Below are 72,089 nucleotides of genomic sequence, written 5' to 3'. Positions count from 1 at the left end.
ATTAGCATATATCCAGTGCCAGGAGAGCAAGCACGTGCTGAGTGCTAAAGAGACACAAGCAACAGAATTCTTCTCGCTACCCTGTTAAAGGGAGAATACACTTTTTCAAAAAGCAGCAAGCAATGTGAGTTTGTACTTTTGGCTGTTCAAACACTGTACCACAAAGACAAAACTGGACTTCAGGATCTGTGTCTGGGCTCCAATCCCACCTCTGTCAATAACCACCTGGGCAAACCCCTTAACCTCTCTGGGCCTCAGTTTCCTCAGAAAATGAGAGGGTTCCATTAGCAAGCTTCCCTACCAGGGACCTTATGGTTCAGTGATCCCAACCCTATGGTCACACATGTGGTTAATCTTATTTCTGTCCATGAATGTTTGCTTTGGTTGACGAAGACAACCAAAATGAAGAAACTTCTCCTTCCTGGCAATTGAGAGGTAAGAGGGGAGAGCTGAAGGTCAGGAGACTGCATCAACAGCCCAAAGTCTCCAAAGGTCTCAGGGTCTTAAGCCAGGGTCAGGGTCAGGCTCAGCTGCCCATTTCAAAGGCACCAGTTACCTGACTAACTGACCAGATGCACTGGTACCCATGATAACTTCCCTGTATCACCTGTTCCCTCCCTTACCTGGACAAAACTTTCTGGGGTCCACGGCCTTGGGCATCCCTGGTGTTCCTCCCCTCTCCAACAGGGAGATCACCTCCAGTGTGGAAACAGGAAGCCCTGCTCAGAGAGCCAGAAACGCAAAGAGGGAGGGGAGGTAAGGGGGAGTGGTTCTGGAGACTGAAAGTCACCTCAGAATTCAATTATGCTCACAGAGGAGGGAACAGCTAAAAAGGCACGAGGTGATGTGAAGGACTTCTAAAGCATACCCTCCATGGTGTTCCAAGGCCACGGATTGGGTTTGGGCTCACAAACCAATTCAGTTCATTTGACCCACTCCCTGCTAAGGTCACAATGTTTTCTTGTCTTCAGGGGCTTCAGCAGCCTTTGTCCTGAAGATCCAGGAAATAGGGAGACCACAGCCTTAGGGCCATACAAAGCAAAAACTCTTGGAAAAGCATCCTTACCCAGAGAAACAAGGTTCTCCAAGTTCTCCAGCATGACATTCTTGTACAAGGCATCTCCACTCCTCCCTCTGGGGTGAAGTCCACAGCCACATCTTAGAAGGTTATTGATTCCTGAAACATCAAACACATTCCTGCTCAGCCAGGGGCCATCCCTCTCATGTACCATGGGAGACATGATAGGAAGGAGAGGCTCTCACAGTAATGATGGTTCTAGGTGTCCACTTATAGTACCAAGTGCCTCTCTTTGTTCTATATTGAGTAGTATGTAGTCCTTCTTCACTGCTGGGGTTTGCTGTGACCTATTATTTCCCAAAGCAAAACCCAAGAAAAGCCTGTGCTTTACCTCTCAAGCCTCAAGGCGCACAATTAATATATTCATCCATTTTACAATGAAGGATATCAGTGATCACACACGAGCACTTCATTTCTAATTAGCTGTAAGAGGGCAATCACTCTCCATTCCTTCTCACCATCATCTAGACAGATTTATCCAAAAGGCAGGACATCACGAATGGTACGTTGTGCTTACAGTTCTCCTCAGTTCCAACCACTAGTAGCACCCTGCTCTCTTGGGGTTAATGAGACCCTCTCCAATGACTTGACCCACCCACCCAGCTTCGAGGAACAGGCCAAGTACTGTTGGCACACAGCAGATGCCTTAATAAATGCTTGTTGACTTAACTTGACCCCTGGCATTTGTCCGGCAATACCATCTCTAGAGACTGTAAATGCTACAATTCATCTGCCACTCAATACTACCTTTATGGCTAGCAAGCTCCCACTACCTGCTACTCTCCCTTAATCACCAATTACTCAGGAACAACTATTCCCAAACCCCACCCAATTTCCCTTCCCTTTTTCCCATCATCCTCAATCCTACCCCACCCATATCCTCTAACCCTGCTTGATCTTCCACTGTGACCTCTGGAACACCCCTTCCATAAAGAATAAGCATCCCTTCACTCTGGACTTCTTCCTCTCATTGGCTTGCCCTTGCTGAGACCTGGATACCTAGCCATCCATCCTCTCCAGTGCTGGATGTCCTCAACAACACCCCTCCCTCCCAACACACACACACACACACACACACACACACACACACACACACACACACTCCCCTCTCAGGGGAGATAGAGTACCTGGTTCTCCCCACAGCCACTTGCAGACCCTCCTTAGTCATCACCTGCAAACCTCTCTCCTTTGCCGGTGGCTCTATTAAAATGTTTTACCCTATACAGATCATTCTCTCTCCTTCTCAAAAATGAAGCACCTGGATCACTATCTTGCTTACCTCCCCAACTCCTGCCCTTACATTGGGGCACTTTAACCCAAATGTTGATGAGCCCTTAAATTCCATAACTTCCCACTTCCTGAAAGCCAAAAGCAACACACAGCGATGGTCATGCCCTGGCTCTCAACCCTCTCTACTAGTGTCTTGCTTCCTTGATCAAGAATGCACCACTCCTCTATCTTAGTTAAGTAAAACCTCCTAGTGTTCCACCTCCCAAGCTTATTCTTAGTCCACTGTCTCACCCCTCGGTATCTTTTTGGGCCATAACTCTTCTCCTCCCAATCACAACCCTGTAATTAACCATTTCAACACCACACTGTTCTAGATCCTTGTACCCTTGTCCCATGCCAAACCACAGTTCCATGGTACTTCCACCATCCATCTGCTTCCCCCCCATTCATGAGTTGCTCAGTTGGAGCTGTAGGAAGTCATGTAACTACACTCAGCCATTTTTATCTCACTTCAACTAGACCTTCACTGTGACAATGAAATCCTTTTATTCCTAATTGATTCCCTATCTCACTCCTCACCTTCCAGACTGCTCCCTCCCTCACCTCTTACTTTACTGAGAAAAATGAGATGAAGCAATTTTGTCATTACAGTCTTTTATAGCCCACCAAAACAGAAAGCTATAGATGAGGAAGGTGTGGAAAACACTTCACAAACATGCACAGTTGCATGATACTTCTGATGATGACAGACTTCAACTATCCAAACAGTCAGTCAATAAATATTTATTAAGGACAAGCAGTATGCTAAGCACTTTATAAATATTATCTTATTTGATCCTCATGGTGTAATATTAATTAAGGTGGGACCTTTTTACTGTTTTAGAATGCTAAATTAATTAAGTGCCGAAATGCTACTAGGGTAGGGAAAGGGAATGAGAGGTTATCTCCCAGGGCCCCTGCTCCTGGCTCCTGGGAAACCATGCCCATCACTGCTACTTGCCTGTTCTCCTTCAGGCTTCTGTTGCTCCTGGGGCTCCATAAAACCATAGCCACCACAAGGACAAAGAGCAACCCAATAACTGGGAAACATTCAACCACCATCTCAGTACCCTAAGACTCCATACTTTCCTTTTAATCTGCAGGTCCTGCACAACCACACCATTTTGTAGCAACAATACTGCTAGCAGCTGTTGTGGGGTCCAAAAAGAGCTGCCAGCATAGGTTTTATCAATCTGCTTTACTAAGGAAAGCAATGTTAAGGGGTTAACAATCTCGCTTTAATCCAACGTACAATATTGTTCACCTAGTTCAGGAGGAAAAGCCAGCACCCTGAACTTCAGAGCAAATACAAACAAATTACAAACATATACAATATAAACAGACCAAAATCACAATTCACAGTTACCAGGAAAGTATCAACATCTGGACTCAGAAGCCAGGGAGCTCTTAACATTTAACGGCTTGCCCAGAGTCTCCACATCAACGCTCCTCCAGGAGTGAGAGCCCCCAAACAAAAAAACTCTGTTTTCTCTTTTTATACAGTCCTTAGCTGTCATCTGATCAACCAGAACTTAGGCGCATGCTATGGGCTCTGGTCTTAGCAACTCCCCTTAGGGCCCTGAGGGTTTCCTGCCTCCCTCAAAATAGCAAACTAGTTTGCTAACCAACCTGGGGCTTTGCATCTAGTAAGACTCAATCAAAGACACTTAATTAATTTAGCATTCTAAAACAGTAAAAAGGTACCACCTTAATTAACATTACACATGGCAACCCCATGTGTAATGAGGAAATGAGGAAACTGAGACAGGCAAAGGTTAGGTGACTCCATGAAGCTGGTATCTGAGGTTGGATTTGAACTCAGGACTTCCTGATTCTATCCACTCTAGCTGCCAGATTTTTTAGAGAAATCTAAAGCTCTGTCAGACTCCCAGTTTTCCAAGGATTTTTTGAAAGATATTGAGTCCTTACCCAAGTAGTTGGGATCTTTGAACTAACAGAAAGAGCAGTTTCAGTTGAATAGCTTGACAGTCACATTGCAAAAGGTTTACAATCAAGTGAGCAGAGGCAGCAAGTGTAAATAGCTTTCTCCAGGGGTTTAACCAGGACATAACTGTTTTGAAAGGTGCCATGTACAACTAACAATATGTATATTCCTTTTTATTCCCATTCAGGAATTATTAGAGAACAATTATATTTAAATTTTCTAAAATTCTATCCAGGTCCTCAACTTCTTTCTTGTTAATCTTTTTTGTCAGATTTGTCACATTTTGCAAGAAGCACATTGAGTTTCCCAACTATCATTAGTTTTTCTGTTTCAGCAATTCTGTTACCTTTCCCTATTTTGATACTATGCTACTTCATGCATATATACTAAATATTGATTATTTCACTGCCTACAATGCCTTTAAGCGTAATGTAGTTACCTAGTTCACTTCTTTTCCTTACAAAACCCAACTTTTCCTCTTCACTGTGACCTCCAATCCCTTGACCCCCAATTCTCTGCCAGGCCATCTCCCCTGTACTAGCCACTCTCTCCTCTTCTCCCCATCTAGACCCCTTGGAGAACCAATTCAATTATACACTGTCCTCCTCATCCCTTTTTCATATCCCTAATTATGACCAGCCAAGTCTCATCCTTGGATCACACCATTTGTTGCCTTTGCTCCCACACACATGCTGCTGAATAAAGGTGGAGGAAATCATGCAACTGTTCTGACTGGGTCCCCTACAAATTTATGTGACACGATTCCCATAAGGCCCTCGCTACTGCTCAGCAATCCTACTGTACCTCCCTCATCGACTCACTCCCCCATTCTCTACAGTGGCTCTTCTAAATGTTTTCATCCCTCCTCAAACCTCCATGGCTCCCTCTCTCCCAACTCTCTCAGCTGAGATCCTCACCTCCCATTTTACTAAAAAAAACTGAAGCCATTCACCAGGAGCTTTCTATTCTCCCCTCTTCCTCGTGTCCTATCACTCAGGTGCCTTCTGCCCCTCTCTCCTCCTTCCCTGCTCCCCACCATCTCACATGCTGAAGTGGCCTGACTCCTGACCAAGGCAAACTCTTCTACCTGCTCAAATGATCCCCTTCCATCCTGTCTCCTCCAACAGACTCACCCCTCTGTCATCCATGTCTCTCACTTGTCTTCAATCTCTCCCTCCCTAATGCCTACAAGCATGGCCGTGTCTCCCTCATCCTGAAAAATCTTCACTTAATTCTTCCATCCCTGCTAACTGTGGCCCTCTGTAGCCAAACTCCTTATCTGGGCCTCCACCTTCTCTCCTCTCACTCTCTTCTTAACCCTTTACGATCTGCCTTCTGACCATATTGTTCCACCAAACTACTCTCCAAAATCACATCTCTCATTGCCAAATCCAATGGCCTTTTCTCAGTCATCATTCTCCTTGGCCTCTCTACAGTCTTTGACGCTTGGTCACTCACTCTCTACTCCTGGATACTCTCTCTCTCTAGGTTTTCAGGACCCCCTTCTCTCTCCTGGTTCTCTTCCTCTCTCTGTCTCTCCCCTCTCCTCTCTCTCTCCAGTTCTTCTCCTCCTCCTCCTCCTTTTTCTCTCTCTCTCCTCTCTCCTCCCTCCTCTCTCTCTCTCTCTCTCTCTCTCTCACTCTCTCTCTCTATATATATATATACATATATATATATATTTCTCTCTCTCTCTCTCTCTCTCTCTCTCTCTCTCTCTCTCTCCTCACTTCTCCTCCTCCTCTCTCTGTCCCTCTCTCTGTCTCTCTCTCCTGGTTCTCTTCCTCCCTGTCTGACCACTCCTTTGTCTCCTTTGCCGGAGCCTCCTCCAGATCAAACCCTCTAACTGGAAGTGTCCCTCAGTATTCTGTCCTGGGTCCTCTTCTCTCCTTCTATACCACTTTACTTGGTGATTTCATCAGTTCCCCTGGATTTACTGACCATCTCTATGCTGATGATTCTCAAATCTACCTATCCTGCCCTAATCTTTCTGCTGACTTCCAATATCACATCTACAACTGTTCTTCTGACATCTCAAACTAGATGCCCAAAAGACATCTCAAACTCAAACTGCCCAAAACAGAACTCACCTTTCCCCTGAAGGCTCCCTACCTCCTACCTTCCCTATGACTATAGAGGGCACTCCCATCCTCCCAGTCACCCAGGCTCACACCCTCGGAGTCATCCCAGGCTCCTCAGTCTCTAACCCCCATATCCGAGCTTTTCCCAAGACCCGACAATTTCAGCTTCACAACACCTCTTGAATACACGTCCTGCCCCCACCCTGGGGCAGGCCTTCATCACCTCACACCTGAACCACTGCAATAGCTGCTGTGGGGTGGGGGTGGGGTGTTGGTCTGCCTGCCTCCAGTCTCTCTCCCCACTCTAGTACATTCTCCATTCAGCCAATACAGTTTTTTCCTAAATCAAAGGTCTGATCATGTCATCTCCCTACTCAGTAAACTCCAGTGGCTCCCTATTGCCTCTAGGATCAAACACAAAATGCTGTTTGGCATTCTCTTGGCTGTTTCCAAGACATTCCAGCTCTTGGCTACGGACATTATCGCTGGCTGTCCCCCATGCCTGGGACGCTCTCCCTCCTCCACTCCATTCCAACTACTGACCTCCCTGGCTGCCTTTAAGTCCCAGCTCAAATCTCACCTTCCACAGGATGCTTTCCCCAGCCTCTCTTAAAATCCAGGACTTTGCCTCAGTTATTTCCTAATTATCCTGTATATACTTTGTTTTACATATACAGTTACCCCTTGCACATCGCAACTTGCCCCATCGGTTTTCAGCACAGGAAATTAAATGGAAATTTGGGAGGAGTTTTGTAGAAGCCACAGACGACACAGATAAAGTTCAGAAATTCAGAAATGCATAAAATATATGTGTTTTATAATTTATAAGATTGTAATTATTAATTTATAAGCATTATAGTTGTTATTTATAAGTATTATATAAGATCAACCCAAATTTTACAGTAAAGTACTGTAAGTATTCCATTAAAGAAAAAGAAAAAATTCATATTTTTTCTCTGGTATAAAGGGAGGGCCAAAAAAATTTGACACCAATTTTCCAGATCATGGGGGCACCACACCCCAACCCCCATGATATGGAAGGGATAACTGTATTTGCTCGCCTGTTGTCTCCCCCATTATATTGTAAGCCCACTGTATCCCCAGTGCTTAGCATGGTGTCTAGGCACAAAGTAGGCGCTTAATAAAGTCTACTGACTGCCCAATGGCAACGATGTAAAGAAAAACAATTCTTCAAGTCTTAAGAACTCTGATCCGCAGGGAGCAGCCGCGACTCCAGAGGACTAACAATGACACGTGCCACCCACCTCACGAGAGCTGATGGACTGCAGTCAGATAATGAGACAGACATTTTCTGACACGGCCATCATGTGGATCTGCTTCGTATGACTGGCAATACCACAAGAAACAGATTTCTGCAATAGCATGGAGGGAAAATTTTGGGGTGTTGAGGGACCCAAATATAGCCTAAAAAACAATAGCAATGCCAAAAAAAAGAAAGAAAAGAGAATAGAATATCAACGAAGACTCTGAAAAGCTGCACAAAATAAAGGCTTTTCAGAAACAGAAGGATTAGGAAGAAAGGAAGTTTTCAGGGTAATGACACTGTAATTCTGTAACTAATATGGTCTACCTTGTCACTCAGAATGGCCAAAGCCAGCTGGCACAGCACAGCTGATACTCAGACCCCTAGGAAGAGTTGGGTCACCATGGACAATCCATGATAAGGAGAGGAGCCAGCACCGCCGGCGAGTAAACGCCCAGACTTACCTGGAACCTGGCACTCAGCAGCCCAGAAGTCATTCCATCCTCCTTCCCAATGCTTCTATGTTGGAGGCGGAAAGAAGCTTCAGAATTGTGAGCTACAAGGGGAAGGGAAGCCAACCTCTTCACACCCTCTCATCCAAAAGCTCTTCTGCCATATCCTGGGCTGCCTGACTCAGCTGATTGAGCCAGGACAAAGTGTTTTCACTGGGTATACTACAAATTCGTGCCACCTTCAACAGGCCCTTCTGCTGCCCGTCCTTTCATCTACCTGGTGCTGCTTCCTATCCACCTCCTATGCAGCACAAGAGCACAGCTCTGCAGCTCACTGTTCCACATCAGTCCCTCCTCACCAGATGAATGACCTTGTCTTCAACTTTACTGGGATCAAGGCTAATGCCATCCAATGGGAGTCACATCGACTTCCCTCTATTTGCCTTAAAAATCCCACTGTATCTTCACTGTCTCTCTCCCAGCATCCGATCTCACTCCCTCTTCTCCAAGACTAACACATCACCAACTATGACTATTTTATCTCCTCACACTTTTTCTAGGACCTTATTGCTATCAATTATGCCATCAGTACGATTAGGTAGATTTTGAAATGCTTCAATGACTTCCACCAAAACGCCACCATCAAGGTAACAGCGTCAGTTTGAAGGGAAGACACTGGTAGAATCCCCAAGGAACTTGTGCCTAGCCACGTGCAGTTCAATAGGTTTATCTCAAGCCTGACTAGTGGCACTGAAAGAATAAGCATTAAGTTTGCAGGAGATACAAAGGGAAAACAGCCAAGATCAAAAGAACTTTCCTCCCAGACTACAATGGTGGTTCAAATCAAGTCAGAATAACTGGTATAAATGTTAAATCTATACTTGAGTTAAAAAAATCAATTTCACACATACAGGATGTGGGCGGGGAGGATGGGCAGACAACAGGTCCTATAATTTTTATGGATTTGTGTCCGCAGAGACTGGCAGCCAAGCAACCAGTGCTCTCCTCCTTGGCTCCATGAAGGTACAGTCTCCCCACTCACCTACCCAGTGAGAGGGCAAAGGTTCGGCCATCCCCAGGGCTGGTCAGATCCCTTCTTAGCACTGCGGTCAGGCCTGAGCATCACATTTTAGGAAGAACATGAGGCAAATCCAGAAGAGGGTCATCATCGAGGTGGTGGGAGAAGTCGAGAGTGTACCCAAAGACTTTTCTTGAGAAGAAATGAGAATGTTTAGCCTGGAGAAAACAATGAAAGACCTCCTAGCCACCTCCAAATTATTAGCTGTCTCTAAATCATTGGAAGGCTTATCATATGAAGAGGGATTAACAGCATTCTACCTGACCCCCTGGGACAAAACCAAAAACTACTATTTATAGACAGGAGTGGCAGAGGAAAATTCAGGCTGGATATAAGGAAAGACTTGACCCAAACCGGGGCTATGAGAAAGCTTTCCACCTGTTGACATTTCCTGCAAACCAACACTTCCTTGGAACCTTTATAACTAAGTGCTTCTCTTTCCTAATTATGGCCCTACTCTCCTACCACATGCCACCCACCAGAAACTCAGACTGCACCCCCAGGGGTCCCCCAGCTTGGATAGGTGAGCTTTCAAAGGCCTTGAGCTCCACTCCACTCGGGCTGATCTGCTCCCCACGCCCCCGGGAAGGTGCTCCCTCCCCCTGGTGAGGAAGGGTCAAGCCCCAGAGGGCTTTGGTGTCTCTAGGCGTGGGGAGGGACCCAAGGCAACCAAACATCCGATCCCCGAAGTTCCCTAGTCAGTGCCCAGGGCCGGAAGCGAGGAGTCCTGGGCCTCAGTTTCCCCTCCTGTAAAATGGGAGCATCAGTCCTGGGATCCTGAAGGAGGGGTGGGATCACCGGACCAGCTGGGGCTCTGGCCCTGTCCAGACAAGAAGTCCTGGGAGGGAAGGAGCCTGTGTATACAGAGACCCCAAGGCCTGGATTCAGATCCAGCCTCAGAATCGGGTGAGCTGTGCGACCCTGGACAAGTCACTGAACCTCTCTATGCCTGTTTCCCGGTGACTTAAAAGGAGGGGACTGGACTCAGGGGCTCTGGTGGGGCCCCTGCTGCCCTTCTCCCGCACTTTCTGACCTCCTGGTCCAAGCCAGAGACCCTGCTGCTGCGGGAAGGAGCGATGGGTGGGAGGGGTCTGCCCCTGGGGTGACATAAGGAGCGGCTTCCTCCGCCCCTGTAGCGGAACCAACCATTGTCAGGCACACAGAGGCTGCTGCTGCAAAAGTGACGTCACCGGACCGCTCCTTCCCCTCGCTTGCCCCACCCCCGGTCGGTAATTGAACCAACTCTGGTTTAGGCTTTTATCACGAGGGGAGGATTTAAAGAGCTCCTCCGGAAGTGACGTCAAGGACCCGCCTTCCAACAAGCTGGGGCACCAACCAGGTAACGTCAGGAAGGGACGGGGAGCCGGCTCTAGCGTCCACAGGAAGGGGACGTCGCCCGATCACGTTTTGCTCCTCCTCCCCTGCTCACCGACGCACCTACACGCACCCCTCCTAAACACACACAGACTCACTCTTGCTGCTCAATCACACGAGCTCACACACACGCGCACCCCCACCCTATACCACCAGAAACAAGCCCCTGAGTAGGCAATGGCAAGGAAGCTGCGACTGCGCGCGCCGAGACTGCGCACTACCACTCCCAGAAGGCAGCGGGCCCCGACGCCTGGGAAATAAATGGACAGGAGCCGCGTAAGCATTGTGGGAAATGGAGTCTGCGCGGTGGGACGCACGGGTTCCAGACTCCATCTCCCAGAGGGCACTGCGATCGTCTTCCCCAGCTCGAGCGTCTGCGACGTACTGGGCGGAGGGCGAGGCTGTCCGGCTTCCTTCCCCGCCCTTGCCTCACGTGTCCCTGGAAAGCTCCGCCCCTCGCTGCCCCCGCCCCCGACCTGACGGGCTCACTCTGCTCAGTGTCCTCCTGGCGAGGGAAAGGCTATGGGCGAAGGGCCGAGGGACGTCAGCTCCGCAGATGCCGGATTCGCCGCCTGATGTCTCCCGCCTCTGTAGAGAGGCCCGCCAGTCTCCGGCCGTGGGCACTGGGCACTCCTGGGCCAGGTCACCGCTGCCCAAGCCCACCACCTCCACGCGGAAATGATAAAAAGCACCGCCCCACGTGCAAGGAAGGACTGGGCCCAGGCCTCAGAAAAACTCCCTAAGCGCGGGACGCTCCTCAGCCTCCCGGCCCTGCTACCACCCCCGAGTTACACAGGAGGAAACTGAGGCACGCAGGCACTAAGCGACCTGCCCAACTGAGAAATGTCTGCGGTCGGATTTGATCCCAGGTCTTCGGCTCCTGTCCTGCCCGCTGCCGAACCCCTCTCCATTGCTAACTAGTGTTCCACGGACCCCAAGCCTCCTGTCCCTGGGACGGAGCTTCGGAGTCTCACTGGGTGTTGTGGGTGAGCAAGAGCCCTGAGGTAAAGCAGAAAGGGCCTTATCGGGCCAGGCAGCCCCAGAGCATCTGGGCTGAGCAGAAGGGGAAAGTCTCCCTCTGCAGATCACATCAAGGCAGCATCCTGCGGCGTTAGCAAGAAGCATGGAAACCAGCCTCCCGAAAGGCTCCCTTTGACCTCAGCCGGCTCCCATGACGGGCTGGACGCTGTTGATCCCAGGGGTAGAAGACACTGCCCAACTAAGGGAATGGGATGTGTGCCGTTTTCATGTAAAATACCGAATGTTATTTCCACAACAGCGATCTACAAACTTTTTCCATATCCCTAGTTTAGGTTTTTTTAATAGAGTTTTTTATTTTACAGGAACACAAATAGAGAAAAGAAACAAAAACATATAAACTTAAGCCCTAAGGTGCTATTTTAACTCTTTTGTGGGGGAAAATCTTGACAGCTTGGAATTTTCTGACCTACTCCTGCCATCTTCCCAGAATCTCTTAGCTTTTTTTTTTTTTTTATTAACCTTTTTGATATCCTTAGCTTTTCCGGCCAACTTCATTCAGAGGTTTAGCGCTCTGGACACGTTCTGTACCCACTAGTCCTTCTTCTCATCGTCATCCTGTTTCCTGCTCTGGCTCCCATCTTCTCTGCGTGTCTTCCCTGGGCACCCGCAGCAGTGGGTCCAGATAATTCCTGGTTTTCTTTATCGCTGGTATTCTTTCCCTTTGGGCCTTCAGAATTTCGTTCTGATGTAACCTGGGCACGCTGGGTACGTTCCAAAGGCACCTCAGGGGCACCTCCGTGTTTCCCAAATTGGGCGTACTTAGACTACGCCAAGGAACATGAATTACACTCGTAAGATGACTTAGAATTTTAGTCTCTGGGATCCTCCTTCACCTTTCTCTGAGTCCCTTTGGAAGCTTTCCCTAAATCTCATGGACGTGTCAGTCTGTGCCTCCTTTTCCTCTCTTCATCTGTCACAAACTCTAGAAGAAAATGGTCACTTACTGTCCAATGATCTCATTATTTTCACCCCAGGAATCAGTTTCTTCCTCTTCCAGAAAATAAGTGTAAGATTTCCTCTTGTTGGTTCCTCTACCTTTGGAAGTGTGAAAAGAGCATTAAGGCAACCTAGGCAATTATTAGATGCTGTTTTGGGCAGAGTGCTCCAGAAGATGTCTGTCTCCCAACTGCCTCCACGATCAAGGACAAAATCCTGCTTGGCATTCAAAGCCCTTCGTAACCCAGCCCCATCCTATCTTTCCAGTCTTCTTATAACTTACTTTCCAACACATACTCTTCCATCCACTGACTCCGACCTCTTCGCTGTTCCACAAACCAGACCCTCCATCTCTTGGCTCCCAGCATTCTCTCTGTCTATCCTTCATGCCTGGAATGCTCTCTCTCTTCATCTCTGCCTACTGGCTTTCCTGACTTCTAGTTCAACTAAAATCCCATCTTTTACAAGAAGCCTTTCCCAAAACCTCTTAATTCCGAAGTCCCAGGCCAATTAGCAAACTAGTTACCTAGTTTGAGAGAGGCAGGAAGCCCTCAGGGCCCTAAGGGGAGTTGCTGAGGACAGAAGCAATGGTATGTGCCTGAGCTCTAGTCAATAAGACGACATCTAAGGACTGTATAAAAAGAGAGAACAGAGCTTGGAAAGGGCAGAAGCTGCAGAAACCTAGAAACAGGACTAGAAGTGAGAAGCTGAGAAACTGAGGACTGAGAGGACAGGATTCAGGAGCCAAGGGCTAGCTTCCAGAGAGTGCAGAGCGGAGAGTGCTGAACACAAGAGGAAGTTTCAGAACTTGGAGTCAGCAGAGCAGAAGGAGAGATTGTGCTGAGCAAGGACTTAGGACTTGTGAGTGATCTTCTTATAGGAGGGCCCTAGCATTGAGGGGAAGCACAAGTATGGTCCGGCTTGCTGCTTTAATATTTTGTTGTAACCTCCTCATTACCATAGTGAAGCGGGCTTACTGGTTTTGGAATGCTGTTCCCACAATATCAAATTCAGGCATGCTCATGGTCCTCTTCGAAGTCATTAATTTTGCCTTAATGATACACTTCCCTCTCTTAAATATTTCCTATTTGTCCTAAATATAGTTTGTCTCTGTTTGCTGGGGTGGGGGAAGGGGGGGTTCCATTAGATTGTGAGCTCCTTGAGGGCAAAGGCTGTTTTTTGTATCTTTTTGTATCCCCAGCACTTAGCACAGTGCTTGGCTCATAAAAAGCAATAAATGTTTATTGACTGACTGACTAGATAGGTGAAGTCTCTTATCATTCCAGTATCATGTAACTGCACTACGTTTGTGAAATGTGTCCCAGACTCTCATCTATGTCTCCTTTCTTTCCTTGTGGGCTATAGATGACAAGAGGCTTCTTTTCCTCCCTCCATTTGTCTTCACCCAAAGGTTTTCCCAATACTTCCCACCTCTGTTTTCTGAATTTCCTCTGGCGATTTTGTTTTCTTAATGTGCAATGCTAACCAGACCCATCCCTTTTTACCTATTCTGTTTCCTTTGAGGGTAGAAATCCAACAAAAGTGAAAGGTATTAAGAAAGGATAGATTGCCTCATGACGTACTTAAATTGCCAGACTAAGCTGCTTCCTTTTGTATTGAGATAAATATCATGTACTGTAAGAGATTGTCAGATGATCCCTTAAGAATAGGAGAATTCCTGTGCAGTCTAGAGAAGGGCAAATATACTGATTTTTTAAAGGCCAGGCTAGTCAGAAGTAGTGTGGTCAGAAAGTCGGCATGATCTATGCCTATGGAAGCAGGGTAGTGGAATGCATTGTGGGGCTGGAGCCTGAGGAACGGGTTTGATTCTTAGGCTCCCTACTCACCCACCGTCTGTGTGACCTTGGCCAAGTCACTTCACTGCCAAGTCCCTCAAAAAATTCGATGACAAGTGATTTTCATGGCAAGTGATGATCTACATTGATAGAAGAGTTTCATTATGGGAAGTTCTACATATCAACAAAATAATCATCATAAAGCCTAGTGTGAGAAATGATTGGAGGACTTTTGTTTCCACAGCATAGTGGTAGCAGATTGTAAGTTGGAGGTAACTGGTTCTAATCAGAGCTGTGATCTAGCCAAAACCAGACTTCTGATCAGGTAAAAGGTTAGGGGCTTGTGCGCATGCCTGATGAACTGTTTGAAGGAGGCATATTGTAGGCAGGTTGCCTCTGGCCAATGAAGAGCCAGGCAGGAGATTCGAATAGGGAGTCAATAAAAGGACTGGCATTTGTCTGAGTCCTTGCACTCTCCTGTACTCTGTTCAGGGGATGCACCCTTTTATTCAGAATGAATAAGTGTACAATGTAATTAAAACCTTTCTGGCTTTCCAACAAGTATTCTTTATTCCTAGACTAAGTCTATTTCTAACACTAGTATTTATATAGCGCTTCAAGGTTTGAAAGCATTTTATATATATTATCTCACAATCTTCCCAACAACCCTGGTGGGTAGATAGATCCTATTATTATCCCCCTTTTACAGATGAGGAAACTGAGACAGATGAAGGTTAAGTGACTTGCTCAGGGTCACACAGCTAGGAAGTGTCTGAAACAAGATTTGAACTCAGATCTTCCTGACTACTCTAACTCCAGCACGTTTACCCAGTGTGCCCCCTCACTGGTGGCAAACCCCATTCCCAAAACTTCAAAATCTTAGGCTGGTAGAAAAGGAGAATGATACCTATTTATATCCAGAATTTAGCCATTTGGTCCTTGAGAGAAGGGTTCAGGAAGGAACTGAGTATTGACTCTTTGGGAATATTAATCCAAAGTCGTATTTTAACATTTTTTCTTCTTCAAGATTCTGCTCAATATTGCCTCAAGTCATCTTAGGGTAGAGAGACCTAAGGGGGAAAGGGGACCGTGTCGGTCTGAACATTTTTCTCTAAGCAAGAATAGGATTGGCTTTAGAATAATGTTAAATAAAGTTGTTTCTGGCAGACTTGTGCTTAAAAGGCAGAGTGTAATAGTACTATTTCTTCTTGGCATTTATTAGTATATACTTAAGGAACACTAGGTGGCAGTGTGTAACAAGGGTCCAAAAGGTCTGGATGGACACTGAAAATGTGGATCAGTGGCTTTGCTTGCCACATTTCTTTTGAGTAAAGTCTCTGAGATCCAGCCTCACAGCTGACCTCCTCTCCACATGAGGCTGTGAATTTTATCACACTGAGTGTCAGAGACAATGGAGGTGCCCTAGACAGAAATAGGGAAGCTGGGAAGAGGGAAGAGTTGGGAGAAAGATAATGAGTTGAGTTTTGGCTGTGTTGAATTTACAGTCTGCAAGACAGCCAGCTGAAGAAATCCAAACAGGCATTTGGACTAACTGGTAAGAAGAAACGATAAGTAGATTTGAGAATCATGAGCTTGTGAGCTGATGAGCTCGCAGGGCAAGATAGTGTAGAGGGAAAAGAAAAGAGGGCCCAGGGCAGCGCCTTAGAGGACTTCCATGATTAGCAGGAGGAACGTGTAATAAAGGAGACCAAGAAGGAGCGGTCAGAGAGGGAGGAGGAGAAGGGGGAGGGGTCCTGAAAGTCTAAAGAGAATCCAGAAAGAAAAATGACCCATGGTGTTCAAGACTGCACAGAGCTCAAGGAAATTGAGGGATCACAAAAAGCCACTGGATTTGGTAATGAAGAGATCACTGGGAACTTTAGAAGGAGTAATTGTGGTTCAATGATGTGCTCAGAAGCCAGACTGGAAAGGGAGCGGAGCTCTGGCTCAACTGCCCCACGAAGCCCAGTGTAGGTGGGGCCAGGAGGGATGAATGTATCAGTGAAAGATCTGGGGAGCAAGAAGCCAAAAGACTAGAATCTGGACATATGGATCTCTCCAAAGAGGGGCTCTGCAGTGGGGGATAGGGCATCTACGGGAGCCAACCTCTGATTGGAAGGCTGGGGAGGCTGTTGGGGGTGGGGGAGCAATGCACAGCATCAGCATGGGGCCTTGCATGAGGGGCTTGGAGGGGGTGGGCTCACCATGCACAGAGCTGACCTTGTGGGTGGTGCCCAGGAAGACACAGGGATGGAGCATCCTGAGGGTCACTACCCAGGCACAGTGGCTGCAGAGTACAGGCAGGAGGTGAGCGAGCCAGTGAACTGAGCTGAGAGAAGGGAGAAAATGCCTGAGCTTGGTGCTCCCTCATCACCCCCATGATCCTGGGTTTGTTCCTGCTGTCTCCCTGGGAAGAGTGAAGCCCCTGGAGGGCAGGCTTGGTTTCTCTTTTGTCTTGTCTGCCCAGTGCCTGGCACAGCAGGCACTTAATAAGTGCTTGCGGTGATTAATTTCTCCTTTGGGCAGAGAATAGGTTTGCCCCAAAATGAGTCAGGGGCATGAGGTGTAGGGGTGATCCCAGGATGAGGAGAGTATTCTAGGGAGGAGGGCAGTGCCCAGTGGTTATCCCAGGCTCAAGGCTGGGCAAGGAGGGTGGAAAGTAAAGGGAGTACAGGAGGGATGGAGGGACTGGAGGCTGTGGGGAGGCAGAAGTATCCTACCTCAGTGTCTGACCAAGCAAAATGTGATTGCCCAGAGAAGTTCATCAGTATTGTACACCAGTTTCAAAATGACATGCTTGCCTGGGTTCTAGATTATGGATGATGCTCTTGCTCTTTCCCAGCTACCACTGGAGCAAAGCAGGGCTGTGAGCTTGCTCCCATGCTTTTTAGCATGATATTTTCAGCAATGTTGTCAGATGCCTTCAAGGAGAACGAAGATGGCATCAAAGTCAGCTACCACACCGATGGTAAATTATTTAACTTGAAAAGGCTACAAAACTAAAGTGGAGGGAGAGTTAGTGTTCAACTTTTTTCTTCACAGATGATCATGCCCTCAGTGCAGCCTCTGAGGCTGAGATGTGAAAGAGTATGAATTGATTCTCTACCACTTGTGCAATTCTGGCTTAACAATTAACGTCAAGAAAACATAGGTGCTCCACCAGCCAGAACACACATTGGTTTGATTGGCCCTCCCCATTTCATTTGCATGAGTATCATTTTTTAAACAAACAATTCTGCTAAGAATGTTTTAGTATAGTAGGTATAGCTACCAGATTGTTTTCTAGGTGAGTCATTTTCAGAGCTCGTTATTTTGCTTCCGCCATTGTGTCCACCAGAAGATCACTGATTTTCCATTGAGCATAGCTACTAGTAACATCTATGAGGGCTTTCAGGACTCAGGAATGCTATTTGTTGTCCTGGACTACAGATACTTTGCTACTATCTCCTTAGCTGTCTTTCACTTCAATTCCCTCTTCAAGGTGTTTGTTGTAACTAGTGAAAATTGAGGCTCCTTCTCCTCAACGGAAGCAACAGAATTTACAATTTTAGAAGCCCTTGCCACTCCCTCAACACAGAGGACAGTGGCTGCTGATCATTTCTTCCTTTCAGATTCCCTTGATCAGGAGAGCAGATTTTGTAACCAGTGACTCAACCCTAACGTGGAATATTTATCTGGTAGCACCTGCCAAGGAAAATCTACCAAAGGATAGTCTCTCTGGTATCCCAAGATGGAAGAACCTGGGGAGTTTGAAATTAAATTAGAGAGACAGGAGGGCAACCAGGAAATGGGAGTCCCAAGAAATAGCCACCAGTCACAAAATGACTTTTACTAAAGTGAGTATCCATGAATATAATACAGTTATGAGACCTTCTGGTCTGGGACCAATCTTTTTTTCCACAATGGAAAGCTGCTATGGGAAGAAGACCTCACAAGTATGATACATTTGGAAAGAGAATCAGACATTTTTCAGACAGAGTTAATGGTAATGCAGTCTCCTCTGGGAAGAAATTTTATAAATACAACACATGCACAAAACCATTCTGTTACCATTTAGATCTTATTAATTGCCATAGAATACCTGCTGGAGCAAAGCAGGGCAAACGTAACAGGTATGGAACAGTCTTTGGTTTAAAAAAATTTAATCTTTGTGAACATCAGAGAATTCAAACAAGAATGAAATTCTGTAAATGTAAAGCCCATGGAAAAGCCTTCATTGGGTTGCAAAAACTTACTGAACATCAGAGACCTTATACAGGAATCAAACCCTTTATATGTACTGAATGTAGTAAAGCCTTTTGTAAAAGAGGTCACTTGACAGATCAGCAGGGAATTCATTCTGGAGTGAAATCCTTTGAATGTGATCGGTGTGGGAAAGCCTTTAGCCAGAAGGGCACCCTTATTAAACTTCAGAGTTCTGATATTGAGTGAAGGAAGGAAAACGCATATATTTTCAGTATTTCTAATTTGGTATTTAATTGGGGATTTTCAATTTGTTCTTTTTCTAGCTCTTTCAGTTGCATGCCCAATTCATTGAGCTCCTTTTTTCTGTTTTATTCATGTAAGCATTTGGAGATATAAAACTTCCCCTAAGAACTGCTTTTGCTGTATCCCATTAAGTTTTGGTATGTTGTCTCACTATTGTCATTCTCTTGAATGAAGGTACTAATTGTTTCTATGATTTTTTCTTTGGCCCACTCATTCTTTAGAATTAAATTATTTAGTTTCCTATTAATTTTTAGTTTATTTTTCCCTGGCCTTTTATTACAAATAATTTTTATTGCACCATGACATGAAAAGGATTCTTTGACTACTTTTGCCTTTCCACACCAGACTGTGTGGTTTTTATGCCCTAGTACATGGTCAGTTTTTGAGTATGTCCCATGTACCACTGAGAAAAAAAGCATATTCCTTTTTATCGCCATTAAGTTTTCTTCCTAGGTCTATCATATCTGCCCTTTCTAAAATCCTGTTCACCTCCTTAACTTCTTTCTTGTTTATTTTGAGGTTAGATTTATCAAGCTCAGAGAGGGGGAGGTCCCCCACTATTATTGTTTTGCTGTCTGTTTCTTCCTGTAACTCCCTTAACTTCTCTAAGAATTTGCATGCTGTACCACTTGGTGCATATATGTGAAATAATGATATGTTTATGGTACCTTTTAGCAGGATATAGTATCCTTCCTTATCTCTTTTAATTAGATCTATCCTTGTTTTTGCTTTGTCTGAGATTAGGATTGCTACTCCTGCTTTTTTTACTTTAGCTGAAGCACAATATATTCTACTCCAGCCTTTTACCTTTACCCTGTGTGTATCCCTGTTTCAAATGTATTTCTTGTAAACAACATATTGTAGGATTATGGTTCTTAATCCATTCTGCTATCCATTTCCATTTTATGGGACAGTTCATCCCATTCACATTCACAGTTATGATTACTATCTGTATCTTTTTCTCCATACTATTTCCCCCCATTTATGCTTTTATTTCTCCCTTCTCCCTTCCACTCCTCAACAAAGTTTTGCATTTGACTGCTGCCTTCCTCGGTTTACCCTGCTTCTTAATTCCCCTCCCTTATCTTTTTCCCTTGCTACTTCTTCCCTCCCTTCTAACCACCCTTCTCCCTTTTCTTTCCCCTTTCCCCTCCTACTGTCTGTAGGACAAGTTTGATTTCTATACTTATCAGAGTATGTTATTCCCTTCTTGAACCAAATCTGATGAGAGTAGAGCTCAGATACTGCTCTTCTCCCTCCCTTCTTTCTCTCTACTATGTTTTTGTGCCTTTTCGTGTGATGTAATTTACCCTTTTCTACTACCTCCTTACCTCTTCTCCCAGAACAATTCCTTTACATCTCTTAATTATGTTTTTATCATTATATCAGTTATTTTGCACTGACACCCCCAGTTTATGTGTATCCCTTTCAATTGTCATAACTGTACTATTCTCAAGATTGACATATATGTAAAACAATATAATCCTATATAATGATTTAAATAATTTGCCTTATTGATTAACAAAGGTTTTTTCCCTCTGTTTACCTTTTCATGTCTCCTTTGAGTTTTGTATTTGAAGATCAAATTTTCCATCGAGCTCTGGCCTTTTCATCAGGAAGATCTGGAATTCCCTTATTTCATTGAATGTCCATCTCCTTGCCTGAAAAATTAGGCTCAGTTTTTCTGGGTAGTTGATACCTGGTTGTAGTCCAAGCTCCTTTGCCTTTTGGAATATCATATTCCGATTTCTCCTGCCATTTAATGTAGAAGCTGAAAGATCCTGCGTGATCCTGACTGTAGTCCTGCGATATTTGAATTGTTTCTTTCTAGCTGCTTGCAGTATTTTCTCCTTGACCTGGTAGTTCTGGAATTTGGCTATAATATTTCTTGGAGTTTTCAATTTGGGATCTCTTTCAGGGGGTGATCAGTGGATTTTTTCCATGACTATTTTACCCTCTGATTCTAGGACCTCGGGGCAGTTATGCTTGATGATTTCTTGGAAGATATTGTCTAGGCTCTTGTTTTCATAGTGGCTTTCCAGTAGGCCAATAATTCTTAGATTGTCTCTCCTGGATCTATTTTCCAGGTCAGTTGTTTTTCCAATCAGATATTTCGCATTTTCCTCTATTTTTTTCAGTCTTTAGATTTTGTTTGACTGATTCTTTATGTCCCATAGAGTCATTAGCTTCTACTTGCCCGATTCTAATTTTTAATGTATTATTTTCTTCCTTTAGCTTCTCTATCTCCTTTTCCATTTGGTTGATTTTACTTTTCAATGAGACATTTTCTCCATTTATATTCTCATTCTCCTTATTTCACTGATTTTACTTTTTAAAGATTTGTTTTCATCAGTGATTTTTTTTCCATTTTTTTTCATTTACCTCTCTGATTTGGTTTTTAAAGTCCCCCTTAAGTTCTTGCAGGAATGCTTTTTGGTCTGGAGACCAGCTCACTTTCCCTTTTGAGGTTTCAGATGTGGGTGTAGTGTCCACACTGAATGTCCTATTCTGAATTTGTATTTTGATTTTCTCTGTCTCCATAATGAGAATCAAAGGTCTTTGAAAGTGTTTTAGTGTGCTTTTTCATGGTTTTTTTTTTAATAATTCCTGGCTTCTAAAGTGGATCTCTGCTTCTGGGGCTCAGGGGGCTGTGTCCTAAGTTTCTTGTGTTGGGATCTGTCTGCCTGCACACTGGCTTTGTGTTCTATGGCCTCTGCTTTCATGAGGTGTGGGGGAGGGGTGGTCTGGCTGCTGGAAGTCTCCTTTTCCCCAGGACTGCTCTACAGGACAGGTGGTCTCAGCCGTTGTCTGTGCTGGTGTCTGCCACTCCCCGTGGCTGTGCAAAGGCACATCTGGGGTCCTGGTGTTGACGTCTTTTAGCCCCACCCCCTGGGGTTCAGTTACTCTCATTGTTCTGCTGAGGTGAGGCCTGCTGGGACACCTGTCTTCCTGCACTAGTCTCCTTCTGCCACCACTAGAAGGGCCCTCTCCCCCATTTCTCTTGCTAAAAGGCTACTGAAGCCCCACTTCTGGCTCCTCTGTTTCTCCCATGGGAGTATTCTCTGGGTTTATTCAAGGGAGGGAGGGACAGCCAATTTACCTGGCCATTATGGCTCCCGGAAATTCAAGAAGACGAGCTTCAGACCTTTAGACTGTGAGTTGGAGGCCTCTGGGGTAGTTGCTCCCACCGCCACAGGCTCTGTGCTGGTGTTTCTGGTAGCTCTGACAGACTCCTGTCCTGGCCTGAGAGCTCAATCATCTTTTTTAAAACTTATACTATGTTATGGAAATGCTTGTTTTATTCCATAAATTAAAAATGAAATAAAAGAATTTTTTTAAAGTGTAATACACTTGGAAAGATTTTTGGTCAGTTTTCAGGCCAAATTCACTGTCATATAATCTACTCGCGGAAGAAGTTTTATAAGTGTAACAGGCTGAAAAATCCCTTCAGTGATCATCACTCGGACTTCACTATGTGTTACAGACTATGTGTTGACAAAAAACCAGATGAATATGATGATTGGGGAAGAAACTTTGGTAGATCACATCCTACTGAACATCAGAGAATGTAAACTGCCCTGAACCTCTATACATGTAATGCACACACAAGAGCTTTCATAGGGTGGCAAAGTTTTATTGAGCATCAGAAAATCCATACTGGAGAGAAACCCTTTGAATGTAAGGAATGTGGGAAAGCCTTCAGTCAGCAGGAACATCTGATGAGCCATCAGAGAACTCAAACTAGAGGGAGAATCTTTGAATGTAGTGAATGTAGAAAAGCATTCAGTAACAAGGATACCTTATCATTCATCAAAGAACTCATGCTGGCATAAGACTCTTTGAATGTAATGAACATGGGAAAGTCTTCAGCCAAAAGGGAATCCTTAGGAGGCATCAGAGAATTCATTCTGGAGTGAAATCCTTTGGATATAATGAATGTGGAAATGCTTTTGTTGAGAGAGGAAAATGCATAGTGGAGTGAAGCCCTACGAATGTAATGAATGTGGCAAAGTCTTCAGTCAGAGATTTTCCCCGATTAGCCATCAGAGAATTCAATCCCAGAAAGCACACAATGGAGTGAAATCCTTTGGATATAATGACTGTGGGAAAGACCTCATCCAAAGGGTTACCCTAATTCACCATGAAAGAAATGATACTGGTATGAAATCCTTTGGATGTAATGAATGTGAGAAAATTTTCTGGCAGAAGGGAAACTTTATTAGGTATAAAATAACTCATACTAGAGTGAAACCTTTTGAATGTAATCAATGTGAGAAAACCTTTCGGCAGAAGAGTCACCTTGAGAGCCACCAGGCAGCTCAGACTGGGGGGAAGCCCTTTCTTTGTAGCGGATGTAAGAAAGCCTTCAGCTAGAAGGATACTTTGGTTAGACATCAGAAAGCTCACACTGGAGTGAAATCCTATGAATGTAAGAAAGCCTTTAGTTACAAGGGATACCTCATTAAACATCAGAGAACCCATGCCAGGGTAAAGTCCTTTCACTGTAATGAATGTGGACAAGTCTTCAGCTGGAGGGAAATCCTGATCAGACATCAGAAAACACACACTAGAGTGAAACCTTTTAGATGTTAGGAATGTAAGAAAGGGTTCAGAGGAAGGGGAACTCTTATGAAACATCAGAGAAATCACACTGGAGTGAAACTCCGAATGTGATGAATGTGGGAATATCTTCCAGTGAAGGGGAATCCTTTTTAGACAGAGAACTTACACTGGAATGAAACCTTTTGAATGAAAGGAACATGAATAAGCTTTCAGCAGGAGTAGGACTCTGATTAAACATTAAATAACTTTTTATAAGTGAAACCCTTTCCATGTAATTAGTGTGGGAAAGCTTTCAGTGAGAGAAGACCCATTAAAAGATATAAAAGAATCATACTGGAGTGAAATTCTTTGAATGAAATTAATTTGGCCAGATAGAAAAACTTACTGAATTTAAGAGGATTCATAATGCAGAGAAAATTTTTGTAAGAAATGTATGGGCTCAAAAAAAAAACTTTTAGGGGCAGCTAGGTGGCACAGTGAGTAGAGCACCGGTCCTGGAGTCAGGAGGACCTGAATTCAAATCCAGCCTCAGACACTTGACACACTTACTAGCTGTGTGACCTTGGGCAAGTCACTTAACCCCAATTGCCCTGCCTTCTCCCCTCAAAAAAATGTATGGAAATAATGATTTAAATACACAAATAACAATAAAGATGCATTTGTAATTGCTGAAATTGAAATTTAGTTCATTGAATAAGCAGCATATGTTAACTTTAATTTTTTTTATTCTAAAATTTAAAAATACTAAAATGGGTCCTTCCACTATCCCCTCACCTGGAATAATTTTACAGACCTGGACCAGTAGAGACCATAGTCCTATCTGGGGTAGTTTATCCATTCAGCCTTGGAACTCTGCCCTGGGCTTAAGCTGTTTGGTAGGTGAGTGCAGATGCACCTAATTCACCCTACCTGGACTCAAACCAAGCTTGATACCCATTCAGCACCCACCAGGTAAAGCCTTCCATAGGGCTGATCTGAGGATACTGCCATTTGCCCAGTTGCCAGGAACCTCTCCATCTTCCACCTCTTACTATAGTAATCAAATCAAGCCTATAATCTTTTTGTTTTCTGTTGTAACTATTTATCTAGCCCTAACCTTTCTCCTGATCTTCAGCCTCATATGTCCTGCTTAACTGCTTGCTACAGACTCATAACTGCTTATTGGACATCTCAAACTGGAGGCCCCTTAGACATGTTAAACTCAACATAGTTGGCCTCCCTGCCCCAAGTCTTTCTCCACTCCAGTTTATTCTGCACTCAACTGTCAAATTGATTTTTGTAAAGCACAGGTTTGAACATGTTGTCACTCTTTATTCAAGAAACTCCTATAACCTGCAGGGTCAAACATAAAATCCTCTTTCCTATCCTTTTTATATCTTATTCCCCCTCCATCCAGTGACACTGTCCTCCTTGCTATTACATCTGGCACAAGAAACCCCGTCTCCTGACTCCATTTTCACCAGCTGTCCTCTATGCCTGCAAATCTCTATCTGCTTATCTCTTCCTCTTGACTTCCATAGCATCCTTCAAATTTCAGCCAAGGCCCCACCTTTTGCAAGAAACCTTTCCCAATACTGTTGTGGTTTAAGGGACCCCTCAAGGACTGAAGTATTGGACAGGGTTGTCTGGAATGAATTCATGGACTAAAGCATTCTTTATGTCAAGGTGGCAAAGGTTTATTGTAACGCCGATATGGGGGGCAGAGCTCCTTAGGGAACTTGCCACTTAACAGGAATGATGCTAAAGCTTAAATAGGAAAAGTAGTGGATTATCTGGCAGATATGCTAATTAGATGATAACTTACAACCTTGGTCACAGGCATCATTCACTACTGGAAACCAGGGGAAAGGGTTTCTCAGGGATGTATTTTTGGTCTGTTACATCTATAGCAAGATAGCTTTGAGAGTTGATGACTATATCTTGATCTATGGATTATATATGATAGCTTTGGGAATTAATACATGATAATTCTGTGGTTACAATATAGTCCTATTTTTATAAGAGAGCTTCTTCAGAGGTCAGCTTATTCTTGTGATGAGGAAAGATAGTTTGTCTTACTGAGCCCACTCATGACTAATTGGGGGGAAAGGTAATTTGTCTTACTGGGGCCCACTCATTAGTTATTACTAGGCTTAGTGCCCTTGGGCTGGAGAGAAAACTGTCAGGGATAGTGTTTTGAAGCTAGGGAGAAATGTGATTTTGGAATTGAGGTCCAAGCACCCCATCAATGCCTTTTAATGCCAGGGCTTTTCCATTGATATTGTCTCCAATTTATCCTGTGTCCTTGTTTGTATATCCTGTGTGTTGTCTCCTCCATTAGAATATGAGATACTTGAAGGCAGGGACAAGTATTTTTTTTCCTTTTTGTCTCACCAGTGCTTAGCACTATGCCTGGCTCTTCATAAACACTCGTGCACTTATGTAATAGAAGCCTTTATAAATGCTTCCTTACTTGACCAGGAAACTGATCCTGAAGTCCTACCTACTCCCAGAAGATTGGGAGAGTGCTGGCCAGCGATGAGCACTGTCCTCCTGGACTGGGGCTCTGACAACTAACTCAGTGGGAACCAGAATATGGGACACGCACTGCAGGAACTGCTGGGGGGTACAGATTAGAGGTGGGGAGAGGACCCCTACACAGGGCTGTTGGGTGATGAGCAGGAGGGAGTCAGTAGGGGAGCACTTTCGGGACCTGAGGATGAAGTTGTCTGGGTTTGGTGTTACCTAGAGCAACCAGCTGCTCACTTCCCCATCTCCTGGCTTATCGTGGGTTATTTACTCCAGAGCAGCTAGCCCTTTTTGTTCAGTTCTACCATTTCCAGGGCAAAGGTCTGTGGAGGTACATTAAAAAGCCTTTTTATTAGTTCAGCTAAAAGTACTAAATAATACTTTGTCCAGCTTCAAACCTTTCCAGACGTATCCCTTTAGGAAAGTGGGATAGGACAGACTAAGGTCCCAGGAAATGGATGGAAGGCAATCCTCGGCCTCATCTTAATTGCTTCTCCATCCTTCTGAAATGACTGGCATCCATGACTGGCCTTCTTCATTTTCAAGGACCAAGATATTGATTACAGGAAAAGAATCCTGTAATCCTGGAGAGGAGTGGTCAAAGAAGGAGCTGGGCAGTACAAGCAGTTGGGTAGATAAAGTGGCTGTTGTCCTGGAATGTTGACCCCAAACAGTACTTTTAACATAGTATGACATTTTTTTTTCATTCATGATCCTTATGTCACCCCAAATCATCACGAGGGAAGGACACGTCTGAAGGCAATGCAGGGAGGAGAGGGAGGCCTAGGGAAATTTTGACAGCTCTCTCTCAACTAGAAATGGTTTGGAGTGTAGATTAATATTAAAATGTTTCTTGCAAACTTGTACCTAAAACAGAGTGGAGAATTAATCCTTTCCTTGAACAGGCCATTCAACTTGGTAGAGAAAACAGAAATAAAGTAACAGTCAAATATGCCTGTGCTCTCTCTGTTACCAGTTATTCTGGTCCCAGTCACTAAGGCTAGGGTTGGGCACTGAGCAGAGTGCCTCATCTGTCTTTGAGCCTCCTCCTTTCCCCAATACCGCTTTCTAAGAAATGCTTTTTGTTGTCCAGAGCTTGCCTTGCTGGCCCCAGCTCGTTCTGAGAGTTACTGCTTTATGGGGCTGTGCACGTACAGAGCACTGTGAAAAGGCGGGGCTGGCTGATGGATTCCTTTGGCGTCTACACCAGTTTCTTCCCACCACTGTTGGTTTTCTTCCTCATTGACTCCCACTGTATTTTCAGAACGTCATTCTGATGCCTTCCCATTCCTCACTGGCTGACTTCCTCACTACCTGGACATCCTCAGAAGTCTGATGTCTTTCCCCCAAATCTAGAGCACATGACAGACTAGGTCCAGATTTCCTCTCCTCTCTCAAAAACTCAAGGAGAGGGAGGTCCAGTCCCTGCAGGGGTCTCATCATTTCTACTCCCAACAGTCAGTTTCTCTCTTAGTGAGAATCTGAAACAGTACAGAATTTCCAACTGTTGGTTCTGCCTTTCAAAGAACAATCATTAGAGAAATCAGTAAGGTTTTGGCTGCTCTGCTCTAGCTGTGTTCCGGCAGAAGTCTATATGACCAAAGCTCCCGAAAACTACTATTCAAAAAGTTTTATTAAGCATTTACTATGTACCAGGCACTGAAATAATCCCTGCAGATGTAAAGGTGTGAGTCCCTGGCTGAAAAAATGACATTCTAATGGGGAAGACCATCTCTATGCCCATTCTCAAATTTACACATCCAGCCCTAACCTCCGTCTGCTCCCCTCCAGACTCCCCTCCCCAGTTACCTACTGGACAACGAAGACTGGATGTCCCATCGACATCCATCACATACTTTCTACACCCAAAATCGAATTCATTCTCCCTCCTTCAAAAACCCTCCCCTAGCCTAACTGCCCTATTTCTGTTGGAAGGTACCACAGTCCCCCAGGATTACAACCGAGGTGTCACCCTCAACTCCTCACTCTCTCACACACACTCCAAACTTTTTCCAAACTTTTCCAAAGTCTGTTAATTTTGCCACCGCAACATCTCCCCCCCAACACTTTCTTTTCTTCTAGCACCACCACTAGCTAGTGAAAGCTCTCACTGCCCCAAGCTTGGACCTCTGCAGTAGCTGCTAGTTGGTTTCCTTATCACAGTTCTCTCCCCACTCTATTCCAAACGCAGGAAGCTATAAAAGTCATCTTCTTCCAGTACAGGCTGGAGCATGTCATCTCTGCCCCCTCCTCAAGAAGCCTCCAATGGCTCCCTATCATCTCCAAGACTAGACAGAAAATCCTCTGCTGTTCAAAGCCCCTCCCCACCTTTTTAGTGTTCTTACACCTGACCCAGTGTAATAGCAATTTAGATTTGAAGATCTTTCCCATCCATTAATAGGCCATAAGACCTGCTTTCATCACAAGAAGCTTAAGTCACATGTGGTAGGAGGAGCTTGCTAAAAGGAAAAGAAAACTGTGTCACAGGAAATGCAGACAGAGCAGCTAGGGCAGTTAGAGCTGAGGGGAAGAGCAGACATGTGGACAGTCTCGTATATTTTGCAACACAGAACCACATGGGCATTTTGACAATCATCTATATTGTGATTATTGCCTTGCTGATACATTTGGTGATGAATAGGATGGGATCACAAGGTTTAAGATCTCTACTTGAAGGTAGAAGGGCTTTAGAGGAAGAAATGGTTATCCCAGGATGGGATGATGTAACTTATTCCTCCCTAGGAAGGGAAAGGTCTAAAGGCACTGGTTTCTGTGAGGACTGGAAACAGAAGCTACAGAGTTTGAGAGAACCTAGAGATTTGGGAAGATTTTTGCAAGAAATTAGTTAAGCCAGGAAGAGAACTGCCAACAGCACTCTCTAGATGAGGCTGGATTTTACTTATAGTGTATTGAATTATATATGAAAGCCGGGACAGATTGTTAAGGGAAAGAAATCAGACTCAGCCTGAATGAGAATATTTCTATACCACAGCAAGATGGGGACTCTCAGGTGGCAGAAAAACAGATTATTGTTCAGGACTCTACTGATTTTGCTGTTAATTTGGCTAGGAGACAGAGGGAGCCAAGGAGGTCAAACATGCATTTCAGTTCAGCCCAGGTTGAGTCTAACTGCTCTGCCAGTCTGCTTGCCATGGTGACAGAAGGAGAGTGTCTAGAGAGGATGACACAATATCAGAATCTGAGGCACAGAATCAATGTCTCACACAGAGAATGAGATATTGTTAGATCCTCAAACAGCAGTGCGCCCCATACAGCAGAGGCAAGAAGCCCAAGATAACAATACAGTGTTCAGAGAGATGTTGGAGAATTTTACACAGCAGAAAATCACAGATACCTTGAGTAGGTTCATCCAGAGAATGGGAAAATCATTAATATCTTGGATGGTGAGAATCAGTGATGAAGGGGCCACAGGAGTATCTGTAAATTCTGTGGATTTTATGAGATTCATAGGTATTAGTCAGAATCCTTTTGTACAGCAAGTTTTTAGGGATTATCATTTGCAAAGAGGTAACCAAACAACCAACTTGTTAGCTTTAGGTTGTAATAGAGAATATCCTGCTGATTCTATGTGGCCTACTGCAGATAGACCCTCTCATATAAGGACAATATGAGAAAGTTAGAGGAGGTAATGAAGACTGCTATCATGTTGTGGAATGCTGAATTTTATTATGATACTCCCTTGGGAGTCTCTCATAGGAATATGATAATTAAGACAGCTCCCTCTGCTTATAAACACCTAATTCTGATTCTGCCAATTGTGGAAGCAGGGAACCCTCTTTCAGAGGTACTGGATAAGATTTCACAGTTAAGTGACTTAGGAGACTGGAGAAAAGATAAAATTCCTCAAGAAAGAAGAGTGAATAGCCAATGGATTCAACATCAGAATAAAGTGACAAGAAAAGAAATATTTACTACTCTATTGAGAGCAGCGGTAGATTTTAGAAGAATAGATGGTATTCCAACTAACGAGCTATACAAAATGTACCGAGATAAGGGGCTTAATAACAAATGGAATAGAGAAGTAAGAACTTCCCCTACAAATCCTACAGATCTTGTACCCTCGTATCCAAGTAAGTCACACCTTCAGGGAGACTAGGAAATTGGCCAAGCCCCAGCTCAGATTAAAGAAACACACAGACAGGATTCAGGATTACATATTAATCTGACTATATATTGGAAAAATGGATCAAATACTGTAATAGTCGCTTATCCAGCAGAAAATGATTATGAAACTGTATCCTTGACTCATGTATTCTACCATGAATGAGGCTATGATAGTCTCTTTGTTTCTTTTTGGATTTTTGTCTATTAAATTTGTTAGATTTGTTTCCTGCAGGCGTAGTACCATCCATCTGCAGGTGCCTGATTGCTTAAGCCAGATGTCACCTCTGGACCTGTCCACAACTATGATGTGTCATCCCTGGACCTGGTATTGACCAGGCTTCTGATTCCAGCTAAAGAACTGACCTCTAGAATGGGACTCTTGACCTCTTGGGGAAGGGACAGCTCTATGTCTAATTTCAGCAGGAAGAAGCTATGATGAGACCTTTGCCCTTTATCCCAAGATTTTGAGCCCCATTCAAGGGGAAAATGGTGACATTGTTTTATATGCTTACCTTGTGTCATCCCAATATTGTTGTGAAAAGTTCTGTTGACACCAGTTATCCCAAAACTCCCATTGCACTATGTAATGAATAAGAAAGATATTGGGTCCAAATGTAATAGCAATTTAGATTTGAAGATCTTTCCTACCCATTAATAGGCCATGTGACCTGTTTACATCACAGGAAGTTTAAGTCACATGTGGCGGGTGTAGCTTGCTGAGAGGAAAAGGAAATTGTGTCACAGGAAATGCTGAGAGAGCAGTTATGACAGAGCTAAGGGAAAGAGAGCAGAGGTGTGACAGCTGTGCTGTAAGTTTGCTTGTTGGTGGCAAGGCCCCAGCAGGAGGTGGAAGGTTGTGGCATGGAGTGGTTCTCTGCTGTGATGTTATGGACTTATTGGTTTCAGGATCTGGTTATTTTGTGTCTGAATAAATGGTTTACTTCTTCTACCTTCTATGTGGAGAGTCTCATATATTTTGCGATACAGAACCATATAGGCATTTTGACAATTATCATCTATATTGTGATTACTGCCTTGCTGATACGCCCAGCCCCAAGTACTCTGTTCCAGTGATACAGGCCTCCTAACTGCTCCTCACCCAAGACCCTCCATCTCCTGATTCTGGGCATTTTCAATGGCTGTGCCCCATTCCTTCTCACCTCCCGCTTCCTTCCCAGCTTCCTTCAAGTCTCAATGAAAATCTCCCTTTCTACCAGAAATCTTTCCTGGTCCCCTTTAATGCCTTCCCTCTCCAGGCTATGTCTGATTTCTCCCACATATACCTTGTTTATACATAACTGTTTGCATGTCTCCCTCATTACATTGCCTTTTTGTATCCCCAGTGCTTAGCACGACACATAGAAGCTTAATACATGTTTGCCTGACTACCGATTGGCATAAATAGGTACATTAAAGATACATATAAAGAGGGGGAAGCTAGGTGGCACTGTACCAGACAAAGCACCAGCCCTGGAGTCAGGAGGACCTGAATTCAAATGTGACCTCAGACACTTCCTAGCTGTGTGATGCTGGGCAAGTCACTTAATCCCAATTGCCTCCAAATTTAAAAAAAAGAGATACATAAAAAGTAGGTGTAAGGTAAACTTGGAGGGGAAGGCACTAGTAGCTGGGCATGGGCTACCTGCAGAAGGGAACACCTGAGCTGAGTCTTGAGGAAAGCTTGGAATTCTAAGCAACAGATTCCTCGGGAGCATGCTTGGATGTGTTCTGAATTACTTATCTAGTTCCTCTTTGTATACAAGTAGTCTATAGTGTACTCCACAGACAAAATGGCTTCTTTTCTTCCCTTAATCAAGCATCACCCAAGTCTATCTTAATAAGTAACGTGACCTCATCCTCTCTTTACCCACCCCATTTCTCTTGACTGAGAGATCCCCATCCACAGTGTGATAGCCCACCACATCTCAGGAATACTTCTGAGGTCAAATTTGCCTCCTTGAGTTAGGAGCACTAATCCGTCTTGTTTGCTTTTGTAAAGTAGAGTGAACAAAAGGAAACAAAGTGAGAATGATGTCCCCCAGACTATGAGTAACAGCAATCAAATCATCACTGAAAAAATACACAGAAAAGTTGCAAAAGTCACAGAGAAACAAACAGGACCATTTTGTTACCATTATATAAAAATTACTGTAAATATTTTTATTCATCAAAATGTAAATAATGGAAATCATTTTAAGAATAGTTATTCTTTATTGTTGTCTGTATTTTTAGATGGTTAACTCTATACATTATTTGCAAAAGTTTTCTCTCAATTATAAACTCTCCTATATTCAGTAAGTTTTCTTTTCTAAGCAATAGCTTCTCCAGTCACAATATTCAAAGGGCTTCACTGGAACATGAGTTCTCTGGTGTCTAATGAGGTGTCCCTTCTGACTGAAGACTTCCCCACATGTATGACACTGAAAACGCTTCACCCCAGTGTGAGTTCTCTGATGTCTAATAAGGTTTCCCTTCTGACTGAAGGCTTTCCCACACTCAGTACATTCAAAGGGTTTCACTCCAGTATGGGTTCTCTGATGGCTAATCAGAAGTCCCTTCTGACTAAAGGCTTTCCCACATTCACTACATTCAAATGGTTGCATTCCAGTATGAATTCGCTGATGACTAATAAGATGTCCTTTCCAACCAAAGGCTTTCCCACATTCGTTACATTCAAAGGGTTTCATTCCAATATGAGTCATCTGATGGCTAACAAGGGTTCCTCTCCGACTGAAGGCTTTCCCACATTCATTACACTCAAAGGGTTTCACTCCAGAATGAATTCTCTGATGACTAATAAGGGTGCCCTTCTCACTGAAGGCTTTCCCACATTCATTACATTCAAAGGGTTTCACTCCTGTATGAATTCTCTGGTGTCTAATAAGGGTGCCCCTTTCACTGAAGGCTTTTCCACATTCCTGACATTCAAATGGTTTCACACCAGTATGAGTCCTTTGATGGCTCATCAGGTTTCCCTTCTGACAGAAGGCTTTCCCACATTCATTACACTCAAAGGGTTTCACTCCTGTATGAGTCCTCTGATGGTTAACAAGGAGCCCCTTCTGACTGAAGGCTTTCCCACATTCTTGACACTCAAAGGGCTTTACTCCAGTATGATTACTCTGATGGCTAAGTAGGGTTCCCCTCCGACTGAAAGTTTTCCCACATTCATTACATTCAAATGGTTTCTCTCCAGTATGAGTCCTCTGATGTTCCATAAAATTTCGCCACCAAGTGAAGGCTTTTCCACATGAATTACATTCATAGGGTTTGGCTCCAGTATGAATTCTCTGATGTTCATTAAGTGTTGACCTTTTAACAAAGGTTTTCCCACATTCCTTACAGTCATACACCTTCTCTCCATCATGTATTCTTCGACATTTACCGAAGTCTGAGTGGAAACCAGAAACTAGCTAAATGAGGTAAAGTTAATTAAATAATACTGTGCCACTAAAAAGAGAAAAATGAAGCATTCCATTAATTATAGGAAAATTTAAATGAAGTTATGCAGAGTGAAGAAAATAGATCAAAAAGAACACTATACATGCTAACTACAACTATGTAGCAAGATGCAACATCAACCACTACCAATGGCACCAATGAAAATTATATAGACAGAAAAGATAAGGAAGATAAAAACAGTGAAAAAGATATAGGCATTATGTCTGGAGTGGGGCTAGCAATCAGTAAATCATGGAAGTTCACAGACATGTATAATCATTTCTAATCTCTCTCTTTTTTAAGTTTTGTATGCTTAGTTTTCCCATTTTCTTTACCATATGCCACTGTATACATTTGAAAACCCATAGTTGTTGAAATAAAATTTGATCTAAAAGCAAAACACATATTGTTCAAAAGACTCTTTCCTTCTTTTTCTGTCCAGTTATTTGCCTTTCACCCTCTGCCCTCTCAACTGAACCCTCCCTCATGACAAAGAAAAACATTTAAACAAACAAACAAACAAAAAAACCTAACATAGTAATCTCTAGTCCCTCATCTCTGTAGGGAGGGGTGTGATTTGACATCTCTTATATAGTACAATGATTGCTCAATCCCAGCAAGCAGTGTTGGACAACTCTGACGTGGTACCATTTATAAGAGGGTCATACTGTGTGGCTGGCTCTGCTTTCTTCCCTTTACACCACTTCACATTAGAGCTTGCCACATTTCTCTGAATTTTTCATACTTGCCACTCCTTATAGACAAATAATTTTCCATTGCATCTGTATGTCACATGTTGTTACCTATTTGGCTTTCCGTACTTTGTGACCAGAAAGTGATGCTCTGAGAGAGAGGACTTTTTTCTGCTACTGACCCTGCTGGCACAGAAGCTCCACGGGGGGCTCTGGGTCAAAGGTATCAATGGTTTGGTGAGTTTCCTCGTATAATTCAAAACCAATTTCCAAGAGTTGGATCAGCCATCCACTCATCTGCCTTGCTCGCTCGCGATCGCCGTGAGACAGGCCATTTCCACGAGTGCTGTCATTGACCATTTCTTATTATTGGAGACGCGTAACATTTTTTGCTGAAAGCTGCTCTCGTAGCACTTGTATGCTGGGGGTGCCTTCTGCGCTCACACGTCTCTATGAGCTCTTAGCAAAGCAAGTGGCACAATCAGGAGCTTCATCTCCTTCCTAACTACAATGATTTTTTTTTTCTGAAACAGCTAAATGTATAAAATATAAATTTTGGCTCCACTCTAGCCATCACCCCTATTCCCCCCACATAGTGAACACTAATTTATACACAATCTATCTAGCCAATGGGAGAATATTTGTAAAAGCTCTTTTGGTATAGTGCTTGGCACACAGCAGGTGCTATATAAATGCTTATTCCCCTTCCTTTCTATCTGTCTATCTATCCTGTCTGTCTGTCTATCTATCCTGTCCATCTACCTATCTGTTCATCTATCTATCTATCCTATCTACCTGCCTGTCTGTCTATCTATCTGTCTGTCTGTCTATCTATCCTGTCTATCTTTTACAATCTCCTGTGTACCTTGATTGTTTGAGTTTTCCCCCTTAAAACAATTTAGCACTGGTTAAAAAACAGAAGAGAGGTCAAGGGGAAAGACTAGCTATGGCTGGATTAGAAACAACTGGATAAACCCAAGAACACAAACTACTTGGGGAAGAACTTGTCCAGTAAGAACTGCCAGGCAGAAATTTCATTGAAACCAACATTTATACTCTGTACCACAAAAAGGCCTATGAGGACATGCAAGAAAAAAAAACAAAAACAGAATATGAAAGATTTCACACACCATAACAAGAAAAATTAGGGAAGAAGCAGATTAGCAACCTCTCACAGCTACGGCTAGAGGAAGAAGTCTTAACCAAGTTAGGAACACAGACAATCACAAGAGATAAAACAAGATAGATAATTACTCTTATGGGGAATTGAAAAGTTTTTGCACCAATCAAAATCAATGTAATAGGATAAAAAGAAAAGAGGCCAAATGGGGAAAATTTTCTCACTCTAGTAAGGTCTGGTAACCAAGATGTTTGGGAGATTAAACATGTATGTGTTCATGTGTGTGTATTTTTGCATATGTGCATATATGTTTCTCTCACACCTACAGCAATTCCCCAATGGATAAGTAGTCAAAGAATATGAACAAACAGTCCTAAAATGTAGAAATGAAAACTTTAAAAAACACATCAAAGATTATTCCAAATTACTTGAGAGAAATTATTATTATTATGCAAATCAAAACAACTCTGAGGTTTCATCTCACACCCAGAACATTGGCAAAGATGGCAAAAGGTGGGGTGATACTCACTATTGGAGGGTTGTTATTAACATGATGTTGGTGAGTTAATTCAACCCTTCTGGAAAACAATTTAGAATTATACTAAGAAAGTAACCAAAATGTGGCTTCAGTTTCACTGAGATCTCCCCATTGCTAAGTATCCCCCCAAGAAGGTTAAAAACAAAATAGAGGCAAAGGTTCAACGTATATGAAAATATTCATAGGAACCATTTTTGCAGTTGCAAAGAGCCAGAAACAAAATAATTGCCAAGAATCAGAGAACGGCTCAACAAACTCTAACTGGCTCAAACACAGTGAGGTCCCCAGTTAGGGAGAATAATGAATCTCCTGACAGAGTCACACAGATCTGAATTTAAACTACTAGATGTTATAATTATGGAAAATATGATCAATGGTTCCAGCCCAATGGAAATATGCAGGATAAATTCGAATAATGTGACCACTTCGGGGGGTTCCCTATTCACACTGATCAGGACCTAGCTGTAATGGAACATTATGGTACTTGAAGAAAAATGTACATGAAGAAGATGCTGAGTGAAGTAAGCCTAACTAGGAAAACAACATCCACAATGCCTCCCCCATCCTCTCTGAAAAGGCTGGGGCGGGGGAGGGCGGGCTTAGGGCAGGAACACAGGCCAGATTTGATGGATGTAGGTTTACTTTTGAAAGGTGGTTTTTTTTTCTTTCTTTTTTGTTCTTTTTTCTAAGTGACAGCTTTCCCCACAGAGAAGCAGGGAGAAAGACATTAGAAGATAAAATTATGTAAAAACAAAACATAGCTATACAAATTTAGAAAAAAGAGAATTCTTCCCCTCACCTACCTGTTGACAACCTACATGACCTATTTCTTCAATGACTGAGAAACTCTCATCAGGTCATACCCTCCCCATCAGTGACACTATCATTACTGAAGCCCCATTCCCCATTCTCTCACTACCCCATCCCCTTCCTCCCATCCCTTTAACCCGACTCCCACAACCCTCCACTGTAAAGCTACCCCTTTTGCTGTGCTCTCTGGAATGCCTGTTCCATAGGCAACAAATATGCTTTCACAATTTTTTCTCCTCCCCAACTCCTGCCCTTCCACTAGGGGACTTCAACACACATACTGACTCTCTTCAAACACCCAAACTTCTCAATTCCCCAACCTACTCACTCCCCACAAGCTACTCTGCCACCCCACCTGAGCCACACACAAAGATGGTCACACCCTGGATCTTGCCTCACCCACAAACGTACCACTTCCACGTTCAAGAATTCTGAAATCCCCTTATCTAACCATAATCTATTGGGTTTTCACCTCTCCCTCAGCCTCCCCTTACATAACTCTCCTCTTCATCCTCACCACGACCTCCAAGCCCTTGACCCCTCGGTCTGCTCCCAGGCCATCTCTCCCTCACTGGTTCCTCTCTCCTCTTCTCCCCATCTGGACTCCTTGGTGAAACAAGTCAATTGTACACTATCCTCTTCTCTTGAATCCCTGGCCCCTTTATCACAGCCCTGATTATGCCCGGCCAAGCCTCAGCCTGGGATCACTCACTCCCATCATTTGTAGCTCTCACTCTTACACACACGCTGCTGAGCGAAGATGGAGAAAATCAAGCAGCCGTTCTGCCTGAGCCCACTGTAAAGTTATGTTGCACATCCTCAGCTGGGCCCTCGCCGCTGCTAAGCAACACTACCATACCTCCCTAATCCATTCTCTCTTCCGCTCCCCACAGCCAATCTTTCAAACCTTCTCAGGTCACTTCTTCAAACTTTTCAGGGCTCGCCATCTGCCCACTCTCTCATCTGAGAACTCTGTGTTATATTTTTACAGAAAAAATGGAGACCATTTGCTGTGAGCTCCCTCTTCTCCATCTCCTATCATTCAGGTGCCTTCTACTTCTGCTGTTTCTCACATCTACCTCTCCTGCCCAAATCTCTCTGCTGACCTCCAATCTCCTATCTCTAACTGCCTTTCCGATATCTCCAACTGGATGTCCAAGAGACATCTTAAACTCAGTATGTCCAAAGCAGAATTTAATATCTTTGCCCTAAACCCTCCCCTACCTCCTGCCTTCCCTACTACTTCGGAGGGCAACACCATCCAGCCAGTTCCCTCAGGCTCCCAACCTAGGTATCTTCCTGGACTCCTTACTCTCTCTAACCTTCCATGTCCACCATGGTGCCAAGGCTGGTCGATTTCATCTCTGCAGCCTCTCTCCAATAGGTTTCCTTCTCTCCTCTGACTCAACTACTATTCTGATCCTCACCTCACTCCAGGACCATTGCAACAGCTGCTGGTGGGTCTGCGTGCCTCCATTCTCTCCCCATTGCAGACCATCCTCCATTCTGACACCAAAGTGATTTTCCTAAAGTACAGGTCTGATGATGTCACACCCCTACTCAACAAAGGCCAGTGGCTCCCTATCACCGACGAGAGCAAACCCAAAGCGCTCTGCTTGGCATTCAAAGCCCTTCATCACCTGCCCCCCCCCCCTTTCTAGTCTTCTTCCACCCAACTCCCCTGCACGTCCTCTTCGATCCGCTGACATTGGCCTCTGGGCTCTTCCACCTCTTGGCCCTGGCATTTCCTCCGGCTGTCCCCCACCTCTGCCTCTTGGCTTCCCTGGTTTCCTTCCAGCCTCAGCCCAAACCCCGCCTCCTGCAGGAGACTTCTGCTGGTCCACCCAGCCATTTGAGCCCTGCCTTCCCAGGTGACCTTCCATCTGTTCCGTATACATCTTGCAATACCATCAACAACAGTAACAGTAATAGCTAACATTTATCTAGCGGCGCCAGGCACTGTGCTAAGCACTTTATAGTTAGGATCTCACTTGCCCCTCACAACACTTCTGGGGGGTAGCTGCTATTATTATCCGAATTTTACAGGTCAGGAAACTGAGGCAAACAGGTGAGCAGATGGCCCAGGCTCATACAACTAGTAAGTGTCTAAAGCTAATGTTGAGCTCAGTTCTTCCTGACTCCAGGCCTGGCACTCTGGCCACTCTGCACCAGCTGTCCCTGTACCCAATGGGTGGGTCCTCTTTTAAAATGTAAAGTCCTTGAGGGAAGGGGCTGTTTTTGCCTTTTTCAAAATATCCTCAGACCTTGGCACAGTGCCTGGCATGTAGAAAGTACTCAATAAATGCTGGCTGATTGATATAAAAAATAAAACTACAAGACTAAAGAAGGAAAAATTACTTTTAGAGGGCCATTTAAAAAGATATTCACAATCCATAAGGCACTGAAACAAATTTATAAAAGAAGCTGCTGCTCAATAATTGGGTGGTGAAATAACAAAATGAGATTATGGATTCCTCAATAAAAAAGACACAAATTTCCAACACCCACCTGAAACACTGTTAGAACTCTCCAACATGGGTAAAAATTCCAGAGGGAACAACTCTCAGGAGATAGTATCTTACACCCATTAGACTGGCAAGAAGTGTTTAACAAAAATCCCTTATTGGCAAGGCTGTGTAGAAGTAGGCACCTAATTCTCTCACGGTGCAGCAGGGAATGGAGGCCCACGGTACTAGAAAAGAAAATGGCCACCTCCTGCAAGAAGGCTCATACTCCTCAAACCATAGGGTCTCGAGATCCACTGACCAAAGTCCATGTTCCGGATGTTATAGAAAGGAAGAAGAAAAGACCTCAAGACCAAAGTATTCTTTCAAAATACTCTTATTCAAAAGATGCAGAAAATTGGGAGAACCCCTGTGTGAAGCGACTAAAGACAATGACCCGTATTATGTGAAATTCGGAATCTCAGAAATACAAACACATTGGAGACGATTCCCCCAGGGACGGATGAACACACCTTTCTCTCCACAAACCTTCCAGTCTGAATTTCATTCCTTATGGCTATTTTTGCCCATATGTCAGGTACAGTTTCAGACCTTAAAAATGCTTTAATTTGCATTTCCTGAACATCAGTGAGGTTGAACATTATTTCAAGACATTATTCACAATTTAAGTTTCTTGTTCTGGAAATTATCTATTCATTTCCTTCAACCATTTATCCACTGTTGCCTGGGAGTGAACAATGAAAAAGAGGGAGAGATCACTTACAAAGTAGCACAATGGAGAGAATGTTTTTTTGAGGGAAGGCAACGCAGTTGGGGTTAAGTGATGAATGGAATTTTTTACAAGTTTTTCCAAATATCACAGAGACAATATCACATTCTGTAAGAACGACAATAGGGCAGCTAGGTGGTGCAGTGAGTAGAGCACCGGCCCTGGAGTCAAGAGGACCTGAGTTCAAATCCAGCCTCAGACACTTGACACACTTACTAGCTGTGTGACATTGGGCAAGTCACTTAACCCCAATTGCCCTGCCTTCTCCCTTGCAAAAAAAAAAAAAAAAAGAATGGCAATAGGCTGAAGGGAGACAAATAGAGATCAGCAACAGTTTTGCTCAAAAGAAAGATGAAGATCATAAAGCAGCTGGTGCCCAAGGTCCCCCCCAAATGCCTCGGGCCAATCATTCAAATGAGGAATGACCACAATCCTCTCAGCCTGTCTGTCACTCACTCACCTGGGCAGGTACCTCTTGGGACTTTTCCCTTAGGCTCATATAGAGCTGCTCCTCTCTCCAACAGGGAGATCACATGGGGTTTGGACACTGGAAGACCAGCTCCTGGAGAGACAATGGGGAAAGGTTTGGCACAGAGAGCGCTCAGAACTCAGTCATAGTCTCTATATCTTCTGGCAAAAGAAGAGACACTAAGAAGGTGCAGATGATGGAACAAAGGACCTCCTGAGGACATTCTGTGTTCTACTATATTTTCTCCCAGTCCTGGGCAGGTCACACATCCGATCGGGGCTTGGAAAGAAAATTCAGCCATCTCATCCCTGGCCTGCTAAGAGGGGGGTACCTTTTCATATCTTCGGGTATCTGCCCTGTGACTTTACCAAGAAGTTGTGACTGAAAAGGAAAGAATGCAGAGGAGCTGAAGGAAGCCACGACACTCCCATGGACCTGGACCAAGGAGCAGGAACACCCCAAGGATTCTGAACCCTTCCCCAATGGTCAGTTTCCCTGTCCATCGGTCTCTCCTCCTTCTCTTCCTCCCTCCCTCTCCTGTTCTCTGCTCCCCCCCCTTCCTGACCCTTTCCCTCTCTCTCTTTCCCCCATCTCTGTCTATATTTATATACACACAAACATATGCACATGCATACATACATAGACATGTATCTATGTGTACACACATGTATATGTGCATTGAATACACAGACACATATATGTATATCTACATCTGTGTATGCATATGATTCTTGGACATTAAACAAAACCCAGGGCAGCCCTTTAGATCCCAAGAGACAGACAGAAGGGAGAACACAGAGATGCCCCTAGTCACAGGGGCAGCTGTCCTTACCCACAGACACCAGGTTCTCGTAGTTCTCCAGCATCACGTCCCTGTACAGGTCCCTCTGGGCCGGGCTCAGGCGTCTCCATTCCTCCAATGAGAAGTCCACAGCTACATCTCTGAATGTTACTGGATGCTGAGACATCAAACGCATTACCCCACATTAGCACTCTCACGATCAACAGAAAACCCACGGAGTTGGCAGGGTGTGTGGGGAGGGGGCCTCACATTACTGAGAGTTTTTAATATGCCATGCTAACTAGTGATTGACTATTTGGCTTCTGACAGAGAAGGCTACGGGAGAAGGAGCAAGAGAAGAGAGAGGGACATGGAAGGAGCAAGAAAGGAATGGAGAAGAAGGGCGTTTGGAGGCAAGGACCTGAAGAGAAGGATTCCAAGAAGAGGAGGAGGAGGGCATTAGAAAGGTAGTAGAAATATGAAACAAAAAAGATACACATGCTAAGTTAAACAAGTGGTGCAGGAGATTGCTACATACAGCACTTGATGAAACCAGAGGGAGCAGGGGGGTCCTCCACAGCAGCGCTTCTTAAACTTAAACCCCACATGGAGTCGTGACTCACAGTTTAAGAGGCACTGAAGGGATTGAGAGTGGGAAAAGTTTAAGAAGGCCTGCTCTACAGAAGCAGCCCCTTCTTCCTGACCCCACACCACTGCCCCAAGACCTAAGAGTGCCTGTACTGTTGGGACCTGTGCCAGCCTGCATCAAGCACTAAGCGTTCACGCAGTGGAGACTGGCACCAGCCTGCATCAAGTACCAAGGGCATGCACACCGTGGGGACTGGCGCCAGCCTGCATCAAGTACCAAGGGCATGCACACCATGGGGACTGGCACCAGCCTGCATCAAGTACCAAGGGTTCACGCAGTGGAGACTGGTGCCAGCCTGCATCAAGTACCAAGGGCATGCACACCGTGGGGACTGGCGCCAGCCTGCATCAAGTACCAAGGGCATGCACACCATGGGGACTGGCACCAGCCTGCATCAAGTACCAAGGGTTCACGCAGTGGAGACTGGCGCCAGCCTGCATCAAGTACCAAGGGCATGCACACCGTGGGGACTGGCGCCAGCCTGCATCAAGTACCAAGGGTTCACGCAGTGGAGACTGGTGCCAGCCTGCATCAAGTACCAAGGGTTCACGCAGTGGAGACTGGTGCCAGCCTGCATCAAGTACCAAGGGCATGCACACCGTGGGGACTGGCACCAGCCTGCATCAAGTACCAAGGGTTCACGCAGTGGAGACTGGTGCCAGCCTGCATCAAGTACCAAGGGCATGCACACCGTGGGGACTGGCACCAGCCTGCATCAAGTACCAAGGGCATGCACACCATGGGGACTGGCACCAGCCTGCATCAAGTACCAAGGGTTCACGCAGTGGAGACTGGCGCCAGCCTGCATCAAGTACCAAGGGCATGCACACCGTGGGGACTGGCGCCAGCCTGCATCAAGTACCAAGGGTTCACGCAGTGGAGACTGGCGCCAGCCTGCATCAAGGAGGGCAAACTGAGGAATTTGTGAAAAGTCCTGGTGATGGGAAATCTCTAGTAAGATCTGGATAAGCAAATAAACAAGAATTAAAGCCAACACCAATGATTGCAAGCGTACTATGGCGAGACTTCCACAGGTCTGCTCCCTGTCGGCCAACAAGCACTGAGGTTACTCTTTCCAGGCCCGGCACTAAGTGCTTGGGAGGGTGGGGCAGGGGAGGGGAGCAAGAGCAGTCTCTGCCCTCAAGGAGCTTACATTCTAATGGGGAGACAACAAGGAAATAACCGTGTACACACAAGATGCCTACAGACCAATGGAGGGTAGGCTGAGAGGGCGAGGGGCACTAGCAGGGGACAGGATCCGAGCCGAGTCTTAGAGGAAGGTAGGGAGGTGGAGGAGGGGCAAACCAGACATGAGGCTCGGCCGGTGCAAAGGTGTGGCATCAGGTCAGTGTGGCTGCATCACAGAGACATCGAGGAGAGGTGGTTACCGGGCTGTGGACGTCTCTAAATGCCAGTCAGAGGCCTCTGCATTGGAAAGGTCAGTGAAGAGTTTCTGACTGACTGATTTTTCATGTGGAAGAGAGACCAGATTTATTATGTTTGGCCTCAAGGAACAGAATAACAGTAGAGGCGGAAAGTTACAGAGGCCCATGTAAGTTTGATGGCAGCAAAGCCTCCTCATGGAAGCCAAGTGGAGCGGGCTTCCTTGGGGGCTGGCGGGCTCCCCTTCCCCCGAAGTCTTAAAGCAGAGGCCACGACTACCTGTCAAATACGGCAGAGGTGGATTTTTTTTCTGGGTACAGGATGAACCCAAGGTCTTTGTTCTCTAAATTCTACGGAACCAAGTCACCATGTGCCTCATTTTGTATTCAATCCTGCCCCGTTAAGAGAAGTTCACTTTACTGATCAAACTCATACCAATTAATAATCTCCCAAAGGGAGCCCCAAGAAAATCACCCTGCAAGGTACGGCTGACGCAATGAATAGCAGGATTCAACGAGATCTTGCCAGGCCAGAACCCTGGGCTGAATCTAATGATGAAACTGAACTGGGGGAGATGGAAAGACTTCAATGGGGGTAGACAAATCAGTTGTACACACACAGGATGGAGAAGTCACAGATGCCAAGCAGTCTGTATCAGTGGCCATCAAGCTCACTCCAGGTGAGCACGTGCATAGTATGGAGTCTGAAGAGTCGTGCTGGCCTACACTGAGGTGACGAAGGGCTCACCAGACACATCCCCGGTTCTGGCGCCACAAGAGGGAAGGACGCTGAGGGGAGCGAAGCCAGGATGAGAAAATAACAATCTTGCCACTGGAGGAAAGCTTGAAGGAACTAGAGATGTTAGGACCTAGCGCTTATTTGGGGGGGGGGGAACAGAAAAGTTCTTTTCAAGTATTTGACATTTTAACATGGATTAAATGTCTGCCGCTGCTTGTCCTCAGACTGGAGAAGCCAGGGCAATGAGTGGAACGTACAAAGAAGACCGGGTCAGCACAGCCTGAGGAAAGACTAATGGGACCCAAAGGCAAGTGGGGCGGCTCAGAGGCATCCCCCCTCCTCACTCGAGGTTCTCAAGAAAGCCTGGACTGCCTGCCGGCAGAGTGTGCCCCCCTGCTGGGCCGAGGAAGAGACTACTCCCTTACAGCTTCTTCCCGAGATTCTGTGACTCTTCATCAGTCACTGAGGGAGAATAACTGAGGCCGGGGCTGCGCATGGACCTTGGATGAGCCCAGACTACACAAAAGGAGGGAAAGGACCAAGAACTTCTATAAAGAAAATCTAAACTCACCTGAGGCCTGGCTATCAGAAGCCCAGAAGTCATCTTCTCTGTGCTGCTGTCCTGAGAAGGCAAGCTGTAGAGAAGAAAGAAGTCATGAAGGAGGCCAGTTCTGCCTCGTAGGCTCCCATGGGTCCTCAGACCCCAGACTCCCTCCTCCTGAAGCCCCCTTCCATGCCAATCACACAGTCTGGCTCACCTTCCCACAGCTGTCCCCAGACTTTCTCCTCTTGAAGCCCCCCTTCTATGCCGATCACAAAGTCCGGCTCACCTTCCCACAGCTGTCCCCAGACTTTCTCCTCCCGAAGCCCCCCTTCTATGCCAATCACACAGTCGGGCTCACCTCTCCATCACCTTTCTCTACTGCAATCCTTGGGCTGCCAAATGTTTCCAAGGAGAGTTTAAAACAGAACTGTGATTGGGGTACGTGGCATATTCATGCTACTTTCAACAGGATCCTCACAACTAGTGATGACCCTCACCCCTCATCCCTCCTTATCACATTCTCCACTCCACTTGTCCAAAGTTTTTCACCATCTTAAAGCCCAAATGACCACTCCAGCCACACTTGCAAACAAGGCTGACAATGGAAGCTGACTCAATTTCCTTCTTTGCCTTAAGAGCATTCTGTATCATGATTTTCATTCATGTCCACCCTGCTTATCTGAGAAGGAAAGAGTGATCCCTCCTCCTGTCCATCTCCTGTACTTGTGCTAGGATTTCATTTACCCATACCTCTTCCAGGAGCCTAAATCTATCAAAAACCAAGAGAGAGGGTTTAATTTGGGACACTGAAATGTTTGACTAACTCAGATCAAAAATTCATCACTGATGTATCAGTTTCAGCTTAACAGGAAGGTTTTGCAATGAGAGAATGAGTTCTGTGAAGGAAGGACTCTTTTATTTCTGTCTTTAGATGCCCAGAATCTAGTATGGCACCTGACAGAGTAGGTGCATGACATTCTCTTGTTGAATGACTGGTTCATGATTCTAGCAGAACAGACAAAGCATTTGTCTTTGGCTATGTCAACAAGCATTTATTATGTGCCAGGCACTGTGAATGAATGAAGGTATGGAGAAGCCTTTATTAAATATTCACTATGTGCCAAGCACTGTGTCCACAGATGGGGACATAAATACATTCTAATAAGAAGACAACACCTAGAGGAGACTGGTAGAAGGGGAAGGTGCTCTGGTCTGAGAAATCCTGAGGCTGTCGAGCTCGTTAAACAGCAGGGAAATGGCCTGCCACTTTAGGCCTGTCCCTCCAAGAGTTCACATTCTATGGGAAGAAATGACGTGTACACCAAAGAAATACCAGGTAACTTTAGCAGAGAGGTACAAGCAGCAAGGGATGGAGAGAAGGATCCAGAACGGCCTCAGGACAGAGGGGATGGAAACTCTAGTGATACTTAATGTCCAAAACTTATTAGTTGCCATTTCTGTCATTATTTTGAACAAAGGTATAGAAATAGTACTTGTCAAATTAAGATCCTAAAACATCTCCACGAGTGGTGACCTCATCCAACCAGTCTGGAGAGCAATCTGGAAGTGTGCCCAAGGGGCAGTCAAACTGGACATACCCTTGGACCCAGCAATACCACTACCAGGGCTGCATCCCAAAGAGATCATCGAAAAGGGAAAAGGACCCACATGTGCAAAAATATTTATAGCAGTCCTTTCTGTGGTGACAAAGAATGGGATACTAAGGGGATACTCATCGATTAGGGAATGGCTGAATAAGAAATGATGAGCAGGTGGATTTCAGAAGAACCTGGCAAGACCAGGCCCTGGTGCTTCACTGAGCCTCACATGACATGAACTCAAGGCCCTTCATCATCCTGGCTGTCCTTCACTAGACACTCTCCAGGTTCTCAACGCCCTTCATCAACTGTGGCGTCCAAATCTGAACACATGCTTCAGACGAGGTCTGACAAGGGCAGAGGACAAACAGAGGGACAGACCGTCGCTTCCCTGGTCCTGGACGGTCTACCTGTCCTCCTGCCACTCAAGGGCACATTAGCCTTTCTCATTATTGCATCACAGTGCAGACCCCTCCTGAGCTGGGAGTCCATTAAACCCTAGATATTTTTTCAGAACACCTGCAGTCTGTCCATGCCCCCCACAAACTACTTGGGATGTGTTTTCTATACCAAGTATAAATTTACATGGATCCCTGCTAATTTCAGCCCAGTGCTCTGAAGCGGGAGGTTCCTTTTGGATGACAATGGCACCATCATGGAGTCTACCAGTCTCTGGAGGTCACCCACAGTGGCGGCTCATGAGACTAGGGAGGTCTGGATGTGCATAGACTCCCACGTACTGAAGAACTAAAATGGACCAACACACCACAACCAAGAACATCAGATAGCACAGGCTGTTGGGCAAGCAGCAGCTGGTGGTTCTCAGAACTAGACCCACTCCTAGGGTTCTAGTTGAGGAAAACAAGGCAAAAGGAACTTTTTGGATGATTGTCCCAGTTGGAGTCTAGGCCTTAAGTTATTCCAGGGGTATCTGCCAGTCTTCAACGACTTAAGGACAGGATAGTGGCATGAAGTGTTAGATACGTTGGTGCACTCAGATAATCTTAGCCCTCTGGAGAAGATGTCGGGAAAGCATGACAAGAGGCTAATCAAAGTGGCCCAGTGGGCACAAGATGGTGGTCTGAGAGGGACTAATCTGACTGAACCTCTCTCAAGTCTGGGGGTCTCACATACAGTGTTAACAACAGAGAGAGAAAGAGCATTAGAAAAAGAAGAAAGCACTGGCCACGGGGCCATATCCAAAGATGATTTCTTATTGCAGTCTTTTCCAGGATGTTTCTGATACTCCCAAAATCTGTGATGAATTGTTCGATTATCACCAAGACACTCAAGATTAACCTCACGGGGATTTGGTTCCGAAGGTTCAGACACAAGCACATCATTGTATATCGAGGGAACCTAAGGTCCAGACGGCACAAATGACTGACTAGCCCAGATTCACACAGAGAGGACAGGGCAGAATCAGGACTGCATCAAAGTTTTGTGATTTCAGGGCTGGTTTTTCATGTCAACCTAATGCTCCTGAGAGCAAATGGCACTGGATATGGCTATAGAAGGAAGAGAACAACACCAAGAGTGAGGAGCAGAGTTTAGCCAAAGTATAGCTTTATGGCTGAGAAAGGAAGGTCGTGGTGAGACAGGGGAAGGCCTTTAATAGCAGCCAGATTAAGCTGAAAAGTGTGCGCAGGCTCGATTGGGAGGAACAGCGCCCGGGGTCAGGGAGCTCCATGAGAATTTTGTAGCAACAGTCCAGACAAGAGGTCAGAAAGAGAGCCAGAGAGAAAGATGAGATAGGACTAGATATGGCATATCAGGAAAGAAAGAAAACTCTGGCTCACCTCAAACCCAGTTAGTCAGGAACCCAAGAGCTATTCCTTCCTCTCTCTGCTCCACTTGTGGAGACACATGGCATCCTCAGAAAGCAAAGCTAGGAAAGGAAAAGGGACCATGAACATGATCACAGCACTCTCAGATTCAATGAGCTAGACAGCTCCTACCCCACCCCCATCCCCTCCACCTTATCATACTCTAGGTACAATCCCCAACTTTGTTACTGAGAAAGGGTACATGAGCAAAGGAGGGGCCCACACCAGCCATGATCAGAGATGAAGCAATGGACAACAGCCTCCTGAAATTCCACCTTCAGGCCAGTGGACAGAACAGATTCCAGGAGACAGAGGTCAGGGCCAGAAAGTAGCTTCTTCTCATCTGAGAATTGGATCAGCAGGCCACTGATGCTTTCCTCAACGTAACAATTAAATGTTAAATAGCATAAGGCCAAATGATCAATAAAAAGTCTTTGTTTAGGATCTACTACGTGCCAGGCCCTGTGCTGGGCACTAGGGATACAAAGAAAAAAAACAAAAAACCAGTCTCAGCTAATTCCTGGGGCCGGACCACAAAGCTCTCCTTTCAAGTTAATTAAAATCAATTGAAACCTAACCAGTAATAAATGACTGGACTCTTTGGGAACAGTCACTCAGCCTGGCCACACCCACTTTGCCATACATGTCTACTGCCCACCTCTCCATCTCCTTCAAAAGAGGAGCACAAAAGATTCTGTCAAATGCTTGGCTAAAATCTGGAAAATCCACCATTTGCTCCGAATCCAACTCAATGTCACTGTTTTATCATCGACAAATTCCGTTCTCTTCCCTTTTTGTAAAACAGGACACTTGCCCTTCTCCAATCATGTCATACCTACCCCACTTAGAGACTTTCCTCCATTGATCCTGGATATGTGGTTTTCACAGCAGTTTTCATGTTGTCTCTCCAATTAAATACCCTGAGAGTAAAGGCTTTACTTTGACCTTTCTGGGCACCCTGCTTGGCACACAGAAGCCACTTAATAGATGTTTATTGACCAATTCTCCCTGAACCTTTAAGGACCACAGAGAACAGCTTGAAATCTCCTGACCGTTTTTAATGAGATGGGATGTAGTTTATCTGGGCCTAGGGAGCTGAACTCCTGAACAGCAGTCTCACAGTAAGAAAGCTTAAGCCTAGGACACTGGAAGCACGGGGCATTCGAAGAGGCCCATGTGAACCCCACGAAGCAATGAGGTGTCACTGTTAAAACATCATGAATAAAACTGCTGGAGGTTGGGGCAGCTAGGTGGCTCAGTGAGTAGAGCACCGGCCCTGGAGTCAGGAGGACCTGAGTTCAAACCTGGCCCCAGACACTTGACACATGTACTAGCTGTGTGACCTTGGACAAGTCACTTAATGCCAATTGCCCTACCAAAACAAAAAACAAAACAAACAAAAAAAAAACTGCTGTAGGTGGCTCAGAGACACAGATATGCCCAAACCCTGCGCACCTTCCCCCTCTGAGCAGGAAGATCCAGGCACTGGACTCCTGGACAAGAGCCAAGGGGCATCTGAAGCAGGGCCTCCATCTGAGCTCGAGCTTTTGTTGTCTGTGTGCTCCCAGAGAAGCCCAGGACGGAAACAGCAAGGTAGGATCCTCCTGTCTCCCCACAGCCTCCAGTCCCTCCATCCCTCCTGCTCTGGCTTCACTTGCCTCTCCTTGCCCAGCCTCGAACCTGAGAATAACTACTGGGCGCTGTCCACCCCGGGAATGTTCCTCCTCACCCTACCTCGCCCCCACACCTCCTGCCCCTGACTCAGGCTGGGCCGCCCAAAAGGGAAATCAGCCATCCACAGGCGCTTCTTAAGCACCCACTGTGTGCCAGGTGCTGCAGAAATAAAGACAAAAGGACACCCGAGCCTGCCCTGCCGGGGAGACAACAGGAGCACAGACTGTGGGGGGGGGGTGCACCAAGCTCCCCGACTCCCCCGAAATTCCGCCCTTTCTCTGCAGCAGAGGCTCATCTCCAGCTCCCCGGCTCCGCGCACGTCCCCTCTCCGTACTTCAGCCTTAGCCCCCCTTCCTGCCTCTTCTCAGAAGCCCCCCTCACGCCCCATCCTCAGCCTTGGTCAGGGAACCCCAAGGAATCTTCTGCTCCGCCTGCTGGGAGCCGCCCACAATGTCAATGTCCACCTGTTCACCTCCTGCGCATGCTCAGTCTCTGCCACACTCACCCCGCCCACGGAGGCCCAAAATGCCGCTTACAGGTCAACTCCTGCGCATGCTCAGTCTCTGCCACACTCACCCCGCCCACAACAGCCCAATGGCCAGTCTGGCTGCACTACAGTGCAGCTCCTGCGCATGCTCGGTTTCTCCCCGCCCACGACCACCTCATGCCCACTTTGGCGAGGCTCTTCTCGCTCAGCGCTGCTCTCCTAGCTCCCTCCATCTCATCCTTCACCCTAACAGTCCAGTACCTGCCTTCCCTCCCCCGGTAGCCGCTTCACATCACGCTCACCAACACCAAGCCCAGAATGGCTGGCAGGCGCCATGCGCATGCGTTCCACAGGAGGTGGAGGGACAAGGCGGGACATGGAGCTTTCGACCAATCAGCGTCATTAGTTCCCTTTCTCCAATCAGAGGCCCGGCTCACCCAGCTGCCCCTCCCTTTCCCGCAGGAGAGACCACGTGTCCAGCCCATCTTCCCTCCAAATACCCCCAGACTCGTCAACTCCAGGGGTTCTGCCCCTTTGTTGGCTTGGACCCTGCAGCAAGGAGTCTGGGGAAGCCCAGGGACCCCCGTCTCATAATCATCCTATTTGCAGATTCTGCCTTTGTACACGCATCTTTGGGCTTGGACGCAGCAGGCGTGGCAGCCTCGGCCTCCCTGGGCTTTGTGTCCTGAGAATCAGACTTGGCTGCCTTGGGATCGGACTTGATGACCTTGGGCTCAGACTTACTGAACTTGGTGGCAGACTTGATGACCTTGGGGTCACTCGGCTTGGGAGCCTCTGGGTTGCTGGCTGGCAACCTTAGAATCAGGCTTCGTGGTCCTGGGGACTGGACCTTTGGTGGGACCTTAGGGCCTGGATGCTTAGTGGTCATCTTGTGGCCAGCAAGCTGGGGAATGACCTTAGCCTGGCCTTGCAGGCCTTGGTGCTCAGGCCATGATGGCTTTGGTATTGTTGGCCTGCATTTTCTTCAGCCCCTTCTTGGTGTGTTTCTCAGAAACATGGGGTCAGCCTGTTTCAGAGACTCGTATCTCTGTGACCTAGGTTTCCTGATGTCACATCTGTGTCATTTTCATGATTGGTTATGAGGAGTATGCTTCTTAGATTTAGCCATCTTTACACAGCAGCCGTCACTAAAAGCCACTCCACCCCACTGGAAGAGTCCAAATCCAGAGAGAGAAAACAGCTCACCCCTGCACTACAGCAATAGCTGCTGCTGGGTCTTTCTACCTTATGTCTCTCCCTGCCCCTTCCAGTTGTCAAACTGATTTTCCTAAGGTGCAGGTCTATGTCACCTACCTACTCAATAAACCCATGGCTCTCTATTGCATCCAGGATCAAATACAGAATCCTCTGCTTGTCCCTCAAAGCTCTTCATAACCTAACCCTCTCCTCCCTTTCTAGTCTTCTTCTCACACTTCACTCCCCACCACATCTTCAATCCAGTGACAGTGGCCACCTGGCTATTTCTTGCACATAACTCTCCATCTTCCAACTCGGGGTCTTTTCTCTGGCTTGTCCCCCAGGCCTGGAATGTTCTCCCTCCTCATCTTGAATTCCTTGGCTTCCTTCAAATGCCAGTCAAAATTCTACCTTCTGCAAGAACTCCTCTTAATTCTGCCTTCTGTCGACTTTTCCCTATTTTTCCCGTACATAATTTGTTTGTACCTAGTTGTTTGCATGTTGTCTCCCTCATCAGATTGTAAGGTCCTCAAGGGCAGGCACCCTGTCTTTGCCTTTCTTTGTATTAGCACGCCTGGTGCCTAGTAAGCATTTAATAAATATTTATTGACTGACTGATCATATTAATGGCTGTAGAGAGATGAAGGAGGAAGAGGACTGAGAGAAGGCCATTAGATCTGGCAGTTAAGAGGTCATAAGGGCAGTTTTGGCTGAATAATGAGGTTGGAGGCCAGACTACAGAGAGCTAAGAGAGTGAAAGCAAAGGAAGTGAAGGTGCTTCTTGTGGACAATATACCCAATCAATGAACATTTCTCAATCCAGCTGTCTTCTATACTTATATAGGACATGAGGGACAGAAATGTCCAAATGTGGTCAATGGTAAAATCATTTGTTGCAGAAACACCAACGGATCTGTTCCATTTTTATTATTTTTACCGTCTTCTTGCCACCTTCATTTTTAATAAATACTCTTGGGGTGATTCAGTTTAATTAGGTCTCACAGCCAATTTTCAGGAAATTTACTTTTCCTTCTACTACTTCTTCCTGTTTTTATAAGATCAGAGGTGATTCTGTTCATGATCTTCCACCATCCTATTTAAGGTTTTGGGAACCAATTTATGTTCTAAACTGGTGTTGCCCTTAGTTGCCACATTTCTGTATTTGATAAGGAGATCAATCAGGTGGTGGCTGGCTAAAGCTGTTTCTAGGATGTTTTGGCCTCCTCGGGATGGTAACATCTTTATGTTGATTAAACTTCTGCCTTTTCCTTAATCTAGTTCCTACTTTTCCCGACTGTTAACTTATTTGAATGGGTCAAGTGGAAGCTGTTTCAATTGCATGCCATCTTATGTTTTTTTCTAATTTGAGGGTTTTGACCTTCGCTTTAACAAGATGATTTGACTGCAAAGCTTATTCAGAAATGATCACCACATCAATAACCAATCACTTCTTATCCATTAAGATGCAATTTCAGTTTTGGTGAGGTTGTTTGGCATTTGCCATGTCTGGTCATTTCCAATTCTCATTTTTTTCATATTAATGAAAATTCACCTTTTCTGTCTTCCATCTCTCTTCTACTGAAAAAAAACACCCTTGTAATAAACATGTAGAATTCAAACTCCTGCATTTAAATTTTTTCAATTCTTCTAACTCTTCTCAAAAGAAGCATTTATGCTATATAGATGATCAAACTCTTTCCTAATCCTAGGTTATACTTTCTAATGTATTTTTTTGTCATTCTCTCTGCCCACCTTTGCATTGAAATCACCAAATATCACGTTAGTATATATTGACTTCATCTGGAGAAACCAGTTGAATTTTTCATAGAATTTCTCAGCCTCATCTTCTGCTCAGATGTTGACTCCAAAGCTACAAGGATGTTTTGGGGGCTCCTTTGCTTGTGTTTCTAATGAGCTGTGTAAAGCAAGAAGGCTGAATTACCTGAGTCACTACTTGTTCTGTAGGCCCAATGATATCAATCCCTTTTTTTACTTGTCAAAAAACTTGTGAGTCATCCTTCCATTTCCCGCTGCCTGTGGTTTCATTTATAGCAAGAATGTCAATATTGATACACATCCTATCCTCCAACAGAATGCTGAATAAGAATCACTGGATAAGGATCTCACATTTAGGGGAATGCAGTTAAATTAAGGTTCAAACTATGCCTAAAGGGATATAAAACTGTATACCCTTTGACCCAACAATACCACTACTAGGTCTGTATCCCAAGGTCAGAAAAAAGGGGAAAGAACCCACATGTACAAAAATATTGATAGCAGCTCTTTTGTGGTGGCAAAGAATCAGAAATTGAGGAGATGCCCATCCATTGGGGAATGGCTGAACAAGTTGTGGAATATGAATGTAATGGAATACTACATAAGAAATGATGAGCAGGAGGACTTCAGAAAAACCTGGAATGACTTACATGAACTGATGCTGAGTGATGTGAGCAGAATCAGGAGAATATTGCACACAGTAACAGCCACACTGTGTGATGACTGACTTCAGTGCACTTAGCTCTTCTCAGCAATGCAAGGATCTTAGACAACTCCAAAAGACTCATGATAGAAAATGCTATCCACATGCAGAGAAAGAAATATGGAGTCTGAATGCAGATTGAAGCATACTCTTTTCTCTTTTTGATTTTTTGTTGTTTTCTTTCTTGTGGTTTTTCTCTTTTGTTCTGATTCTTCTTTCACAACATGACTAATGTGGAAATATGTTTAATTTGATTGTACACTTATAGCCTATATCAGATTGCTTTCTGTCTTGAGGAAGGGGGAGGGAAGGGGTGAAGGAGAAAAGAATCTGGAACTCAAAATCTCATAAAAGCGAACGCTAAAAATAAATAAATAAAATCTATTTTTTTAAAATAAAAATAAAATAAGATTTAAAGCTGCAATTTCATAGTCCTCCTCTTCTCCCTTTTCTGACACTGCCACTATCATCGAGGTCCTACAAAGGGGATGCCCACAAATAAAGGCAAGTTTGCATTTTTCTCTTATGAGTTGCCATGGCCAAAAGTCACCACCTGGTGGCAAGCCTGTAACCAAGACTACTCAGAATCCTCATCTTAAATCAGGAGCTGCCTCCTGTATGATGCCTTTCCTTCCCCAATTGTTAGAGTTCTCCCCATTCTCAAAGTACCACATATTGGCTCATTCACGTACGTGTGGCAGAAGAGAAGCTCCTTGAGGGCAGACAACTTCACTGCTGTCTCTGTATCTCAGCACCTACAACATAGCAAAAACTTCTCAGATTTTACTGATTTCAAAGGGCCTCCACACTGATCTGGGCTTCCGTTCCCTGCTATCCATGTTGGTATCTGATCCTTCCTATTCCAGAGATCTTTCTCCTTGGGAGACAAAACAGAAGCTATCATTTTTTTGGCCCATTTACACCGAGGAGCAGTCCAATCCTTTCCTTGTACCTTCTCTTGCCTCCAACATAGTTTAATCATACACAGGCGTGCACACACATACTCATACACACACACACACACACACACATGCACGCACACACACATGGACACACACATACACACACAAATTTACACTTGAGAGTAAAATATTGAAGAGAATTAGAACTAATTGTTGGAAATCAAATGATTGCAACCATTCTCAATGTATTTCATTTTTTTTTTAAAGATTTGCACTTTGGGGGTAGGAACATAGTCTAATAGTCACCCAAACGAATGATGTTGAGAAATATAACAGATATTAAGGTACTTGGGATGTTCACACATGTGGAATTCACAGCCATGAGGTTTACACAGCACCCTCCAATGCAGTTAGATGTTTCTTCTTAGCTGGGCCATGAGCCTATGTCAATGGGGGTTAAGAGGGCTAGTGGAGCCACATCTCATCCTATTTGTGTAAACAATTGAGGCTGGGTTGGGACCCCAGGCCCTCCTGCTCTTCTAGACTCTTCATAGTCAAGGGTTCTGAGCCTACAAGAAAGAAGACAGCAGCTCCACAGCATATGGATGGCCCTGACTTGGCCCTAAAGGACCCTGGTTCAGAGTTCAATTCTGTGACTTGCTATGTGGGCTTAGCCAAGCCACAACCTTTACCAAGTCTCAGTTTCTTTTCTGTAAAACTAAGGCCTTAGGTTAGGTCATGCTTCAGTTCTAAAATGCTGTGGTTTGATTCCTGCAGAGGATGGGATTAACTGGATTATATATGATGACAGAAGGACTAGGGCCCTGTCCCAAATCCAGATTTCCCAGGCCCTGCTCCTGGAAGGCCACCCCCACTAATGGTTCCTAACATCAGAGCTAGGTGGGTTGAAATGCCAACTTCCTCGATGTCAGCCTCAATTCTCTCTTCTGTACCATGAAGGATTCGGATTGGACCCTTCCAGCTCTAGAGGCTGAAGTCATCACTTGGTTAATGCCATGTGGGCAGAGAAGAATGGACCCTGGTTACAGGGCATGAAGTGGGCTGCGGCCACAGCTTCACAAAGAAAAGAGAATGAGCACCAGTTGTGACAAAGCTAAGACCCCACCACTTCCCAGGCCAGAAATCACACCCAGGATCTAAAGCAGCAGGAGAAATCAGAGAAAATAACCTAACCGACCCGGGGGACCAACATCCACAGAACTGCCGGGCATCTGAAAACAGAGGAGTCCACAGGACACCGACCCACAGCTACCAGGCTGCCCAACAAGGCAGTAGCAGTATGGCGGTAACCTGAGGGAGGGACATGAGCCACCACTGAGCACTGTGGGAGCATTAGTATGGGGACACCGTCCTGGGCACAGACGAGGCCGCCAAGTGACTGCACTTTGTCAGGACCCTAGAGCGCATCCCAGAAGTGGAATTGGAGGAGACGCTCCAGATGAAATCTGAATCCTCTTCCACAGGCATCAGAGCCACTCAGACACTGGAGGGCAGTGATTGTATCCCCTACACCCACACCCACAAGGCCAAGGGCTGGAGTTTCAGGAAGGCCATGCTAAAGGGCTGGGGACTGTCACCAACACAGGCTCCTCCTCATCCCTTCTTCAGGCATCAGTCTAGGTCAGATGTTGTGGGACTCCATCCTACAGAGATTATTGAAGAAGGCGTGCCTATGAGAGGCTGAGCAGCTTGGTGGAGACACTCTGAGTCAGCCAGGATGACATGGGTGTTAGTATTTGACCTCAGCTGGCTCTGTGACCCTAGGCACACCCTTTAACACCTCAGTGGCCTCAGCAGTTCTCCATCCATACAGTTGGACCTCCAGCATCCCCCTCATGGGACCTCCCTGCTGCTATAAAATCCCAGGCCCTGTAGGCCAGACTCCACCATTACCACCATCATCAGGGGCTGTGGTGCAACAAGCCCAGGACCTGGAGGCAGGAGCCGTGGCTTTCCATCCTGGCTCTGCCATACAACTCACTTGGGCCACCTCTTTGGGCCTGTGTGTCTTCATCTGCACAAGGAAGGGTTGGCCCACACGCGGCTCTCGATGTGATGAACCACAAAGGGGAATCAAGGGAGCCTTTGGGGGAACCTTTCATGTGATGGGAACCATCTCGTGTCAGACTGCCACACAGCGCTCCTGCCCACCACCCTGCCCTCCAAAGGCAAACTGTTGGACACAGGCCTCAGGCCTGGAAAGGCAGGGCTGGCCCTCATGCCCCTCTGCCCTTCCTGGGGCTCTCTGAAACCCCCCAGGGCACCTGCCTCCTCCCCAGCAGGGCAGCCCTAACCCAGCATCTCCTGGACAGCCTTCCCACGCTCCCAGGAGGGGCACTCAGGCTGGCCAAGGGAACACGTGAGGCTACTGAACTGGGAACATACCTTCGTTTTGGATGTCAGTCTGGCCAGTCCATGAATGCTGGTCAGTAAACAACCAGGGGAAACACCTGGGGGCCAGAGAGGGAAATGAAGACAAGTCTGGGGAAGGGGCCTTGTCTTCCTGTGGGAAAAGGGGCACCAGGGGGAAGAGAGTGAGAGGCTAAGGGTGGCCCAAGGCTGCCACTAGAGCTGGTCCTACGCCAGCCTGGGCATCTCTGAGGCACAGAAGGTCCTCTTGAACCTCTCCCTCTCTTGGCACCCAGAGTTTCCACAAGCTGGAGACTTCCACACCCTTGGAATGAGCTCCGAGTCAGCTCCAATAGCAGCTCCATTGAGGGCAGGGGCGAGGCGGGGCAGGATGGAAGGGCAGCTGGGTCTAGAGGGCAGTGGGAGCAGCTGCTTCACCCACTTGGGGAGGGGGTCCCCTAGCCCACCTCTAGCCAAAGTGAAAGGGGGAAGAGGGGAATTCTCCAGAATCCCCAAAGCCAACTACAAGGGACAAGCCACACCCAAGAACTGGAGGGTGGGCTCCCTCTGGGGCTTCCGAGTCAGGGCAAGGAGGAAGGAAGAAGGAGGATTGTCTCCAAAGAGAAAAACTGGCAGCCATGGTGGCATGTTGAGGGTGGGCATAAGGCCAGTCTGAAGCCCTGCAATCTACTGATTCAAAGTTAAGTGCTTTGGGCCTTCCTTGTTCAAGGAAAGGGAGAACTAGAAAGAGCTAAGGGAGTGAAGCAGAGGAGGCTCCCTTCCATTCTCACCCTCATTGCAAAGAGCCGAAGCCAAGGGCTGGAGGGCCTTGCTTTGAGGGCCATCTGGAAGGGCCTGCCCCAGCCCAGGGGTCATCCTTGCTGCCTTGCTCTGAAGAGAAGGCAAGCCTTTCCACCCCACTCTGGGACAAAGTTGTGTTGATTCTCTTGGTAGTGTGAGTGTGTGTGTGTGTGTGTGTGTGTGTGTGTGTGTACACATGTGTTTGGGGGGAGGGAAGACTGGCAACATTGCCATGCCCAGGGCAGACCCACCCAGTCCCCTGACCCGAGATGCCCCCTTGGCAGACCAAATTGGGGCTCATCACCCACTCTATGCCCAGTCTTGGCTGGGTTCATCCTCCCAGTGCCAGAGCCCAGCTGCCCTCAAGCTCACACTCTAACATAGGGCAGCCCCAGCCCAGGGATGATCCTCTCAGGTTAAAGGCCCAGCTGCCCCAGCTCACTGGGTGTCCCTGCCAAGGCATCATGGCCCTTCCCTCCCTCCTCCCTGCAGAAAAGTGTCAATGTTTGTGCTTGGAGCAGAGCCAGTCCCCCCCTCCCCGAGACTTTTCTGGGCAGTCTGGAAGATTCTGGTCATCTCTGCTCCTGCAAACAGGGAGGACAGAGTGGGGGTGGCCCTTCATCAGGGAAGCTGCCTGCAGGATCCTTTTGAAAGAGGACATCGTGGCCAGGCTGAGCCACGGCTGAGCTCAAGCATGCAGCTGGTGGGTTTGGCCCTGGTGGGCAGCCACCATCCGTGTGCCTTGGAGATGCTTCAGAAACACTTTAGGAGAGTGCCTCCCTGTCCCAGCCTAGCTTCCCTTTCAGAAGAATCAGTCTGGGGCATCTCATCCCTCCCCTTCAAGGTCCCCCCATCAGTCTCTTCTCGGGGGTCCCAGAAAATCGCATCAAATCAGTCAGTCAGTAAGCACTGCTGCTCATTCCTTTTTCCTTCTTTCAGGATTTTCTAGAGTTAATCCAGCAGGAAAGACTGATGGTGTCTCTATGTAGTCAGTGCCTGAGCCAACGTTACCAACGTGCTGATGATGGAGGCAGCATCGGGAGCAGCAGCAGTGGCAGTTCCCTGGTGGCTGGCCAGCACACCACCTGCCAGGACAGTCTCCTCAGGTAAGCTGCGCCAGAGCAAGACTAAGCTGCCTTCTAGATCACAGCTGCCCAGGTCAGCCAAGGGCCTGGGCAGCTTCCACTTGCACATTTCTTTCCTGACCCCATCTTTGGTGGAGACATCGCTCTAGTTTCTTTCTCCAGAAATGTGAGAATTTCCTGTCCCCAGAACCGTCTCTTCCCCTTCTCCCACAACTTGGGCTGCTGCTGCCTTCACTCTCTCAGAACAAGAACTAGGGAGGGGCAACTTTGAGCATCGAGAGGGCTGGAAACCCTGAGACCTGAAGCTGGGCAGGGAACGGTCGCCCTCTGCTATGGATCTCTTCTCACCAGCCCCCATGCCCATGGTTCCTAGGGTGAGCTGCAGAGCCCAGCAAGAGCACAGGAAGCCACAGGGGTGGAGGGCCTGCAGGCAAGGAGACAGGTCCAGGTGGCTGTTAGCTCCTCTCATACCTCATCATGATGGTTTAATTTGGAAAGAGGCCCTCCCTGGCCCATGGGAGCTGTGGCTCTGTTCAGTCCTGCCTCCAACATTAAAAATTCTTCATGTTTAAGGAATAAGACTGGAAAAAGAGAGCTTTGGGTGTCATTTCTTTTCATCCTGGAAGTCTCCATGAAAGTCTCTGTCTCCTCCTGGCCTTTCCCCCTCCCTGTCTTTCTCACTCTTCCTCTTTTCCCCTCTCTTACCTTTACTTTTCATGCTTGGTGCCCTCCAGGACTCTGAGGAGGAGGTCCAGTCAAGTGAAATGCCTCTCACCAGCTCCTCACCTGGGCCCTGCTTCTAATCCTCACACCACCTACCATAGTGAATCAGTGTTCGGGGAGGCCTATATCGGGGGCCCCCGGGCCACCTCGGTGGCCAGAAGCTCCATCTATCAAGATCAGCTGGACAGCAATGCCTCCTGAAGTGAGCATGGTGAGCTCTGCCCAGAGCTTGACAAACCAGGTGCTTGGGCCAGGGAGGAGAGAAGCTTCTCCCTGTCTCCCACAGATATCTCCAGAGACCGCTTTTAGTCTTGTCTCTGTCCTGAGTTAGCCTGTTCCTCCCTGGATCTCTGTTTCCTCATCTGTAAAATAAGATTGGATTGGGTTGGGTTGGCTCTTCTGCCTGGATCCTGCCAGATTTGAGGTCCTTCCATTCTCCTGAAGGCCCTCAGCCCCATAGATAGCACTTTTACAGGTCCCTGAGAGAGTAACCCTACCTCCTAAGGCAGAAGGCCACCTGGTTTTGTACAGCCAATGAGCTAAAAATGGTCTTTAGGTGTTGAAATAAAGTTTCGTCATCTTTAAAAACATAAGAACCATCCTTAGCTCATACAGAAGTCGGATATGGGCCAGATTTTGCCCTTGGGCAAAATTCTCTCCCTGCCCTAGACCTGGTTGGGTGGGCTTCTGGGCTCAATCAACCAAAGGGGTAAGATGTCTGAGTTCTGAAAAGTTCTGCCAGGTGTCCCACCTTTGGCAGCTGCTGCTGCAAGGCTAGTAGAGTAACTCTAGGAGAGTGTGTGGAGACGGGCTTATTATGGAAGGATCCCCAAGCACACCCAGAGAGCCTTGGGAGGATCTGAGACCAGAAGAGGAAGAAGCAGCTGCAGAGTTGGCAGGCTGGGACTGGCTAGCTCTAGGACAGGATGGGCTTGGACAGCAAAGACTTTAAACTCCTCTGCTGGGACTTTTACAGGATGGCTCTCTGGCTTGTTCTCCTGGTGGCTCAGCACCACCTGGGACAGCCTGACCACAGCTGTCTCCCTGCTGGACATCTTTGTCTTAACCAGGTCAGTGAGGCCTCCCTCTGGCCTGCCAAAGGGATCCATGATCTTTGAGATCCATTTCCGCATAGACTTTGCTCTGTTGGTTTTCAGCTTTTTCAGACTTTTATGCAATGAAACTTATGATGGAGAGTCAGGTCAGGGTCAGGAGTGTGCTGGAACCTGCTAGTGAGAGTCAGCCACCAGTCAGGGTTGGATTGAGTGTCTAGACTAAAGCAGATGTTGGGGAGAAGTGGGTTGTGTGTGCCTTCCCCTCCTCCAGAGCCGGTTGTTAAACCTTTACCAGCACAGGTCAGCCCCTAATATAGATACAGAGACAGCAGTGAAGTTGTCTGCCCTCAAGGAGCTTCTCTTCTGCCACATGTACGTGAATGAGCCAATATGTGGTACTTTGAGAATGGGGAGAACTCTAACAATTGGGGAAGGAAAGGCATCATACAGGAGGCAGCTCCTGATTTAAGATGAGGATTCTGAGTAGTCTTGGTTACAGGCTTGCCACCAGGTGGTGACTTTTGGCCATGGCAACTCATAAGAGAAAAATGCAAACTTGCCTTTATTTGTGGGCATCCCCTTTGTAGGACCTCGATGATAGTGGCAGTGTCAGAAAAGGGAGAAGAGGAGGACTATGAAATTGCAGCTTTAAATCTTATTTTATTTTTATTTTAAAAAAATAGATTTTATTTATTTATTTTTAGCGTTCGCTTTTATGAGATTTTGAGTTCCAGATTCTTTTCTCCTTCACCCCTTCCCTCCCCCTTCCTCAAGACAGAAAGCAATCTGATATAGGCTATAAGTGTACAATCAAATTAAACATATTTCCACATTAGTCATGTTGTGAAAGAAGAATCAGAACAAAAGAGAAAAACCACAAGAAAGAAAACAACAAAAAATCAAAAAGAGAAAAGAGTATGCTTCAATCTGCATTCAGACTCCATATTTCTTTCTCTGCATGTGGATAGCATTTTCTATCATGAGTCTTTTGGAGTTGTCTAAGATCCTTGCATTGCTGAGAAGAGCTAAGTGCACTGAAGTCAGTCATCACACAGTGTGGCTGTTACTGTGTGCAATATTCTCCTGATTCTGCTCACATCACTCAGCATCAGTTCATGTAAGTCATTCCAGGTTTTTCTGAAGTCCTCCTGCTCATCATTTCTTATGTAGTATTCCATTACATTCATATTCCACAACTTGTTCAGCCATTCCCCAATGGATGGGCATCTCCTCAATTTCTGATTCTTTGCCACCACAAAAGAGCTGCTATCAATATTTTTGTACATGTGGGTTCTTTCCCCTTTTTTCTGACCTTGGGATACAGACCTAGTAGTGGTATTGCTGGGTCAAAGGGCATATACAGTTTTATATCCCTTTAGGCATAGTTTGAACCTTAATTCAACTGCACTCCCCTAAATGTGAGATGCTTATCCAGGGATTCTTATTCAGCATTCTGTTGGAGGATAGGATGTGTATCAATATTGACATTCTTGCTATAAATGAAACCACAGGCAGCGGGAAATGGAAGGATGAGGTCAGCAAAGAGTTTCAGGCAGAATAGGTAGATGTGAGAATCATGAGCATAGAGATGGTCATTGGCATGGTCAAATCCACCGGAGCTGATGAGATCACCAAGTAAAGTAGAATGGAGGGAGAAGAGCAGAGGGCCCAGGATTGAGCCCAGGGCCCTCTTCTCCTTCATACTCTTCTCTCTCCAAGTTTGTGTGACTCCAGCCTCACCAGATTCTCTTCCTGCCTATTTGACTGCTCTTTCTCAGTCTCCTTGTCTGGATCTTCATCCAGGTCAGGCCTGCTAACCAGGGTTATTCTGTAGGATCTCTGCATTGAAGGCCCAGGAAGGCCTACTAGATCAGGTGGATTACCTTTAGATAATTGTAGGACCTAGCTTAACTTGCTTTCCTTTTTAAACTGTGTTTTTTCCCTCTGTAGTGAGAAGCAAGGAAGTAGAGGTCTGTTAGCCTCACTCTCTCTTCTTGCCCATTTATTGGATACACCTGGGCTCAAGATGAGTTCCAGCCTACTCTAAATGTCCCTTAGGTAACCCTGAAGTTATGTTCTTGCCCCATTTGTGATTTGTGAGAGGTTGCTTCAATGCAGACATTGTGGCCAGTGACTCTGAACAGAGAATCCTGAACTCTTCATGTTCACTGCTTTATATAAGGAAATTTATTTCAAAACAATTCTTCAATATACACATAATTTTACCATTTATTAGAGATGAAAGCAAATTTGCATGCTAATGAGATGGATGTGCTTGTTTATTTTTACATAAAGAATTAAATCTTTATGCAGAGGAATATTTGATGCTGCAGGACGTAGAGCATCTTTTCAGATTTGATCAATATTTTGACGTTATAATCATCAATGCTGAGAATGCCGCTTCGCATAAATACGTAGTGGAAAATGGCAGAAGTGTGTTTAGGGCCATTTCAGAAACTGTTCAAAATTCTGTCCTAATACTAAGCTAAAATTCATTTAATAATTTTTTTTTTGCTTTTTGGCAGGGCAATTGGGGTTAAGTGACTTGCCCAAGGTCACACAGCTAGTACATGTGTCAAGTGTCTGAGGCCACATTTGAACTCAGGTCCTCCTGACTCCAGGGCCGGTGCTCTACTCACTGCACCACCTAGCTGCCCCTATTTAATAATTTTTTTAGGAAAATCAAGTTTTAAACCAGTGTTGCTTGAAACTCGGCAAATTCTTCTTGAACTTTTAATGGCAGATGACAGACATTTTTTATTTCAAATGAGTATGGCTTATGAACCCAACTTAGTTATTTAGAATCAAAATTAGAAGGAAAGTATTTCTGAAACTGTGTCTCCAGGCACTTCAGATGAGCAATTATAAGTCTTACAATTAAATCTTTGGGAATTTTCAATTATAAAATTATCTGTAGCAGTAAACATTTCTAAAAAACCATTTTCTGCTCTATTCTTCTATATGTTAACTTTTTTCAATAAAACTTTCAATTTTATCTTTTAACACAAATGTTACAATTTTTCCTTTGAAGTGATATGTTTAAATCATTAAGTTTTTTGAAAATATCCGACAAATAATACAGTTTTGAAAGTCATGTAATTATGAAAAAAATTAACAAAATTGAATTTCTGCTCAGTCAAAAATATAACAACTTCATCTTTCAGTTTCAATAATCTGTTTAAACTTCGCCCTCTTGAGAGCCATATGATTCGACATATTTTCTTTTTCTTGTCAAGTTAGGAGTGCCTGGTAGCGAGGACGCTACCCCATTGCCATCAGTATTTTTACCTCTTCTGTCTAAATTTAGCCATGTATCCAGAGCCGAAAAATACTTTTGTCCTATAATATAAATAAATATTGCTAATAATTTCTCAAATAAATACTAGCTTTAGTTTGTGAAATTATATTTGTTTGTGCTTAATTTAAAAAATTGATGCTCACACTCACACATACAGCAGTGATGGTGGAGAAATATTATTAAAGGGCTTTTGTCTTTACTTGCAACTAAACAAAGGAGACAACAGCAATGTTTAAAATCAAACATTCTAACCCAACACAATCCAAAGGTGTACTCATTTGATACTTACACGCTGAGGAATGATGGTAGGAAAATATTAAAAGTCTTTCTTTTCCTTAAACTATTATGTTTTTGTAAGAACAGAAAACTTTGTATGTACAATGAAAACACTGCAATTCATAACATACAATAGTCTTTTATCAAAGCCGACGTGTTTCTGGCAGCGTTCATTGGCGTTGCATGGGGTGATGGCAGGTGCAGTGCAAAGTGCATATGTATGTTGCGTGTTCAGAACCAAGACTGCAGTGAAGTTGTGCGATGCAACATGGGCAAGCATTTCCAGAAACACCTCGGATTCATTACACATTTGATTTTGAATTAATTTTTGGTTGTTGCACATTCAGAAATCTTTTACTGTTGCCAAATTTTTCGCCACTCCCCATTCAGTTATGCGACCCCATAAAGGGTCGGGACACACAAGTTAAGAAGCACTGGTCCTTCGAAGTTCCCAAAGATAAAGGATGAGGCTTTTGCCATTGCCTTGCTCCTCCCCTTCAGGAGGTGTTGCTGCACCTGTCCCCACCCCACCCACCCCGACCCACCCGTGCTTCGTCCTTTCCTGTTTTCTCCTCCTCTCTTTGTTGTACTGTCATAAATGAACAAACTTCTGTAGGGACTGGGAAGCCTTTGGGTTCCACATGCATGTTCATTTCTCTTGCAATAAACCTGTTTTTCACATAAGTCTCATGACATTGTGATTGCCTGCTGACAAAAGTTTCACAAGAAACATACTTTCTCATGACCTGAAGAAAGGTTTAATGCAAACAAGGAAGGGGTTGATATAAAAATACATTAAAGTCTACAAGGAATCAAGCAGGTCCAGGAAAAGGGATCACAGATGCGAGGAACTGGTGATCATGAACAAGACCAACAAACAAACACCAGAAGATGATGGTGGAATCAAAGGAAATGCTCAGCAGTGCCTTGTCCCTCCCCTGGGGCAAGATCCTCTCTTCCGGTGCCTTTGTCTCAGTCTTTCTTTTCACTGTCTCTATCCCCTCCCCAGCACTACTCCCTCCCACCCAGCTGATAAAGAGGAGGAGCCACTACTACCCTTCCTGCTACATCCCTTTGCTTGAGAAAAGTGCAAGGTGCAGCTAGGTGGTGCAGTGAGTAGAGCACCAACCCTAGGGTCAGGAGGACCTGAGTTCAAATCTAGCCTCAGACATTTGACTATCTTAGGGGCAGCTAGGTGGTGCAGTGAGTAGAACACCAGGGCTGGTGTCAGGAGGACCTGAGTTCAAATCCGGCTTCAGACACATCTACTAGCTGTGTGACCTTGGACAAGTCACTTAACCCCAATTGCCCTGCCTCCACCCCTGCAAAAGAAGAAAAATGTGCAGCATCCATTTTCTGTTGTTTCTGTACTTTCCCTGCCTTTTATGCAACTCCCTAAAAGTCACTGGTTTACCTGGAATTGCTACGGAATTTAGTCTGGTGTCTAGGTTCAACTCTTTCACTTTTGCTTCTGAAACTTTAAATGTTTATCCTGAAATGTTTAGTCCCTTAGATCCCTAATTCCCTTGATGATTTTTCTAGAATATAACACTCAGTTGAATTTCTAGTACACTGAGTTTGAGCAGAGGTTCTTAATCTTTTTGTCTCTTGGAATCCTTTTGGTCTGATCTGGTGAAATCTATGGGTCTCTTCTTATAATAATGTTTTTAAAGGCACAAAATACATAGAATTACAAAAGAAATCAATTATATATTATTTTTTAAAATTAAAAACAAGTTTATGGGCCTCAAAGATCCTTGGGCTAGAACATTTCTATGAGTATTTGTGTGTGCACACATACAACACACACACATAAACATACAAACATATGTGAGAGTGGGTAGAAAATTGGCCTTGGAGTCAAGAACACTTTGATTCAAAGGGTGATGTGAGAGTCAGTAGTTGTGTGACCAGGGGCAAAGCACTTAATTCTCAGAATTCCAAGCAGCTCTAAGACTAGACAAATGACTTCCTGCTCTGAATTAGTGAAGAGGAGTTTTACATAAGGGATTCTCAGAATTAATCAGCTCACATACTGAGAGCAAATGCACACCCTAGAATATACAGTAAGTTCAAATGGAGAGTGAGATGGGTATAGAATTGGAGACAGGGATGAATCATGATTGAGAATTTCTGTATGACTTTAAATGCTACCAAGCTACTCGCTGTCACGAAAGCCTACTTCCTTAATAATTTTCTGATTCACAATATAGGGACTGTGACTTTTGGAACTCCATGATCCCAGAAGAATTAAAGCTACTGGTACAGTAAGATCTCTCAATCCAAATCCCATCTCTGACACTTATCTTTGGAACCTTGGACAGCTCCCATCTTCTGGGACCTGATTTTCCTCAGTCAGAAAAAGAGGTGACTGGACAACATGATCTCTACATTCTTTCGTGGCTCTAACCTTGATAATTCCATGACCTTCAGAGTGTTCATGCCTGAGAGAAAATGCAGAGAGCAGGTTGTAGCAATGCAAAGTGGAAACAACAAATGAACTAGATAGAAACTTGTTCCAGGGATAGGCAGAGATGGGTTTGAACCCAGAATAATTTAGCAGTCAGTTTATCCCTCTCTTTTGCCAGTACAACTTCTATTAAAGGTATCTGTGAGTAAGTTACCTCCCCTAGTAGGATATAAATTCTCTTAATCCCAAGGACTACATATCATTCCATCTTTGAATCTTCAAGTGCTTAGAAAGATTTTTGTAAAATGATGCAGAGTGAAAAACATAGAGAAAGAAAAAACATACATAATCTTAATTTTGCATAAACACAAAAATCATCCAGAAAACCACATGGGAAAAATGATTTCAGAAAGCAGCAAGGAAGCAAACAAATTTATTTGTTATCATCTTGTGGAACTAATTGTACATACACTTTATTTAACAAAGTAAATAAAGGAGGTTACTGTTTCACATATGCTAATGTTTTTCAAAAAAAAGCATTTGTTTTGCTAACAATGAGTAATTTTGGAATAAAGAGGAAAACAAAACAAAATTGGGAGAACTGATCTAGTATAAGAAATTTCAGTGATTTTGCCAAAATGTTTAATTAAAAAAAAATCAGGCACATGATTCACAAACTTAAGAAGATCTATTGCCACGTAATGGCATCTTTGGTGTGTCACAACAAAGACTGGCAAGGAAAGACAATCATTTTTTAATCTCTGAGAGCTCCAAAGGATGTGGTAGCTGGTGACATTTGTTATCAATTTGACTCTCCAGTATTTAATAAAAGATGACTATGCCCCACATGATTACATCTACCCAGTTATTCTCCATCATAGATTCTAGGATATGGGTTTAACAGCACTGTAAAACTGAGAATCTTTGTCTTTCATTTTAACTTACTGATGTTTTCTAAGGGTTTCCCATGTTAAACGTACAAGGCTTTTCATCAGGATAGTTCATCTCATAGGTGAGTGTCCACCAATGCTAGGAAATTAACTACATTGTACTGGGAGGATACACCATGTAAGGATGATGGTTAACAAGGTGTATTTTTTGACTGAAGACGTTACCACATTCATTATATTCAAAGGGTTTCTTCTCTTTATTGTGAACTTTGTGGTGTCTTTCAAGGTGTCCCTTCAAATTAAAGGCTTCCCCACATTCATCATATCCAAAAGGTTCTTCTCTAATATGAGCTTTCTGATGACAAGCTTTTCAAGATGTCCCACCAGACTGAAATCTTTCTCATACTCATTATAATCAAGACTTCATTCCCAAGATGAGATACCTGACATTTATTATAGTATATCTATGGACTGAAAGCTCTCCCATATTCATTATAAATAAGCAACTTTACTCCAGTATGACTTTTGTTATTGTTTTTAAGTTGTTCAGTTGTATCCGATTCTCCATGACCCCATTTGGGGTCACCACTGGAGTGGTTTGCCATTTCCTTCTCCAGCTCATTTTACAGATGAGGAACTGAGGCAAACAGGGTTAAATGGTTGCCCAGAGTCACACAGCTAGTAAGTGTCTGAGGCCATATTTGAACTCAGGAAGATGGGTCTCCCTGACTCAGATCCCAATACTCTATCCGTTATGCCACTTAATAGTTCCATCAGTATGATTTACCTGATGTTAATAAATTTTACCTTCCTACTTAAGGTTTTGCCACATTCATTACACTTAAGAGGATTCATTACAGTATTAGTTCTTTGATGTATAATAAAGGGTCTTTTCTCCCTGATGGTTTTCTTATATTTATAACCTTCAAAGCATTTCATTCCTGTATGAGTTCTCTGATGTTTATACAAGGCTGTATATTGACACCTTATTTATTTAACTTCTGTGCAGGGTACATCCTGCGAAATGCCAGGCTGGATGAATCAAAAGCTGGAATTAAGGTTGTTGGGAAAAATATCAATAGTCTCAGATATGCAGATGATACCACTCTTTTAGCAAAAAGTAAAGAAGAATTAAGCCTCCTGAGGAGGGAAAAAGCAGAGCATAAAAGCTGACTTGAAGCTTAACATAAAAAAACTAGGATCTTGGCAACTGCTTCCATCATTTCCTGGCAAAGAGTAGGAGAAGAAATGGGAGGAGTGTCAGATTTTATACTCAGGCTCAAAGATCACTGCAGATGGTGACTGCAGCTATGAAATAAAAAGACATTTGCCCCTTGGAAGGAAAGCTATGGTAAATCTGGACAGCATACTAAAAAGCAGAGATATCACCTAGTTGATAAAGGTCAGTATAGTTAAAGCTATGGTTTTTCCAGTAGCAATGTATGGCTATGAGAGTTGGAGTATAAAGAAAGCTGAACACCACAGAATGGATGCTTTCAAATTGTGATATTGGAGAAGACTTTTGAAAGTCCCTTGGACAGCAAGGAGATCAAATCAGTTAACACTTAAAGAAATTAATTCAGACTGTTCACTGGAAGATGAAGTACTGAAGATGAAATACTTTGGCCACATAATGAGAAGACAGAACTCATTCAAAAAGAGCCTAATGTTGAAAAAGATTGAAGACAAAAGAGAAGGGGACGGGAGGGGATGAGATGGATAGATAGTGGCATGGAAACAACAAACATGAACTTGGACAGACTTTCAAGAGATGGTGGAAGACAGAAGAACCTGGTGTGCCATGGTCCATTAGGTCATGAAGAATGGGACATGACTGAAGGACTGAACAACAACATGGAGGATCAAAGAAAAGAAAGGACCTTCGTTTGGGGTGAGCTAGAATGATAGAGACTGACAAAAGACAGAAGACGGAGCTGCTGCTTAATCTTAATTTTCTTGGCAAAGATACTGGAGTGGTTTGCCATTTTCTTCTGCAGCTCAATTGACAGATGAGGAAACAGAGGCAGAGTTAAATGACTTGCCCAGGGTCACTTAGTAAATGCCTGAAGCTGGATTTGAACTCAGGGAGATGAGTGTTCCTGACTTCAGGACTGACACTCGATCTACTGTGCTGCAGAGTTCAGAAGCAGATTTGGAAACTAACTACATAATTTGTGCTTTTTGTTAGTCAGATGTACCATTAAAATCATATTATAAACAATGAAGGTTTTCAGTTTTCTGGGTGGTCATTTTATACTCTTATTTGTATATCTGAATATTTATCTTTATGGTTATGAAATTTTAGTAAAAAGAAAAATAAATTGAAATTACTAACACCTCTTTCCTCACAATTGGAAACTATGATGTCTGAGATACATAAGGGGAAAGTGACTTATCAAAGTGAAAGGTGGCAGAGTGAATAGAGATTTGGACCTGGAGTCAGGAAGACCTGAGTTTAAATCCAGACACTTCCTAGCTGTATGACCCCGGAAAGGTCACTTCACCTCTGTTTGCCTCAGGTCCCTCATCTGTAAAGCGGTACAATAATAGCATCTGGGTAATCATGGGGCTAAAATGAGATGTTTGTGCAGTGCCTTGTAAACCTTAGGACAGTCTATGACTGCTAGCTGTCATCACCATCATTATTGTTGTTACCATCGGAGCACACTCAGCAAGGCAGCCCCAATTCTTCACCAGAGGCCTGCGATGGTTAAGTCTCACTCTCTCCAACACTTTAAGGCTGCTCCCCACTGACCAGCTGAGTGGTGCCTGCTTTGACTCCCTCCCTCACCTGGACAGGGCTTCTTAAGCCTTCTCCCTCTGGCCTCCATAAGGGAGGCTGCATTGAGTTTACAAACAGGAAGCTCCATTTGTGGACACAGAATTGGGAAAGTTCTGGGAACAGAAGGACAGCTTAGAGTTCAAACACCGGGCAAGAGAACATGACAGCGAAGGGGCAGTCTTTAGAGGGAATGTTTGCCCTGAGGGTCTGGGCAGTGAGGACCCTCCTGAGTTCAGCACAAGGAAGCTATGGGATCTCCCCCTGTGAGCAGCAGAGCTCGCACCTGGGAACAGGCAACAAAGACATGCCATCCGTATGCTGCAAAGGATTTGGAGACCTCCTGCTATTATTAACCTCAGATCTGCCCTTCATAACTCACACACAGGGCATGTATCAGGCACATGTGAAAAGAACACTGGGTGTTATTATCAACAGTAACCACCTTCTGAATCTGGTAGGAAGCCACCGCACCCAGAAAGACCAGGTTCTCCCTCAAAGTGCTCGGGCACCACCTCTCTCCAAAGGACCCTCTAAACAGAGTTCACAGATCTCCCCTCCTTCCCACTGGAGTGCACTGCCACATCCTGGAATGTCACTGATTCCTGGAGCATCAAACACATCCCTGCTTATCCAAGGACCATCCACATGTGGATCGTGGGGAAGACACACCAGGGGCATAGGGAGAGGTCCATGCATCTTGCCTGTATCTGCCCACTTTGCAGCTTACAGAGATTTTCTCTACTGTTCAAGGTCACCCTGACACATTGTCTCTCAAGGCCTCCACCACAAATTCCAAACCACCCAATACAATCAACAGCAACCCCATTCGCACAGGGCAGAGTGTGCTGGAGATGGAATCAGGAAGACCTGAGTTTGAATTCTGCCTCAGACACGTTCTAGCTGGGTGGACTTGGGTAGGTTCTGTGACCCCTCTGGGCCCTGGTTCTTCGTCTATAAAATGAGAAGCCTGGACTTGATGGCTTCTAAGTTTCCTTCCAGGTCCAGCTCTATGATCCTGCCATTCACAAAGCTCTGGATATTCCTTTCAAACTCACTGTATCACCACTGCATGGGCGATCACCACCTCTGAAGGTAATTCACACAGATGAAATCTGGAAATGGGAGCTCTGCCCTTTGCTGACCCACAATGCAACACAACTTTCTCTACCAGGGAACTGCCCCCTTTTGCTCTTGTAAGGCCAGAAAAAAAATCCCCCCAGTTACTTCAACAAGCATTTATTTGTTTCTACTGTGTAGTTAGTCAACAAGCGTTTATTGAGCACCTACTGTATGCCAAACACTGTGCTGGGTGCTGGGGATATCAAGAAGAGTAAAAGACAGATCCTGTCCTCAAGAAGCTCACAATTGAATGGGGAGAGATGACATGCAAACAACTCTGCATGGCTGGGTGCTAGGGAAGATACCAAGAAAACCTGGTCCCTACCCTCCTGCAGGACAGCTAGGTCACGCAGTAGATAGAGCACCAGGCCTGGAGTCAGGAAGACCTGAGTTCAAATCCAGTCTCAGACACTTCCTAGCTGTGTGGCCCTGGGCACATCACCAAACCGCTGTCTTCCTCAGTTTCCTCATCTGTAAAATGGATGTGATAGTAGCACCTCTCTCCCAGGGCTGTTGTGAGAATCCAAAGAGATATATTTGTAGAGCACTTTGCAAACCTTAAGGTGCTCCATAAATGTTGATTCTCTGTTACATAATTTGGGGGATTTACATAGGCAGTCTTCCCTGCTCCCCCAAAGATGTGGATTATGTGGTTTCTGTTTAAAAAAAACCAACAAGTAAAGGTAAAAAAGGCTATTCTAAGGTCCATCCTAAAGTCTGGAA

General features: G+C 45.1%; 1 protein-coding gene across 4 annotated transcripts; it reads right to left on the bottom strand.

Moving 5' to 3' along the window:
- Positions 1-32,183: 32,183 nt before the first annotated feature.
- Positions 32,184-50,330, bottom strand: LOC118838500 (zinc finger protein OZF-like). 4 transcript variants are annotated; one of them, XM_036745810.1, is made up of 6 exons: positions 50,241-50,330; positions 47,792-47,880; positions 44,422-44,485; positions 41,132-41,258; positions 40,291-40,392; positions 32,184-33,386 (listed from the first exon to the last, which is right to left on the bottom strand). In XM_036745810.1, the coding sequence occupies exons 3-6, from the start codon at positions 44,452-44,454 to the stop codon at positions 32,287-32,289; spliced, it is 1,362 nt and encodes a 453-aa protein (XP_036601705.1). In that variant the 5' UTR covers positions 44,455-44,485; positions 47,792-47,880; positions 50,241-50,330; the 3' UTR covers positions 32,184-32,286. The 4 variants fall into 4 exon arrangements, with proteins under 4 accessions (XP_036601705.1, XP_036601706.1, XP_036601707.1 ...); XM_036745811.1 differs by lacking the exon at positions 50,241-50,330 and adding an exon at positions 48,658-48,741; XM_036745812.1 differs by lacking the exons at positions 44,422-44,485; positions 47,792-47,880; positions 50,241-50,330 and having other exon boundaries at positions 41,132-41,267.
- Positions 50,331-72,089: the final 21,759 nt, after the last annotated feature.

Source organism: Trichosurus vulpecula, chromosome 2 (assembly GCF_011100635.1).
Source record: "Trichosurus vulpecula isolate mTriVul1 chromosome 2, mTriVul1.pri, whole genome shotgun sequence".
Lineage (NCBI taxonomy): Eukaryota > Metazoa > Chordata > Mammalia > Diprotodontia > Phalangeridae > Trichosurus > Trichosurus vulpecula.
Note: the sequence above shows the minus strand (reverse complement) of the source record. Positions and strands in the feature narration are given on the sequence as shown.

Excerpts from the sequence above, each read along its gene's own strand:
- LOC118838500 (XM_036745810.1), bottom strand. The coding sequence starts at position 44,454 with ATGACTTCTGGGCTTCTGATAGCCAGGCCTCAG. Across the intron at positions 41,259-44,421 it reads TTCTGATAGCCAGGCCTCAG|CATCCAGTAACATTCAGAGA; the intron begins GTGAGTTTAGAT and ends TTGATGTCTCAG. Across the intron at positions 40,393-41,131 it reads CGAGAACCTGGTGTCTGTGG|GAGCTGGTCTTCCAGTGTCC; the intron begins GTAAGGACAGCT and ends TTGTCTCTCCAG.